We start from the raw sequence: 72089 nt of genomic DNA, 5'->3' as shown, positions 1-72089 counted from the left end.
AGATGTGCAATTTAACAATAATTTACATTCAAATGAATTACAATTAATAAAGGAATTAGAAAAAGTCTCTTAATCCAAATAAAATGTCAGATACAACTTTTCTTGTTAGTAATGGGGAATGGTGAGAAGAAAGAAAACAACGGTTGACTAGTGAAAAAGAAGGATAGAAGACCTATACTCTTGAGTACTTAATATGTGACGAACACTTTATGTATCATTGCTTATTATTAATTACACTGATCTTTAAGTGCATATATAAAGTGGGACCTCTAAATCACTATGGTAAGAAAGCTATATAACAGTAGAGCTTAAATCTAAACCTCAATTTGTTTGATGCAACTATAATATTCTGAAGGATACTCAAAGACATTGGAGGATGCTTAAGGAAAATGAAAACAAAATATATTCTTAATAAATTGGGAGATCAGAATCAAAACCTTAAAGAAAGAAGAACAAAAGAGCATCTCCCTTCATTCTGCCCCATGCAATATACTTACAACATGTGGACTGGACTAAAAAACCATTAAAATATTAATTTTATATTTTTGTACATAAAATATTACATATATAAAATGTATGTGTGTGTGTATGAGAGAGAGACTAATGCAGGATGATTGATAGTTTCAATATTTCAACATTTTCTAATCATTTGGAATGAATTTAATAATATGATATTTGCAAAGAATCAGGAAATCTTTAAACTAGTGTTTAGCATGTTTTCTGTTTCACTAGGCAGCTCTTTCTAAATGAGCAATTAATACGCTATTTGTATATAGCTGAATACATTATTATTAATCATCTAAACTAGATACTTCACACACAATGATGAAGGCTGTAAGTCCAACTCAGACATTTCAAAAAAAATGCTCTTCCTTCTTATATTTATCTGTGGGGTTCTCTTTTTTTCCTGCAATATCCCCTATGCTCCGATTGACATTTCAGGCTCTCACAATTTAAAATTGCACTTTGGCAACAGGGTAAAATTTGGGGAAATTAGGAGTTGAGTAATAGTCACTTGAAGTAGTTTTTTTCCCCAATAAAAAAATATTTATAAAATTTTTGTTAGTGCCACTTAAACTTTTTAAATAGATGTTTCTGAATTTTAACATAACTTTTAGGAGGGGGAAAAAAGAAAATTGCACTTTGATACTTTTAGCTGCAGTCAGATACTGGACATGATATCACTACAGAATTACTATAAGAAATCAGACTAAAAAATGGCTTAAATCTGATGGTATCTGTCAAGGGAAATATATCTGAAAGAAGCTAGGCTGTGACAATATTAGCAAAATTATTGAGTATTTACTATGTTTTAGCTAGCTACCCAGACACTCTACATACTTGACTCATTTTACCTTTATTTTGGACATACAAAAATGGAAGCAAAGATGAGTTCGTAAATTCCTCAAATAAAAGTCACAAATTTAATAAACATTGGAAATTGGATTAACTTCCAACCTCTGATGTATATACACTGCAGTGGTTGCCTTTCAATGGGGATATGGCGATTAGACCTAGATATAGTATTATCCAAGTTGAAGATGGTACGACCTTCCTATTTCTTCATACCTCCTGTCATCACTTTTCCCAGTCCCTGCTTTCCCGTTTTTATTTTGTCTTTCCAATTCACTCTAGGTAGAGCAGCAATTAAATTATGGTTCAGGGTTAAAATCTTCTGATTTCTGCTTTTAGAGTAACCAGATCTGTGAATGTTTCTACTCTAATGAATACTTTAGTAGAAGTCATGATGAAAAGAAATGAAAAACAAAAGTTCTGTAAAGACATTGATTTCTTCCAATGAACATAAACGGTGGCAGGAAATAACAGGACATTCTCATTGTTTATATTGTCAATATCTAAATGGGGAGGAGTGTTTAAGTAAAAACAAGCCCAGTCTTTGTTATGTCTTCGATATGGGAAATTGCCATCACTTTCAGGATTTTGAAGTTCAGACAGGCAACAACCTACTCTCCATTTAGGTAATTTAGTCCTTGTGAAAGAAAGATTGGCAGAAAGGGAAGAAAGTGAAGTACTCTGTTTATCCAAAGAAAAATAGATCCTGGGCACTAAGTGCACAATCTTCTATCATGTTATCCTGACAAGACACTTTTCTTTATACATAGAAAGAATCATTTACAGGACAAAGGGTAATTGAGATATTGACCTTAACCACTCCTTGATCTTAGAAACCTGTCTGCTTGGTATACAATGCCAAGGCAGCTGTTGCTACTTTATTGTCCTTTAAAAAAAAGAAATTCCCTTTGAACTGTCGAAGACTGAATGTCTACACAATATAACATTTATAAATACATACTTAAATTCTGAACTAGTGATGACCAGCTTTTAACACATTTAGCAGGTGTTAGAAAAAAAGTAAAATCAAATGGGGTTGCTATTTATGAAGTTTTGCTTAAATCATTAAGTGATCACTAAGTGATTCTTTCACTCTTGTTTTTTGATCATAAAGTAACAAAGAAAGTGCAATTCTAGTGTTTTGTGGAAGACCTTAAGAATAATTTAAAGATTGTAGGCCACTCTAATGCCATGTAAAATGTCATTTTCAACCCTGGCTCAAAGGAACAACATTCTACAGTATTTAAAATAGATTTCTTCATCATTAAGTATCCATTAGGCTAGGAGGAATGAAAACATATGCATTTTGGGGCGCCTGGGTGGCACAGCGGTTAAGTGTCTGTCTTCAGCTCAGGGCATGATCCCGGCGTTGTGGGATTGAGCCCCACATCAGGCTCCTCTGCTATGAGCCTGCTTCTTCCTCTCCCACTCCCCCTGCTTGTGTTCCCTCTCAAGCTGGCTGTCTCTATCTCTGTCGAATAAATAAATAAAAAATCTTAAAAAAAAAACCATACGCATTTATTATTTAAATATTAGATACCATATCCATTTCTAAAAAGCATGAATTTAAGTTTGACTTAATAGCTTGAAAGCTTTCTTTAAAAAATCAGAAAGATTTCATCAGAAAAATCAGAAATCTATTTCTAAAACATAGAAAGCGGTTTATAACAAAGATAGCATTCTGAGATCTTAATTATTTATGCAATATTTACAAGAAGATCAAATAAACTCTGTGTGTGTGTGTGTGTGTGTGCGCGTTTGAGTGGGGCTGGGGAAAGTGACTAGTGTAAATGTGGTTGTGGCTAACATAAATAAAATGGCAAAGAAAACTATTGACTTTTTTATGCCATGTGCTGAAGACCAATGGGAGACTGTTTATTATCTGACTTTTATTAATGAGAAACCGAGTCTGAAATATTAAATGTATTTTCACACATCACAGATCACTGAAATTGAAAGCAAGAGACTCTCACTTGTAAGCCTGTATTCCTTCCCTGGGTCATGTATTATTGCCTATGTCATGTATCTTTCATACCACTACTTCAGTCATATCCCTACATTGTTGTTTCACTGGTTCAAATCTTTGAAATAATACACTGTTAAGAAAACTGATGAAATTGTATTTCAATCCCACAATTTCTCTTACTATAAAGTGGAAGTAATTATCAATAACCTGTCAAGATCATGAGTCTCTTTAACAACTGTGATAACAGTTTGAGAAAGCATAAGTATTTTACAAATTCTAAGATGACAGAAAGTTCAAGATGTCATATGTAAATTGTTTGTATTCATCTATTGTAATATTTGAAATTGTTTTTATTCCTTAACAGAATTACACAAATGCAATATTGTGTGATTTGTGTTTCTGATTCAGATTTATTCAAATCTTCTTTGGGTAAGACATTTCTCACCACATAATAATCATAAATATAAGGCAAGGCATGAAGGAGAAAATGGTTATCTGATATTATCAACAAATAATAAACACTTTGAATGTATTATTTAGAATATATACCTTTAACTTACATGCCAATATATCAAAATCAGAATAAAAATGATGACTTTTTCTGCCTTTTCCCAGTATATGAATATTTTTAGGCATGATAATTATCTTAACTGTTAGATTCTGTGTTATTGGATATCATGAAGGGAGTTTTATTTTTTAGATTAATTTTTATTTTTTGTTTATTTTGGGGGGGAGGAGAATAGGGGAACAGAGAGAGTTCTAAGCAGACGCTGGGCTGAGTGCAGACCCTGAAGCAAGGCTCCCTCTCACAACACTGAGATCATGACCTGAGCCAAAACCAAGAGTCCATCACTCAACTGACTATGCCACCCAAGCACTCCTCATGAAGACCATTTTAAATCTTACTATTGCAAAGGACAAAACTAAAAAATGCTTTATTGATAGTCTTTCTTACTTTACAAAGGAAAGTAGTATATTTCAGGTAGAATATTAATGTTTTTGGCATTCTAGCTTCACCCACACATTTTGATTTGTATTTCAATGGCACAATATTTATTTTGAATATTTATGAATCATAATTTATTTTTTTTAAGATTTTATTTATTTATTTGACAGAGAGAGACAGCCAGCGAGAGAGGGAACACAAGCAGGGGGAGTGGGAGAGGAAGAAGCAGGCTCCTAGCGGAAGAGCCTGATGTGGGACCTGATCCCAGAACGCTGGGATCACTCCCTGAGCCGAAGGCAGATGCCTAACGACTGCGCCACCCAGGCACCCTTGTATTTTCTTGCTTCCCAATTTTTGACTTATGTCCTGAATAGTTGGTAATCATATAATAATAATAATAAAAATAAAATAATAATAATAATGTGTTGGGTTGTTTGGGGTTGCTTTATACCCATTATATTGGGGAGAGGAGGGCTGTGTGATATCAGATGATGAAGATTGTTTTATTGCAACTGTATTTTATACCTGCTTAAATTTGAATTGATTCCTATGTTTAGAGATTAAAAAAAAAAACTTAATGGAGAGATGTTGATGAAATTCTGATAAGAGATGATGGTTTGTAGCTGATGGAACTAGTATGGCAGGGGTATCTTAGTGTAAACATTTATATGCAGGGCCACAAGTGATAAAACTTTGCAAAGTGTCAGAAATAAAGCCATTCTTCATACCTCTCTATAGAAGTTATCAATGTTTGGGTTCCAAGAATATTTAGAAATTTTTGTAGCATCAGTAAAAGTAGGCTGTGCATGAATACTAATATGCCAATAACGGACATCGGCAACAAGGAGGCTTCCCATATAACTTTGTGAGCAGTAGACACAAATAAGTGGAGTCAAAATTGGAAAGAAGAAAGCAGACATGAAAGAGAATAGAAGTGACAATGGTTTTGTTTTTGTTTTCATTTTGCTTTTGAGCATACATGAGACACTTCCCTGTGAACTCTCATAAGACTGGGAAGAACACAGTGAAGCATGTGTAATTCCCAACAATAAAGTTCCAGAGGCCACCATAATTTGAGCACGAAAAGGGTAGGACATATGGCCTTGCTTTGTGGTCACAAGCTTGGGGAATTCTAGCTAACACTTGTATGATAGTAGTTACAATTATAAAAGAAATTACTGAGGCACTATCCTAGTATTCAACATATACTTTCTGTTTTCCATCCTGACACTAATCATGTGATACAGATATTATTATCACTGTTTTACAGATGAAGAATTTGAAATTCAAAGATGTTAAATAACTCTTCCAAGGTCACATAGCATATAGATGGTAGTCAACATTAAAAATCAGTTGCTTCAATTAGCATTGCTACAAAATTTGGTTTCATTTTGTGGATTTGAACACATGAAAAGAACTTGGTTTGTACATCAGTAAATACTTCACAGACTAAAACAACTGACAAAACTGACAAGATGGAGTCTAAAATTGGAATAAAGTGGAATATGAAGAGAATATTTATGTATACATATCCTCTATTATTAGAAACTATGTTTGATCATCTAAAAAAAAGATTTTCACTTGTGGCTCTAATCAGTTTATATTTTGTTGTCCAGAACTGTATCATATGTCTACTTACAAAGGAAAAGGAATATGAGAAATGCACTTTATTCCAGATAGCCACATTGGCAGTTCTTTCTCTCTGCTATATATAGTGCAAACGAAAAGTGGGCAGGGGAGAGATAGGTAGATGATAGAAAGATAGATAGATAGATAGATAGATAGATAGATGATAGATACTGGTAGATTCAGGAGCTATGGAGTATGAATATTTAATTAAAATACATTGTTAAAAATAAATCAATAAAAATAAAGCAAAAAAGTCATATTATTTTTCTCTTATTAAATTAAACATTTTCTATTTTTGTTGTTGCTATTGTTGTTTGCTTTTTAGTTAAATTGTTGCTTGCTTGTTTAGATTATTCACTATTGGCTGAAGTTTAAGGACTAGTATTTCATACATTGCAGAGGAGATGATGTGGTACAAGTTTCGTCAATAAGGGATTTTGACAGTGTATGTCAAAAGCATAAATTATTCTGCATGGAATACAATCTCCATGGGGATAGAAACCCTGGAAGTATGTGCCAGTGATCTGAGATGAACAGCAGCCTCAATACAGACATGCACTAAATATTGCTTGAATGAATGAGTTAAATACCCATAATTCTAGTCATTCTGATACCAGGAAAGCATTTTTAAGGAATAAAACAGCTTTGCATAAAATATATGTAAAAGAGTGCTAAATTTGACCTGCTCTCCAAAACTAAAAATGGAAACAATATACATATCCCAAAATACCAGACTTTCTAGATTACATTTTATTCATACAATGGGATAGTAGAGATTTATTAAAAACAGTAATAATCATGAATATAGGGATATGTTCATGCTGAATGAAATAACAGTTGCCAAATATTATACATAATATGAGATTAAAGTAGTAACAGCACTCCATTTTACTGCTAATATAAAACAAATGTCTATTGGGCATTAAATGGTATTCTCAGGCTAATTTCATCCTTACAACAGATTAACTAATTTAATTTTAGACATCTTCAGGCTTATGAGGTCACTATTACTATTAAAGTATTAATTAATTATTTTAAGTCTCACATCAGCCCTATGAGATCAATATTTAATTCCCTTGGAAACGGAATCACAGAAAACTTAATGACCTTGCTCTAGAATGCACATTAAAGACTGGCAAAGAGGGTTTGAACCCAGGATATCAAACTCCTGAGTGATTCATCTTAAACCTTCTATTCTATTCTGAAGCCATATGTACTATAACTTATTTGAATTTCACCTTGTGTGCCTAATTATGGTACTATTTGTTTATTTTCTTATAATGAACATACATTACTTTTATAAGCAGAAAGCTTAAATAAATAGGAGGTGAAAAATTAAAAAAAGAATAAGGTAACATAAAGACATTTTGGGTAGAAGAGAATAATTTTCACAACAGATTTCAAATGTCAAGGAATCAATACAGTTAGTAACATTAATACAGTCTGAGGCTGACAGTGGTGTAGTATCAGAGGTCATTCCGCCAAGGAACTGTGGAGGAACATGAGAGGGACTTTTGCTACTTTTGTGAGCTCTTATTCTCTGGTTAATGCTTCAAGCTGTGATTTCCCTGACACTTTGTATTTTCTCCTTTCCATGGTCTAATAAGTACCAACTGACAGGATCAGAACTTAATAAATTATGTTTGGTTTGAATGTAATTTTAAAAATAAAGTGCATAATTCATTCATGGGTAAAAATATTAAAATAGCTCTAATTTGAAAAAAATGGAGAAAATGTTGGGAAATATATTTATTATGTCTACTGAAATTTTATTTAAAAGTGGGGTCACCAGAATGCAAAACACTTGATTGGATGTCCTTAACATCCTCTATAGTCAATTTAAAAAAGTCAGATTAAATGTTCTTTAGGGGCACCGAGGTGGCTCAGTCGGTTAAACGGCTGCCTTCAGCTCCAGTCACGATCCCAGGGTCCTGGGATCGAGCCCCGCGTTGGGCTACCTGCTCTGTGGAGGGTCTGCTTCTCCCTTTCCCTCTGCTGGCTGCTCTCTCTGCTTGTGCTCTCTCTCTGTCAAATAAATAAAATTTTTAAAAAACTTTAAATGTTCTTTATATTTTATATTTCCCTCAGTTGTCATTACATTATGCTAAAATTTAATTTTATAAATATGCTTTGTGTATTAAAAATAGATAAATTTTCTATAAAATATTGCATATTAAAAATTAGAAATCTGAATAACATTTATCAATATTTCCTTTAAAAATAAATTCATTTTCAGTACTGGTATTTTTCTTTTTTTCTTTTTTTAAAGATTTTATTTATTTACTTGAGAGAGAGAGAGAGCACAAGCAGAGTGAGTGGAAGACAAAGGGAGAGGGAGAAGTAGGCACCCCATTGAGCAGGGAGCCCAGGTGGGGCTCGATCCCAGGGTCCTGGGGTCATGATCTTAGCCGAAGGCAAACACTTAATCAACTCAAACACCCAGGTACCCCAATACTGATATTTTTCAAAGAGTCGTTTTGCAACCCAATTCAGTGCTTTGTTAATATTATTCTTATTTAGAAATCAAATCTCAACAAAATTATAGTGTATTTGGCAACAAAATGCCTATGATTAAAAAAGAATCGGCGGTTCTGAAATTGGGATACTATTTGTATTTCTTTCAGTTGAGGTTCTTTCCTCAATTATTAGAGGGAGGCTTTTTCCAAATGCCATGTATAGAGCTGTCTTTACATCTCATAATAATTTAAGTGATAGTAAAAAGCAAAATCCTTTTAATCTGTAACTTAAATAATGTCTTGGAGTTCACACTGGATGTAACAGAAGACAAGGTGAGATATCTCAGCAATTGAGAGGCATTTTCATGCTTCACTTAATTATATATATATATATATATATATATATATATATATACACACACACACAATATTATATATTATCTATTATATATGTCCTATATATTCATATACTAATACACACACATGAATGATTGAATGAAACCTGAAAAGATATCTATATATTTTATATCTATTTATCTATCTATATAGATATAGATTCAGAGTCCTTCAAAGTCCTTTAAATTCCCTGAAAATGTTATAGTTATTTCTACTCCTCCAGTGCAACGAAAAGGAAGAAAAGCCATTCTCAGCTATTAGGTGGTTGAAAAGACACTTTGTCCAAATCTCAGTGGGGGAATGTGAAATTCCTTAATACTTAAGTTTGCAACAGCAGAGCAGTGTCAAATCTTGATAACAGTAACTGAGAATATAAAAGTTGACTGTCTTTGTACTCTAAAATTTATCAATATCAAAAAGATTTAAAATTAAAGGAGGAATTCTTATTCTATTGAGGAGACAGAGAATAACCTAGAACCAACATAATAGAGAAATAAACAGGCCTTTGCAAGAAAAAAAAAAGGGAGATTTTTCCTATGCCATGTAGTGCTAGAATTTCATATGAGCTCACGTTTGAGGATTTGCATTGTGATCACAAGTTTTTAAATTTAAATTTTGCTGAAAATAATCATATGGTAAAATAAATACCGTAAGTTAATACAACACAATTCCTTTACCCATTCATACTTAAAATGTATTTAGTCGTTAGGATGTTACAATAGTAAAAACTCCTTTTTTGAACAGTCTTGTAACTTGCATTTGGTGAATTAGTGCAAGTACCAATCTTTTTGATCTTGGAACATCTTTACAATTAAAAAAATATATTAGAAATTAAAGTTAGATATTTCAAAATATTTGCTTATCAGTTTATTTCATAATAATAATTACTATAATAAAACACCATTATACATTAATGCATTTTATTGAAAATAGTGTTATCCAAAATAAGTTATGAGAAGGATACCACTACTTTACACCTTAATAGAAAAGAGCTGGACTCTCATTTCTATTCCTGCATTCAATCTTTTGCAATACATTTTTTCTGCTTGAAGAATATAAAGAAGAGTTAGCCTTATACAAAAATGATGTTGGAAAAAATTAGAAGTATTTTAGTAGCCTTTATTTCAGATAATTGTAGCTTTTCTTGATACTATATTCCAACTTGACGTGGTAGTTTCTTAAAAATGTAGAATCTGAATCCATATCAATAAATCTTTTAAACCTTAGTACTGTAAAATTCATTAGCCTATCTTTGAATGGATATTTTTTCCATATATGATTTTGTATCATATTTGTTCAATGAATTATATAGATCTTCCTCATATTGACACATTATTTTTCATATTAAAAATAAATTATAATCATTAATATCTCCATCTATCTCATCAGAAAACCTTGAAGTGTTGGAAGGGTATTACAAGTTTCTGCAATTCTAATACTTGCTTGTAACTGATATCTTTTTTTATACTGTGTATAATGATGAAGAAAGATACTATTAGTATAGTTTGTTGTGTATACCTTGATAAGAAACCAGAAGTGTTATTCACTATTTTTTTTGCATCAACAGTATAAATGTCAATACAACTGTTCCAGCATAAAAAATGACCATTCAAAGGATTATATGGCACTTTGCATATTTCAGTACTACTTGCATTTTTGGCCAAGCATTTTCATAAATTATCTTCTCTGATAGTTTGCACTTATTTTGGACCAATACAGGTAAATAATTATAGCCACATCTGTATATTAGTGCCTTTGTAAGTCAAAAGTACATCCTGAAGACAAGATGTTAACTCAGTCTCACGTTTTCAGCTAAATCATTAATTTGAAGATTTAATATAAATGTAAATTGACATGACTTTTTTTTTTACCAACTTTTAATCTGGCAGGCATTCACCAATGTCGACTACACAAGGCCTTTTCAATTTCTCAGCCATCATGTACCTTTATCCAAGCAACGAAATACAAAGTTTACCCAACAAGAACTCCATGACTTTTTCAAATGTCTTTCAGCTCTAAAAGAGATCATGTTTACCTTTAAAATATTTAAGTATTTTTTTCTTTAAACTCAGAGTGATTGATTTCAAAATGATGCCACATTTTAACTGACACATAATACTATTTGATATGTCTGTGGTATGAGAAACAATGAGTCAAATGATTAATATAAAGCTTAGAGAAAGATAGTCTTTGTCATATTTTCCTTTCTTAGTTACAGCTGACCCAGTTTATTTGGACTAGTTTCCTTGTTCATGAGTCAGAATACTCACTGAAATGTCAAATTCATCTTTTTCAGCAGCTATAATCATAGATGGTGAAGCTGTGGGTTGAGACAACATGTTGACTCCCTCTTTTTTAGGCCAACGTTCTAGCATTAACCATATGAAAAATATATTGAAAACAAATTTTATTTTATTTTGGAGACAATATTTTTATTCTAAAATATCTGTTTCAAATGAAATTTAAGCATTTGGAGTGGTTTTTAGGTAACATTTAAAAAAAGGTAAGTGCAAAACAAGAATCCAAATTGTACTTAGTTGTGTTTCCACATATTTACATTTACAGTGATTACTGAAATATTTAGAGGAATTTCTAGCATCTTGCTATCCACATTTTTTTCACCCTTTTTCTGATTATATTTTACTCTTTCTATATTATCTTCTTTTTGAATGATGGAGACATTTTGTTGTTATATTGTCTTCCTTCTGATTAATTTATTGTTTGTTCTAATATGCTGCAAAGATTTCTTTAGTTTAGCTATTCGAAAAGAAGCACTTGACTTTCTGGCTTATACTCACAAAAGGCTTTTATTTAAAAGCAAAGTGATGGTTATGGCAAGAGGAATAGAGCAGGCAAGCACTGAGGACTAAGAAAAGGACTGTAGAAGCTCTCAGGAAACTATAGGTCCCTCGGCTAGGGGACAGCCTTTCCCCCCATAGATTTGACACTATCACTGCTCTTTTATTTGGTCATAGTAATTACAATTTCATTTACTATAATATTAAGTTAAGTATTTCTACAGTATACTTTCCATTTTATGTGATGGGTTAGCCATTTTCAAAAAATCATTCCTGTTGAAGTTATTCTTTTCTTAATTAAAAAAAAACTTCTTCAGAAAATGCTGAAAATGAACATAAATGATTCCACACTACCAGTTTCACTCAAGTTTCTGTTCTTATAATAATTTTTAAAGTATTTCTAGAGAAATATATATGAATAAGACCTTTTCTACTCTACTACAGGTTATTCTTATTATCTTTATTTAGGTGTGGATATAAAAAGCCACAAGTGCCCTCGGCATGTGTTGTTGACTTCTGATTTGTAAAGAAAAGCATTCATTTTTTTGCTTGATGTCAATAAGTATCACTAAACTGGCACTTAAATATTGAAATCGTTTTCTCTTTTTTCCTTCTTGTGAGTTTACTTAGACATCTACATTCATGCTTAAAGCTTTTGAAATTCTAATTGATTATTATTCCCACTTAACTTACTTTCATTATATCATCCCAGGTTAATGTACAGTAGTTTGATACAAAATACTTTGTTTCATCAGTTATCTGCAAATACATCAAACTTGATTATATTTATTTACCATAGTCAACTAGCTACTACTTATGTCTTCATACCAGTCATTTATTTGTCAGGTGATGGTATAACTAAAATCAATCAGAAATCCACATGTGTAATCTTCTTTATCATATGAGATGGTAAGTAATTAAAAATATTATGATTTTCCAAGACTTGCCTTAACTTTAGCAAACTATCAAGTGGCCACAGATGTGTGTTATTTATGAAGCGCCAAAGCATTATATTCCTCTTATTTTTATCTACATTATAAGCAGATATCAACAAACTATGGAGCATGGTATGACCTGAAAATATTTCAGTTAGCTTGACATGGGCAGTAGATATTTGATGTGAAAGCTTTCTCCTTTCTCTTTTCTCAGGCAATTTTAAAAAAGTAAATGGTGGAACTGTCAGGACCTATATTGGATGGTTTGAATAGACTTGAACACGAGATGCTTTTCTAAAATTTTGTGCTCAGGTAAGTTGAATGTCAACCACTAATTTGAATAGAAAATTTAAAAATCAAGTCATTTTATGACCAAGATCATAGAATGAACAGTTGACTAAAACTCAAGGGAACAAAAACACAGCTTGGGTGGTAAAGTAGTTAAAAGGCTTAAGTGACTGTAAAATTTGGAAATTAGAGAGGACCTCTGATAACACCTTTGTGAAATGTATGGATGATGGTAGGGTAATAATCTAGTCTTAGTTCCTTTTAAAAATCATTGGATTCTATTAATCATTGGGCCTTTGAGCTTTTCTGGCTATAGGAGTCCACTAAGTAGAAAATATTTAATAAATACTCATTATTTAACTATGAACCAGACAAAATTTCATAATTAAAACTGAAGTATGTAAATTTACAAATTTATTTTTCTAAAAGAAAACTTAAAATATCATCTCATGTTCTAATCTTCTGGCTCCAGTAACATAATTTAATCTCTTGAGATAATGTCAATGAATTGACTAATTTTTCACTCATATGCTGTTTTAGCCTAATAAATACTAAGTATTTTTCAGATTCACTTGCTCTTTATCAGATAGTTCTTTACAAATATTCAGATAAAGGTAGGGAATAATGCAAACTGAAATTCTCTTCAAAATTCTTTTTGAGTTAGTCCTAAGACACTTAGTTGGGGAGAGTCGTTTAAGCCTTATACTAAGGTGCTTATTCTTGCCACCACTTCTGCATTAAACCTAGTTTACCATTCTCCTATAGTGGATTTCTTTATGGGTTTCATTGAGCTTAACCCTATCAGAAAGGCACACACTATAGGTAATCTTTAACAAGACAGCAGGGGCAAGGAGGTGCAGCTCTTCTCTGTTCTTGTTCCTATTTCTTTTGTACGGCAAACATATAAAGCTTGGGGTCTATCAAAGCTTAGTCTTTGGTTCTTTAAAATAGGAGACTCTTGAAAATGAAGTCTTTCATTTTGAGGTTATTGTCCCTGCCTTAAGCATAAAAATCTAATTTGAAACACAAAGCTAATTTTCTGTTATCTCTAAATTCATTTGATCCTTTTACCTCATATTTTTTAAATCAATGAATGCTGCTGAATTAATTGCAGGAAGATGGGGGGAGGGTAGATGTTTGGTTTATAGGTCCAAGTTTTATTTATCTTTTTCATAATTGAGGTATTTTATTGTATATACAATGAGTTAGCATTAAGGTAGGTATATTGGATATCTGCAGTTGAGGTAGGTATCTTGGATGACACATTCAAGGAAGTTCACTTAATCCACCTTAATGAAGCCTTTATCTTTCCTATACTGGCAGAAACACTGATAGCATATATTGAGGCACATTTTTTCTGGACCAGACTGTGCTGGTTTGAGCAGACATGGCAACCATGAGAACCCTAGCCAAATTTCCTCAGATGGCTCCAGCAGACCTGCTGGTGACCCGTCTTGCTGTCTCAGATGCAATGAGGCAAAAGGAGGTCCAAATTTTATTATAACATATTTCTATTTGCACAATTTTTCTTATTTTTTTCAACTTAGCATAACATATGCAGAGAATTTTGTATATTTTAAGTGTACCTATAAAAATCCAAGTGAGTAAGTGGAACATAACCAGTATACCAAAATCTGCCTGCATACCCAAAGTTAACCACTATTATGATTTCTAACAGATTAATCCAGAGTGGTTTTGCTTATGCTTGAAATTTATATAAATTAATAGTATTGTATGTAGTCCTTCAGATTTTGCTTCTATTGATCGACACTACTTTTATAAGACTCATACATGTTGCTGACTGTAGCTCTACCTATGCCATTTTAATTTCTGTATGTTATTCCATTGAGTAAACATATTCCAATTAATTGGAACTTATGGATTGATATTTTAATTTTCCAGCTTAGAACTTTGACAAATAATATTGCTACCAATATTGTTGTATGCATCTTTTGGTACACATGTGCATACAATTTGGTTTAGAAATTGTTTTCGAGGTGTGCCTGGGTGGCTCAGTTGGTTAAGCTCAGGTCATGATCTCAGGATCCAGGGATCAAGCCCCATGTCAGGCTTCCTGCTCAGCAAGGAGCCTGCTTCTCCCTCTCCCTCTGCCTGCTGCTCCCCCTGCTTGTGCGCGCGCTCTCTCTCTCTCTCTCTCTCTCGGTCAAATAAATAAAATCTTAAAAACAGTTGTTTTCAAGATCACTAGATGATTCCAAAAATTTTTCCAAAGGGGGTATACAAATTAATGTGTGAGCACTACATTCTTGTCAACGTTTGGTATTGTTAGATGTTTGGTTTGGTTTTATTTTGTTTTAGAGCTATTATTAGAAGGAAACTTCCTCAAACTGATACAAGGAAACTATGAAAAACCTACAGCTAACATTATATTTAATGGTAAAGGACTGGCAATTTTCCACCAAAAGCAGGGAATAGGCAAGGATGTCCATCTACTATTTCCCTTCAACGTTTTACTGGAAGTTTAAGCCAACATAAGATAAATAAATGAAATAAAAGGCATTATGATCTACTGAGAAGAAGTAGAACAATTTTATTTGCAGACAAGATAATTTTCTATGTGAAAAATGCTACAGAATTTACCAAAAAGAAAAGCTACCAGAACTAATAAGTCAGTTTAACATGTTTGTATGACACAAGGTTAATCTACAAAAATGCCTAGGTATCCACCTTCATTCTGAAAGAGGATTTTTATGGAGTATATAATTCTAACGAACACATTTTTCAGCAGCATTCTGAAACAGTGGGGAGGATCCAAATAACCAATGCTTTATCATTATACTATTTAGAAACCCCAGTGTATGATAATAAAAAGCAAAGTTGTTTCTACTCAGTTTTAGTATGTATTTAAATTAAATACAAACAGTGAACCTACTTGCAGCCTATGCTTGGGACAAAAATACCCTCACCAGTTGCACTTGGTTTTCCATTATTATGAGGATATCATTCAATTACTTCCAGCTTCCAAACTTTTGGCTTAAAAGTCAACTGTTATTCTTAATTGTAAAGTATGATTGTTACTTCTTTGAAGATAAGATAAATCCTTTCCCTATCTTACTGTTTGCTTTACAGATCTCTCTTTATATTTGTTTTAATATGTGTGAATTACATTTTATATTTTCATTTTTCTCAGGTTTTGTGAGGGTTTGAAAATGTGAGATTGATGTATTTCATGACTTTTCTTAGGTGTTCTCTTATTTTTTTCCTTTATTCTGACCTGCCTTCATTTGCCAAATTTCTTCACTTATTTAATCTGGTGTCAAATCTATACATTGAGTTTTTAATTTTGATAATTACATTTTTTAATTGTAGAATTTGGTTTTTTTTTCAGATCTGCTACGAAATATTTATCATTTCCTGTTCCATCTTGAAATATTCAGTCTTATCTTTTATCTCCTTCAACATTTTAATCTTAGTTCTTTAAAACTATAAACCTGGAAATTTATATAGCCCTTTTGTGTTTTACTGTCTGTACATCTTCTTGTTCCCATGCACATATACACACAAACATGCATGCATACACACATTTCACACATTAACAAAACCCAAAATAATTATATGAAAAACATTTCTTTCAATATTTTGAGAGTTCTCTATGGAAAAAAAAATAAGTATAGTTAATTTTAACCAGAGGAAACAGAAAACTGTCTTCAGGGTTTCAGAATTGAATATACAACTTTTCAACAAGTCTTTAAAAAAACTATCAGTGTTTAATTTTAATAAACAAAATATTAAGCAAAGGTTATGGTAGATGAAACAAACAAGATTAACTGTTTCATGGTGAACTTGGAAAAGGACTTAAAACTAAAGAAAGGCATGATTTGTTGAAGGGTCCTGTTTTCTTCTTAAACTTTCCCTCATAACATGTTTCTGTCTCTTCATGTGACCCTGAAAGGGAAATCTTTTTGCTGTGATATAAAGACAGTGACCCTGAAAGTGAAACTACTCTGCTTTATGGTAGTTGTTATGCTGCCAGGTGTCAAGGTGGCCAACTGGGACAATAAGCCAAATTGAAAGTAATAATCGAGCTATTGTACAAATACAGGTTTTCCTTGACTTATGATGAGGTTACACCTTACCCATCATAATGTGAAAACGTCATAAATCAATAATGCATTTAATATACCTAACTTACCATACATCACAAATTAGCCTAGCCTACCTTAAACATGCTCAGAACACTTGAATTGGCTTACAGTTGTACATGGTCCTCTAACATAAAGCATATTTTATAATAAACAATTGAATATCTCATGTGGTATGTTGGATACTATATTTAAAGAGAAAAACAGAGTGGTTATAAGTGTATCACTTGTTTACCTTTGTGATCATGTGGTTGAGTGGGAGCTGCTGCCCAGCATCAGGAAGAGGATCATGCTACATATCAGTGGTCTGGGAAAAGAGCAAAATTTAAAATTCCAATTATGATTTCTACTGAATGTTATCACTTTTGTACTATTGTAAAGTTAAAAACTCAAGTTGAACCATTGTAAGTCGGGGACTAGGTACCGCAATACTGCAGGTAAGAAGCAAAGAACAAGAAAAGTGGTAGCTCTCTAATTTCCATGTTTTCCCCACAGAATGACACCAGGCCAGAGTCAGTGAAATGACATGCCATGCAGGTGGGAAAAACTGAGGAGAACTGAGGAGAACTGAACAAAATTCTCCTGTCCAGGATTATTTTCAAGCCTTGAAATCTAATTGAATTTTCCCTGCTTCTTTTCAGGCTTGCCTGGGACTTGAGACCCCTTTTCCTTCTATCTTTTTGGAATGGCAATGTCTATCCTATAACTATTCCAACAAGGTATTTTATAAATATATAACTTGGTTTCTAATTTCACAAGTATGTAGATAACAATGAGCTTTGTCCCTGGATGGACCATAGCTGGATTCTCACCCATAACTGATTTAGATGAGTTTGAGTTGATTATATTTAGATAAGGTTTGGGGCTTTGAGTTGACACTGAAATGGATAAATAATCCTTTTAACAATGTTGGGATTGGGTGACTTTATTGTGCACATGGGAAAGACATTAATTTGGAGGAGGTCAGAAGGTGCGCTGTATGAGTTGAATTGTGTCAAAAGATGTACTGAAGTCCTCAGATTAAAATACACTCATGTTTAAGCAGAAAGTCTTGTATAATAACCCTACAAAATGATTTTTTTAAAAGATTTTATTTATTTATTTGACAGAGAGAGAGGCAGCGAGAGAGGGAACATAAGCAGGGGGAGTGGGAGAGGGAGAGGGAGAAGCAGGCCTCCTGCTGAGCAGGGAGCCCGATGGGGGCTTGATTCCAGAACGCTGGGATCATGACCTGAGCTGAAGGCAGACTCTTAATGACTGAGCCACCCAGGCACCCCTACAAAATGATTTTTGTTCTAAATTCAATATAGTTGACCATCAGATACAATTAATGACAATAAGTTTGGTTTTTAATGTAAATCAAATTGCTATAGATGGTTGTTCATCTCTCTTCTGTTTATAAAATAGTTTAACTTCCAGAATAACCATTGATTACAATAATTTAAGATAATTAAATAACATAATTTGTTAACATAGCTATTCAGTTTGATCGCAAAAACAAAGATAAATTGGCTGAAATCTTAAAATCACTATAGCTAGGATCATTTCACTCAAAACTTCTTCTTCTTTTTCTTAAAGATTTTATTTATTTATTTGACAGAGAGAGAGATAGCCAGCGATAGAAGGAATACAAGAAGGGGTAGTGGGAGAGGAAGAAGCAGGCTCCCAGCAGAGGAGCCTGATGTGGGGCTCAATCCCAGAACGCCGGGATCATGCCCTGAGCCGAAGGCAGACGCTTAATGACGGAGCCACCCAGGCGACCCTCACTCAAAACTTCTTAGGATGTTTTTGGCACATGTCCCATTTGTCAGATTTATAATCCAGGGAAAAGGTAGGCATAAGCAAAAACAAAAACTTCAATGCCTATTTGATATTTACAAATAGACTTTGTGCAATAATCTCCTTCGAGTGGGTATGGATATATGTTCACTATTGTCTATATATTTTTCAGGCGACCATAAGGTTTTCTCAGCTTAATGGCAACTGAATTAACAACTAGAAAACAACAAGATGAAATCAAACAAACAACAACAAGCAGCCTCCTATTCTTCGTATTTTCAACTTGGTGTATTTATTACTAAGCTTTTTATATAGAGATAGAAGTGCCTATTTTATAAGAACTTAATCAAATAGCTATACATGGTACTGTTTATCATCTAGAAATTCCATCATCTTTACCATCCTGTATCAGTAGTGTAAAGTAAAAGAACAAATAAAGCTTAGACAAATTTTTGAAATATTAGCTGCCAGGACCTAAGGTATCCTTAACTTCCTCAGCTATTAAAAAATTCATTGGCTGGAAATCAAAGGTTATCATCCTCTTAACTCTCACCTGGTAAGGCTAGCAGTTACACATCCAACGTACTGCCACCTCTTAAAGGTTTATTGCAATATTCAAAAGTTTAAAACTAACAGGTCTAAGCAGATTTACCAAAGGAAAAACTCAAAAACGAAATAAGGATAGTCTTACGCTTCATTGGAAAAAGACCATATCAGGTCCCACTAACCCAGCAGTTATGTTTGAAAGCACAGATTCTTGCATTTACATTTTCAGACTCACAATGCATCACACTCCCATGACCTGGATGTCTTTGATGCTTACAAATGTAAAACTGAGAGTCTTTGGCGATTATCTAGAAGCAGACAGGACCATAAATAATTCAACCTTTCCAAAAATTTTCAATCAAATAACCAACTTTCATACTTCTAAGATTTCCAGACACAGACTAAATGCAAAAAGCCACTAATTGTTCCCTTTTTCTTCTCTCTTTTTAGAAAAATTATAACTATCTTTAAGCCATTTGTTATAGTTTAAAATTACAAATTTTTAATTATTAGGGATCAAAAATTTAAGATTTTCCCCTTTACTTCTAATACTTTTTAAAAATAGCTAATCCCTGGTATTTGACAACACTTAACTGATAGCTTAAAGAGCCAAATAGAAAGATAGGAAAACTTGGAAACCTGGCCACTATGCCACTTTCCAAATTGGGAAATTCTAGATGTAGGACTTTGTTTTTTTTCTTCTGACTACAATTAAGAAGAGTCAATGTTGCTAAAGGAAGCATTTCAAGGTGTATTAATGATTCTTGTGTGTCTTAACATCACAATTCTATATTGTATCTTGTCCAGATCCATAGGTACTTTTGTAAAACCACTATCTGATGAATGAATTCATAAGAAAGAACAATCACACAGAAAACTGGTGATCTACTTGAAACTAAACATTTCCTGTGCTATGGGACTTTACTTGTTCTCCAAACTTTGAAATCTGGATAGAGATTATAGTCTGGACTCTGATATTCAGCATAAGAAAGTTTTCCTGAGCTGGTAAAGAGGAATGGCTATAAAAATCTCTAAAAGATTAAAATTGTTTTAGTATCACCATTGAAAAACTTGACTCCAACTATTCCTCCCCACTAAAATTTTCCTAAACTCAAGTTGATCACCCAATAGCTGATAAATGCCACCACCATTTTGCTGCTCTACCATCCTGTTCTATAACTAATGTCAAGTGTTTCCACAAATACTGAGAATTTCTGTAGTGTATACTCTTGTAATAAAATTAAATTTTTACTAGTCTTGTTCTGTCATATAATATACTTAAGCACCTTGTTTCATTCCCTAACATTCATGTCAAAGTTGGTCTCATTTAGCAACATTTTTTAAAGATTTTATGTATGTATGTATATACGTATGTATTTATGTTGGTGAGGAAGAAGGGGAGGGAGAGGAAAAGGGAAAGAATCTCAAGCAGTTTCTGTACTGAGTGTTGAGTCTGAGGTGGGTCTCAATCTCACAATCCTGTGATCATGACCGGAGTCAAAATCAAGAGTTACTTAACCAACTAAGCCACCCAGGCACCCCAGCAACATTTTAGTATAAAGCTTGAAATGATGACTTGGCTTGTTTTTTCTCTTTCCACAATATGTAATGAGCATTTGGGCTGGTCATCAGGAATAACAAAAAAACAGAAACAGAAAAAAGATCAAGAAACAAGAATGTGATTTGTATGGCAAGGCAAATGTTCCATTAACAATTTTCCAAAGTATATGGCCTAAAGATAAGCAAATCCGAATGATGCACTCTATTTCAACTTTAGGAAGAAAACCAAACATAAATCCAGAAAACATTGTGTGATTTGGGGTTTATCATAACAGGCCAGGGGATTGGGTTTGCTTTGTGTAGGGTTGCAAATACATGTATAAAATATTTATAGATCAAAACAAGGAAATCATGTAATGGTGGATGAAATTCTTATTGTAGATATGCTTAGGGCTAAATCATAGAAAAAAGAAATTACACCTGATCTTAGCTAAAAGGCTGAGAAGCGATTAAATCAAGAAAAAAAATTAGAGTGATGTTAAGTATTATGATTTTTTATTTGGAGGCAATTGAAAACACTAAGGTTTTTTAAAAAAAATAAAGCTTAATTATACAGATAATTTTGGGGAAAAGTCAATGATAGATTGGAAATATTTTAGAAGAAGAGCGTTTAGGGGAAGATGATGTACACATGCTCAGGATAGTGTTTCAATGAACTGGCAGTTTCCTATACTGTAAATTTGAGATAAAAAAAAAAAAGTATCTCAGAATCATGGCTGAGAATGTTTCCTTCCCTTTGCAAAGGGGCTTACATCTGTAAAGGAAAATTGATGAAATCAAAGCAAATAGTCCTCATATTTCAAACAATTATTTGTTTGGATTCTGGAGTAAGGAGCAAATTCAGCCCTCATTCTCACACCATACTGAGTTGTAGAAGAGTTGTTCAGAACGGGTCAATGAATCAAGTGTCACTTTGTGTGTGAAATTCTTTGCCACACATCCGTTGTAAAGTTGGGAAATCTATCCCCATTCCTATCATTTCTGTTGCCACTTCTTCCCCTGAGAAAGTCACCTTGTTTAGTTGGCTTGTTTAAGCTATCAGGACCTCGTACTCTCTGCTTCATTTATTCAGGCGTAATAACCTCAGTAGATGCCTACTTGGCAAGTATCTGTTGCTTAGAGCTCTTCCATCTCCTTTCTTCCCTTTAAAACAGACCCTACTTGCTAATTCATTTTCCACCTATCATATATGATTTAAGATAGTACATAGAAAAAAATCTGGTTTATCTGTTAATGTACTAGCTTTTATGAAATACTTGGGCCTTAAGTTAAAACAATGCCTCTTAATCATGTGTAAGTTATATAACTATCAGCCTTAAATTTTATTTTTGGATTTTTCTTACTAGCTTTGAGACCACAATCAGTGTTAGGATAATTTATTTGAATTGGTTTCATCACTTATAAAGTGGGAATAACTTGATATGTATGTGTGCCATATATATGTATATATAGTTTAGAAAAATGTGTAGTAGTGGATGCTAAAGTAATGTTTAAATGGTTTACTATGTTTTTTTGGGGTTTTTTTGTTTTTGCATATACAGTTGACCTTTGAACAACATAGGGGTTAAGGACACTGACCCCTGCACATTCAAAAATCCATATATAACTTTTGATGCCCCCAAAATTTAACTACTGATAGCCTACTGTTGACCAGAAGCCTTAACAATAACATAAACATTTAATTAATACATATTTTGTATCTTGTATGTATTACGTATTGTATTCCTACCATTAAGTAAACTAGAGAAAAGAAAATGTAATTAAGAAAATCATAAGAGAAAATATATTTATAGTACTGTATTTATTGAAAAAAATCCTCATCTAAGTGGACCCATACTGTTCAAGCCCACTTTTGAGGGGTTAATTATACCTATTATTCTCATTGTAATAAGGTTTTACAACAAAATAGAAAAATACTGTGGTCTCGAAAGAGAAAAATCCGTGTTCAGCTTTAAGTGGGTTCCATTATATCCTACATCTAGAATTATACCAATTAGCCATATTCAGAAAAATAACTGTATGAATATCCCCTCAAATTACTCCTTAAATATAAATGTAAATTTTCATTTGGGTTTTAAGGGATTTTTGTTAATTATGATATAGTTTATCTTTATATACACATTTTTAATAGTATCACTTTTACACATATGTATTCACCATCTGTATTTTTCTCAGTTCCTAAAATATTTCTGAAAAATGTTTTCAAAGTCACTATCTTCATGACTACTTGGGATTTAGGTCATGCTGCTTCTTTCTACCTTTGGGTGTCCTTTTACACACAAAACTCCCACTAAAAATTTTAATTTTGGTGCTCTGTAAAAGTCCTATATAAATTTCATGCTGTGGTATTCTTTTTAAGTTATAGCTAAAACATATGATAAAGACACCACAAGTAAGGAGATATTTATTTATACAATAAGTATCAGTACTTAAAAAGAATAGTAAGGATAATAAAAAGAAAATACTAAACTATATCACATTTTAATAATGTTTCATACAGATAACAAAAGAAAATATATTGTTTAATGAATAATCATAATGTGAATACCTGTGTAAACACTACTCTAGTCAAGAAGTAATAAAATATCACCAGCAACTCATAGTCCTCTCCCCTCATCTCATGTTTTTCTGTCACGAACTTAGCTATTTCCCAGAGGTCATCACTATATTGATTTTTGTGATATTCATTATTTCACCTGTCTCTTTGGTTTTCTGAACTATGTACACATCCTTAAAACAGTATAGTTTAATATTGTCTGTTATTGAACATTTTACATGTAGAATTCATACTATAAGCAGTGTTATTTCTTTGTTCTTTTACCTAACAACATGTTTTTTAACCTCTTCCAGTTGTTTTATGTAACTGTAGGAACATTTTTTATCAAAATACAGTCTTGTATTCTTGCTTTTAATGATCTTGACATTTAGAATCAGTCACAGTTCATTTATTCATTTTATTGACCATTTTTTTCCTCTAGTACTGAGAATCCTGAGGTAATCATTCCTGTGCATGCATTATGCTACCTTTGAGTCTACGTTTATTCTGAGGAATGGAATAACTTGGTCTTAGGGAACACATGTTCACCATTCCTAAATAAAGTCAAACTGTTCTCCTGTATACATTTCCATCAATAGTGCATATATTTCAAACTATTTCCATTTCCTACTACTCTTGGATTAGTCAATTATTTATTTATTTATTTTAAAATATTTTATTTATTTACTTATTTGAGAGAGAGAGAGCAGCGGGAGGAGCAGAGGGAGAGGGACAAGCAGGCTCCTTGCTCAGTGTGGAGCCCAACGCAGGGCTCCATCCAAGACCCTAATTTCATCCTGTTGTGATTGAAGAAGACTTTGTATGATATCTAACTTTGTAAATATATTCAGTCATAATCTGTGGCCCAACAGATGATCTGTCCTGGAAAACATTCCTTGTGTACTTGAGAACAGTATGCATTCTGTTGTTTTGGGTGAACTGTTTTGTATATATCTTTTAGATGTTTTTGTTCATTGTGTTATTCAAATACTCTATTTTCTAACTTTTCTTCTGTCTGGTTGTTTTTTCCATTATAGAAAATGGAGTATTGAAATCTTCAACTATTTTTGCAGAAAATATCTATTTTCCACAATGTCTGATTCTGTCAATTTTTACTTCATATTTATATATATTTTTAAGGATTTTATTTATTTATTCGACAGAGATAGAGACAGCCAGCGAGAGAGGGATCCTGCTTTTATTGGTCCTTCAAGATAATCACAAATCCTTTCATCACTGTTCCTCAAGCACATGATGGGTGACTTAGAGTCTTACTGAAACTGAGAGGATCTGTTTAGGGGGAAGATACAATATGCTGATTTGGGTGTATTCTATGAGTTCTGCTAAACATAGCCTAAGGGACAATGACCAATGTCCCTGCAATGCTGTCTTGTGTATAGCTAATTTTTGGTAGTTTAAGTTTCTAATTGCCTTCTTATTTCCTCATGCATATCCTCATGTGTATAGTCTATAGTTATGTAATTTGAGGTGTCACAGGAACTGCACTTAATATCTTAAAGCTATAAAAATCTAATTTGAAATATACCAGATTAATTTCAATTATATACAAAATTTTGCTCCTTTACATCTCCTCACCATTCTCTTTCACATACCAATGTCACATTTTATATTTTTCTTCTTCCTTTGGTATTAACCAGCCACTGACAACTGTCTCTCTTCTTAGAAGATAATTGTGTGTAGTATAAAAATTCAGCAATAATTTTCTTTCAATACACTAAATATATTACTCCACTCTCTTTTCTCTCTCTTTTGTTATAGGGAAGTCAGTGTAGAATGTAGCTGATATTCCTGAAATAGTTGTTTTTTCTTTTTTTAAATTCTTCTGTTTTAAGACATTCTTTGTGCCTGCCTTTGGATTTTCAGATCACTTGCACTGAAAATGACATTCATCTTACTGGAAAAGTCACTCAACAATAAGCTGATAGTCAAGTTATTAAATGGAAATCCCATGCTTCTCACTATTTGCAGACAACTAGTGTCTTAAATGCTGGAATAACTTCTTTATGAGTTAACTTAAACAAATTTGTCCATTTTACCTCTTCTTGTTTCTCAAACTAGAGCAGTTTGGTCACTGAATACAGCTCTTTTCAGAAAGAGATCATCCTCTTTCAAGCTAGAGATGAATGAATGGATTCTTCTCCACCCATTTCATTCCTGAAGATGATGCATATTTCTTTCACCACCAGTAACCTTAGGCCAGCCTGGTTGATATATCCACTGTGAGATAATACAGTCAAAGGGGGGAAAATGTGGTTCAAAGTTACTTCCAATTAAGTTTTATGAAAATGTATTGCCTGTCTTGTACCTGACACTTTTGTCTGAAAGGCCTAGTTGCAAACAGTTTATTGGGGAAAAAAATAAGTCATAGCAATTGGAATGTGGCACACAGATTTGAAGATACTAAAGGAAGAACAGTCTGGCACTTGGGGAAGGAACACAATCAACCTGTTTGGTGGGGGGGGGGAGAAATATTAATGAACTTTGATTTCACAACCCCCTTTGAAGATTTCTTACAATATGAAAATGTCCTGCTGTGGCTCTCCAAAACTGTTGAAAGTACCCTGAATTTAAATAACTGCTAGGTCTTCTATCCTTTGCCAGAGGCTCTGACCACAATTTGACCACCTTTATCCTAAATATTACTTGTCTACTGGAGACAGCAAAAGCTGGTCCAAATTTCTGTACATCCCACAGTAAAAACTTTTGAATGTTGCCCAGACCCCATTCTCAGTCATTGTATGGCATGGATAGATGCTACTAAGCAGTTTTCTTAGATAAACATGGCAGATTGGACTCAATGACATCAGGCAGTCCCTCCAAAAACAAGAACTAATTATTAAAGTTGAATAACTGGGTATTATAAAGTTCACCAATCGGCTAGAAGGCTATGCTGGAGGCAGTGTCAACCTATGCCCTTGAGCTGATTAAACTCCAACAATAGTAAACACTTTCTTTCTAGGGTATCATATGCACACTTGAAATCCTACTTCTTTTGTGGAAACCAAGTAGTAACTTGCCTACATTCCTAAACACAGTAATTTCCACCTTGGAGGTGTCTTTAAGAGACCTCAAGTATTTAAGGAAATCTCACCCAGTATATCATGTAGCCCTCAGTTGGCTGGCACAATCTGTCAAGAATACAACATCCCTTGGTTATTTGGAGAAGCTTTGTAGAAGAGAAAAGAAAAAAAAAATGACTCAAAATTTGTGTGCACCTGTGGGCAGTTATTCCCTTTAATGAAGACATCCAGTTAGGAAAGATGGCACAAAAATCCCTCCTTTACTATAGCTGAAGTGATCAGTTACAACAATTGGGTCACTGAAGGCATTCATGTCAGCTTCAAGTCACTGGCCAGAATTCTTATGGGTGATAAAATTATCCTACATTTTCTTCTTGTAGGCCAGAGTGGAATTTGTACAATCATGAATATATTCTGCTGTATCTTGAGAAATAACTCAGGCCAAGTGGAAAGATTAGTACAGAAATGTAAGGAGAAGATTACCTGGCTTGCTAAGGTAGAAGTTGATCGTTTATGGGATTTCATCTGGTTGCAAGTTGTTATGCTTTTTTTTTAAACATTTCTCGAAAATTCTTAGTCATTGTCTCCTCTAATATTGTCTCTGTTTCATGTCTTCTTTCCTACATCTCTCACTCCTATAATTTCTCACTCTGTACTCCATGTTTTCATTACTATCATCCCATACTTTCCATTGTTTTAGATCTGATTGCTCTAGCTAGAAAATTTATTTTGACCTAACTTTCAATATTTTTTCACTCTGCTGTCAAACTTATCCAGTGAGTTTTATTTAATTTAGTCACTGATCTTTTTTTACTTTTACAAGTTTTATTTGAATATTTTTCAAATCATCTAATTCATGTAATAATTTCTTATTCTCTGCAGAAATGTTCAAACTTGCCTTTTTTAAACATCATGCAAATTACATCTATTATAGCCTTTTATTTTTTGTGCATGTGTGTAGTTTTTTTTTTTCGTATTTTAAGTAGGCTCCACCCCCAACACGAGGCTTGAATTCATGACTTTGAGATCAAGAGTCACATACCCTACCGAATGAGCCAGCCAGGCATCCCATGCAAGTTACATTTTTTATAATATGTATCTGATAATTCCGATATGTATGATGACCGTGTGAGTATAATCCCTCTACCTATTTCTTTCTGCTTTTTTGTTTTTCTATTACTTGTGTGATTGGTTATTTCTGACTTTATTACTAATCTTTAAAAAATTGGGGGGCTTCTAAGTAGCTGAGATAAATGTGCCTTCTCTAGAGAGATATTGTGTTTGCTTCTACCAGGTTCCTATGGTACTATGATTTAGACAAGTCATCAACCAAATTCAACAGTTGAATTTCATTGGTCCTTCCAGAATGTGTCCTTTGGGTGTTAAATCACATAGCAGTCCTTATTTGTCTTTAGGTTTCTGAGCCTGTGGCTGAGGTAGATTTAATTCTAGTTCGAGTTTACCCTAAGAATTCATCCCTTAATTTAGAGAATCTATATTTGAATCCACCACCTTAGAAAGCCTTACGCTTTTACTTCTATCTTCCTTGTCCTATCAGATCCTCAAAAGTGAAAGCCCAATTTCTTTAGGGTTCACAGATGCTGTTAGGCTGCTTAAGAATGAATTTATGCTTTTTCTTAGGTTTTTTCCTGATAATTTCTTATTTTTTATCATCTCTTTGAGGCTTGCAGTAAGACTTGAAAAGGTATTTTTTTTAGCATCTTTAGTTGTTTTCAAAAAAAGGGTAAGTCTGCGGGTGCCTGGGTGGCTCGGTCATTAAGCCTCTGCCTTCGGCTCAGGTCTCAATCCCAGGGTCTTGGGATCTAGTCCCACATCTGGCTCCTTGCTCAGCGAGGAGCCCACTCCTCCGGCTTGTGTTACCTCTCTTGGTGTCTCTCTCTCTGTCAAATAAATAAATAAAATCTTAAAAAAAAAAAAAGGAAAGGGTCAGTCTGACTAACATTGAATGCCACTACAAGAAAGCTTTGGTGAAACATGTCACTTTGGTTTTATTATCGGTTTTAGCCTATATTGACTAGACATTTGTCACATACCAGTTGTGAAAACTAAGTATGTGTTTTTAATCCTTGCAAAAAAACCCCAAAGAAAATTATCTATGTATAAAAAAATGCATTAATATATGAAATATGGAAACATTATTTAGATTTCTCAATTGCCCATTCATTGTATCTCATATAACCATCATATATATATATATATATATATATATATATATAAAATACCAAATAGAGTATACATTTTATGATAACTTCTTTCATTAGTCTGGAAAAACTAATATTTGGAACTTTACCCATTAAAACAAGTGAAATAGGATATATATCCACATGTAACACTAATAAAGGCAGTAAGAAATAGCAAAATACAATATGTAGAAAGAGTGTGAAAATGGAAGTCACATTACATGAAATGGAATCCCAGTTCCATTGTATACTTAATTACGGAGCTTCATTCAAGTTACATAACATTTGTACACCCATTTTGTCATCTATTAAAGGACAATAATAATATATTATAATATAAAATGATGATATTGTTTTTATGTATTATTATATAGATAAAATGTTGATATAAAACAGATCTGCACTTATTGCAGTCAATAATTTGGTCATTAATGTTGTCATAATTGCTATTTTATTATTTAGGATATGAGAATGAATTGAGAGTCATATATTTATAATTAATTTTTGTCCCAAACAATATAAACATTTTGTTTAATAATGAAAAAAAAAAAGGAAAGAAAAAGTCTTAACCAATTGCCACTGATTCATTAGTACTAAAAAATTTGTAAGAATTTGACTGATACTCATGCTGTGGTAATCAAAACAAGTAAAGAATTCTAATTTACATAAACTGAAGGTGAGGGACTTATAAGAACAAGCATAACAAATGGCTTCTGTTGAAGAAGAACTAATGGAAAAATTTCCTAAAAAATATAACAACTATCCAAAGAATGCAATTCAAATACTGCAGAACTGTGAAAAACATGATTTCATTAAAAAAAAAAAAAAACCTCCAAAAATCAAAGTAGACAATTAGAAAGAGAATGGTCACTCCCATGAAATGAAATGAATGAATGTCCAGAAGAACAAGAGGAAAAAATGGTTGTCAAAAGAATTAAACAAATGAACAACAATAAAACCCACACAACCCTGAAGCATGAGATCAAAGAAATGGAAATCATGACAAAAACAAAAATCACTTGAAGGATAAATCCAAGAGTTGTATTATGTGAATAAAAATAATTTCACAAGACAAGTAGGTATAATTAGAGTAAAACTTTACAGAAAGACTTAAATTTGGTAACTGAACTGATTAAACAATTCTGTGGCAAAACTAACAACAAAAAAGTAGAGACATATGCATGTGTCCTTTGAAATTCTTGAATATACAAGTTAAAGTGTAAAAGAAAAAGTATTTCCCACTTTTTTTTTAAACCTTGGAAGAAAAGAGAATCAGCCTTTTTAAAAAAATTTTATTTTGAGATTTTTTTATATTTATTTGTCAGAGAGAGAGAGCACAAGCTGGGGAGCAGCAGGCTCCCCGCTGATCAAGGAGCCTGATGCGGAACTTGATCCCAGGACTCTGGGATCATGACCTGAGCTAAAGGCAGATGCTTAACCGAGTGAGCCACCCAGGCATCCCAGAGAATCAGCTTTTCTACTCAGAATTCACATCGGTAATCATGGAAAAGAGAAATCAGTGGAATGATATTTAAAGATAAAAGTAAATGATTTTCAAGTTACTGTTCATGATAAATGATAAAATAAGGGGACGCCTGGGTGGCATATACACATATATACACATATATATATGTTAGAACACACACACACATGCACAGCATTCTCAACACAGAGAAACATAAGAGAACCTTTTTTTATTAACCTAAAGTGAAAGCTTAAAAACAATGATAGCCTAAGCTAGGGTTTGAATACAGGTTAGAGTAGAAAAGTAAAAGCTTTCTAGACTCCCTAGCCCAGAGACTGCCTTATAGAAAATGTCAAATAAATTATAGCTATAAAAAAAGCAATCACACAGAAAGTTTCTATGTGGCAATAAAAGATATCATTTCATGGCTAAAGTAGGTGATTGGAGAATATATTGAAGGCAGAGGGAACTCTGCTTTTTTCTTTGTTTTGTTTTTACTTTATGAGCAGTGGTCTCTACTGCTGTATATTTGTTGCCTGGCATTCAGAATGTCTGACCTTTAAGCTAATTTTCACTGGGATTCTAATTTAATAACACTATTGAATTTGAACGACAAGAGATGTATCAGTAGAGAGTGGAGAGTCTGAATCCCAAAAATTCAGTTTTGGGTTGTTTTTGTGAGTATTCACAAATATATCTTTGTAAGTCACAGTTCACTAAATATTGCATTGACCAAACTCACACTGTATATTAATTGTAAGATATATATTTTATGTATGCACACACACACATATATACACATATATACATATGTTTTACATGTAATGTGTATATGACTTACATAATATATATAACTCTATTAACTATAAATATATATTTAATTATTTTAGCTTTAATTCAATAATTCCATGGTAAGAGTTTCATTATTGTAAATTCAATTTTTTTAAGCTTGGAGGTTAGAAGAATCCTGATAGATACATATATATGTTTATTGTATGGATCCATGTCAAAATTATAGAACTAAGTTTCTGGTGTCCAGTAAGGATCAGTTAGGTAAATAAATGTCATCCTAAATAATATTCTATTCCATTGGATGAGCCACTTTTCAGAAAGTAATGTGAGCAAACAAACATTACACGGTAGGTATAATAAAGAGGAAAAAGGCAGAAAACGAAACTGACTTTTGTATGATTTAATTCAGAAATAGATTCAATAATAAATAATCAAACCAGTATATCTGAATAACTTCAATTCAGACACATTGCCATTAAAAATATCCTAGTCTCATCTTTATATTCTCATATCCAGAATTAAGCTAAAGTTTCTTTTCTCTTGTGGCCACTTTAGAGAAGGGCAGAGGAGTCTTGTGACATACGAAGTGTCTCTTGAAAAGTCAGGATGTTTAATTAATTTATTTAATTTATTCTGTAATTCCTTTGAGTCCATTTTGATTAGGGATGAATGCAAATAAATTATAATGAAAAGAAGATTCAGCTTGTTAACTCCAAATAGATGTTTTGGATTATTGGGGGAAACGTTGGACCCGTAAATTAAAAGTAGGGTTGAAAAATGTGCATTACATGACCTTGGAAGGTAACACTAATTAATCATTGTGTTTGTTTCTATTGAACATAAAGGAAGACCCCAAATAATTCTCAGGATAGTCCTTTTGGAGACCTCTATCAATTGACACAAGATGACTGTGGGATTAAACCTATTCACCATCATAATTACAGGTATTAATGGTTCCTTGATTTGGGACCATATTTAAAATCAATACCACTCATTTTTATTAGTTTGTTTTGATTTAAATTTTAAAATCAATAAGAATTTGAAAGCAATGCAAATATTTATTTATTTCATATAAAGCAAGTCTCAGTGCATAGTCCCTTACTACAAATATGTTATTTCCCATTTCAACACATCCAATTCCAAACATTCAATAAAATTCATTTTTAGAATGGGCTTCCTTAAGAAAGATCTTTCAGAAACCTACTCTGTTCTATTGCTGTAGTACTTCCCAGCCATTCAACATAAAAATAATTTATTCCTTTGTGTTCCCATAATGTACCTATTTTTAGATCTTTATGGGACATTATTTATATGTATGCATGTATGTTCATGTATGTATGTATTTGCCTCTATTGACATATATCCAATATTAGAGATGACACATTTGGGAAAAAATTTCATAAATACTTTTTTATTTATATATCAAGTAACCCTATAAACATCATTTATATATCAAGTAAGTGACCTTATTAAGTGCTTTTATATTGAATTAATGGTGGGAACTTTTGAAAGGAGTTTCTCCTGTTGACCTATGATGTATTTAGATTATATTTGAAACAATCATCAACATTTCATACCTAATGGACCCAGACAATGAAGAGTATTCCAAATAAAATAAAGTGAAATTTAAACATTCAAACATTTTCTGGCAAACGGCCTTGGAATTACAATGATTCAATTGAAAAGTTTACATTATATTAAAATCCAACCCAAAATATTACTTAACAAAAAGTTACTTAGAGTTAATATTTAGAATAACATCTGAACAGTTTGGCAAGAACTATTATTGAAAAATACTTGCGTATCAGAGTTAGGAATTAAAGATATTACAAGTATATATATGCCTTAATTGTTATATAAAGATATTATCTCATTTTTCCTTTCCTTCCTTCCTTCCTTCCTTCCTTCCTTCCTTCCTTCCTTCCTTCCTTCCTTCCTTCTTTCCTTCCTTCCTCCCTTTCTGTGGCTATAGATCTATGGTTTGGTTTCTGACAAATATTCAGATCTTTAATAAAAAAGATGATTGTGCCTATGTAAATCTGACATTATATTTTTATCCTGTGTGAAATATATATGACATTAAAAGCAAAATTATTTTAAAAAGAATAAAGCCTTCAAAATTGTTAACTTTTCCTATACCTATAAAACCTGTGTGGCACCAATAAAACTGTATTACAAATATTATACACATCACTTAGTCTTTTAGCAAAAAGATATATAGTTCTCTGGTTTCCAAATCAGTATCATCCCACCTGACCCTATTAGAAACTAAGTGCAACAGATATAAGCATAAAGAGCTGAAACATTTGCATTGCTTTGGAAAGAATATATACCCACATGGGGACAGAATAAGTGAGGTTTTTATAGCTCCAAATATGTTTTCTTATTGAATTTGCACCTGCTTAAAGCTCAGCCAAATTATGGTACATAGGCCAGTTCTATTTTCCATTTTCTTTGTGAATTAAAAGTAAAATAAATGTGCAATTGAGCTTAGATAGCAGATGGTCTGCAATAGGTATAAACATATTGTACCATATGTCTGAATGGCACTTTCTGAAAGTACTTGGCACTGCTAAAATATTTCATTTTCAATAGACATATGAATATACATACACTACTACAATTAAAGATAAAGTGACTGATTCACTCCTTACCATTTGGGAGAAGTACGGCTTGGGAATAGATTGTGTATTCCATCTGGAAAACAGCAGTTTCCTTTGTTGACCCCTGATGAGATAGAGAAAAGCAAAGGCAACATAGTGATAAGACTAGGAAGACTTTTTGTGTCTCTGATAGTCCACAAACAAGTACATGCAAGGGAGGTTCCCCCTGGTTTTGAAAGTGTCTTTGGGGTAGCTAGATATTTTGGGAAGAAAGCTGAATATACCCGAAGCTCTTTTTTTCTCTCTTCTGATTATCATCCCTTCTATCCACTTGCAGGCACTTTTTTATCTTCATTGCCAAATGGAAAAATAAGGAAATTTTGAATGACAAAATCACTTCAGCTTAGTTAAACACTTTAACAGAGGGGAAAAACTAAAGTTCAGGAATATTATCTGTCTTGACTCAAAGGTCATTTTGTTTCAGTCAAGCTGATTCAAGTTTTAAATCCTATATTCAGAATGACACATACGTTGTGCATGCATTTTTTAAAGATACATAAAATATATATTACCTCTACATTAAGGAGGTTTTATTTTTCTTCTTTTAGATGATAAATAAATGCATAGATATGCATTTATTCCCTTTTATGTAATTTTCCTCTTGGTGACTTTAACCAAGAAGATGGCCTCAGATGTCACTTCTATGCAATCATCACTCATCTATGAGCCAGATCCAAATCTCTAACTGACAGTTATACATTTATGTAGGACTGTTCCATCAGCACATCTCACTAAGCCAATACGAAAACAATGCATTTTAACTACCAGGGTTTTCTATTTCAATCTAGGCTTCCACAGTATAGATTTTGGCTCTAATAAGTGCACAAGTCCTGAATAAAACTTCCGTCATTTTTGTCATTTACCTCTTTTCCAATTACCCATTCAATTTCTGGATAGTTTTTTTGATATTATTGTAATGGCTTTCTAATTTTCATTTTCTTGGCACTCATACAGTGCTAGTTTCTGGCATTGTTTTAAGCTTTCTACTGTATAATATGGAGATAACTAATTAACTTCCTAAAGGTTTAATAATTATTTGACATATTTTGTTTTTGCAGATTTAAATTTTGCCTCTGAATTCCATAAATCACAAAAGTAAATAAATATGATTTAAAATAATAAAAAAATAAAAGAGAATGTAAGTAATTGTTTATTATACATTTCCTCAGGCATTTTAAACTATTTTTTGAGAGAGATTCTGGTTCAAGATGGCAACATAGGGGGATTCTAGGCTCACCTCTTCCCAATGACATAATAAATCTGCAGCTAAATATGGAACAACTTTCTCTGGGGGAAAAAGAAAGGCAACTAAAAATGGTCTGAATGACTCCTATGCATTAAGCCAATGAGAGAAGGCCCAAATCAAATCAAGTGAAAGTTGGGACACAATCCTGCCATACACTCCATCCCCAACACAGCAACCCACAATCAGGAGGGAACTCCAAACCTGTAGCTTCTCTCTGGAGGCAAACGATTTGAACCCCACATCAGGAACCATAATTTTTTTTTTTAAGATTTATTTATTTATTCGACAGAGATAGAGACAGCCAGCGAGAGAGGGAACACAGGCAGGGGGAGTGGGAGAGGAAGAAGCAGGCTCCCAGGGAAAGAGCCCGATGTGGGGCTCCATCCCACAACGCCGGGATCACGCCCTAAGCCGAAGGCAGACGCTTAACCGCTGTGCCACCCAGGCACCCCCAGGAACCATAATTTTGAAGACCTGCACTTGAGAGATGAGCTCCCTAAACACCTAGCTTTGGAAACTAATGGGGCTGGAGTCCACATTATGGACTATAATAATTTGAGAAACAGTTCTTAAAGAGTGGCAAGCTCAGATTCACCTACCAGTGTTCAGTGCCCAGACAGAAGATGGAAACGCTCACAAACTTTATGTGAATGAGACTTATTTGCTAATCTTAAAGCATTGGCCTGAAGGGTAGACATCTAATTTAACGCACATTTAGAGGCTGGTAGGTACCATTGTCATGCTTTCCCTTGCCTTGCTACAGCTTGCCAGTATTTCCCAGAAAGGAGGCTATACAGTCATCTGTAGCCCCAATTTTAGCAATTGCTACCAGGGGTTACCTCCAGGCCTCCTGGCTCTTGTGACCAGAGGGGTTCACGGTTGTGATCCCAGAGGAGTATATGTATTTTCATACTTTAAAGGCTGTTGTCTGAAGGTCTGGCTTCCAATCAGCCTAACTCTAGATGCTGACTGAGACCCTCCCTTTTGGGATACTGACAGGTCTTGGTACACCCTCAACTCTTAGGAGCCATTAAAAGTAAAATAGCCTGCTTGGACAATCACAAAGGTTTGAGAGACAGCCAACAGCTAGGGCAGATAAAGTTCATCTCCTACATGAGGCCACTCCTTTAAGTCTAGAAGACATGACTGTTTTATATAATCTTTAAAAATATAAAGGGTCAAGCAAAATGAAGAAATAGAAGGATATATTCCAAAGAAAATAACATGATTAAACTTTAAACTATTTTATTGGTAGAACTAAATAGAATAAGGCAATAAATATTTATTCTGTGATTACCTTAATTCACTTAAGACTACACCATAGAAATATTTACATTATACTAAATGTTTGGGGTATTGGCAACACACTATTTTATGACAAGAATATTTGAGAGATATTAATACAGTACTACTTTTCATTTCTATGGAATAAAAATACTTCTGCAGTGGTGCTTCTGGCTATGGTTGGACAGCTATTGTCAGACCACCCTTCCCATAGACTAAAAAAAAAAAAAACCCCAAAAAAACAACTATTAATTTTGGTAAACAAAATATACCTGAAGGCTCTAAGCATAACCAAAAGCACTTAGATATCAGTGAATAAAAATCAAATGGAGGAAAAGATGGCACTATATAGAGTTCCTTCTTTAATAGATATTTTCTTGAAGTTCAACCCCAGTCTTCTCCAGCAGGTATAGTTCAAACTCTATTAGAAAAAACCAATTTCAGTGGTGTTTGGGTGGCTCAGCCAGTTGAGCTGCCCACTCTTGATTTCATCTCAGAGTCCTGGGATTGAGCCTGGCGATGAGCCCTGCCTGGAGTCCCTAGTTGGGCTCCATGCTCAGTGGGGAGTCTGCTTGAGATTCTCCCTCACTCTCCCTCTGCCCCTACCCCTACTCTCTCTCTTTCTCCAATAAATACACCAAACAACAACAACAACAACCACTAACAAACAAAAAACAAACAAAACACCAAAAAGTGAAAAGAGAAAGAAAAATCAAGCTTTAACACTTGAAGAAACAGAAGACAATTTGTACTACCAGAGCCACTGGAAATTGAAAGGGAAGATTCTGGAAATGGGCCCGAGAGGGAGAGATCCAAATTTGTTTATAAAATTTTCCAGAGTTTCTGGTTGACCCCTGCATTGTGAATTACTGGGAACACTCCAAGCACCACAGTAAGGCTAATGGAAATAAACAGATTTGAGCTTCTGTCTCCACAAGGGAGACAAACTGTAGTTCAGCCAAGCTGAATGCTTGCTTAAAAAACAAAATCAATATTCATAGAAGGAAGATACAGAACTTATAATAAAGGTGTAAACCTACAATAAAAACTCTAGAAATACTAAAATAAAATATTCATCAGTCATCATGTTCAGGATAGAAATAAAAATTACTTAACAAACGAAGACATAGGAAAATATGACTAATTGTCTAGAAAATAAGACAACCAATAAAAACTGATCTGAAATGACCTAGTTGGGGAATTACAGCAGAGAAATAAAAAATATAAGAAAAGAATTAATGTAACTGAAGAAAGAGAAATTAAGGAATTGATTCCATTTACAATAGCACCAAAAACTATGAGATAGCTAGGAATAAACCTAACCAAAGAGGTAAAGGATCTATACTCTAGAAACAACAGAACACTTATGAAAGAAATGGAGGAAGACACAAAGAGATGGAAAAACATTCCATGCTCATGGACTGGAAGAATAAACATTGTTAAAATGTCTATGCTGCCTAGAGCAATCTACACCTTAAATGCAATCCCTATCAAAATACTATTGACATTTTTCACAGCTGGAACAAACAATCCTAAAATTTGTATGGAACCAGAAAACACCTCAAACCACCAGGGGAAAGTTGAAAAAGAAAAACAAAGCTGGGGGCATCAAAATGCCTGACTTCAAGCTATATTACAAAGCTGTGATCCTCAAGACAGCATGGTATTGAACAAACACAAACACATAGATCAATGGAACAGATAGAGAACCCAGTAATGGACCCTCAACTCTATGGTCAACTAATCTTTGACAAATCAGAAAAGACTATCCAAGGGAAAAAAGACAGTCTTTTCAATAAATGGTGCTCGGAAAACTGGACAACCACATGCAGAAGAATGAAACTGGACCATTCTCTTACACCACACACCAAGATAAATTCAAAATGGATGAAAGACCTCAATGTGAGACAGGAATCCACCAAAATTCTAGAAGAGAATATAGGCAGTAACCTCTTCGACCTTGGCCACAGTGACTTCTTTCAAGACATGTCTCTAAAGGCAAGGGAAACAAAAGCAAAAATGAACTATTTGGACTTCATCAAGAGAAAAAGCTTCTGCATGGCAGAGGAAACAGTCAACAAAAGTAAAAGACAACCTACAGAATGGGAGAAGATATTTTCAAGTGACATATCAGATGAAGGGCTAGAATCCAAGATCTATAAAGAACTTTTCAAACTTAACACCCAAAAAACAAATAACCCAGTGAAGAAATGGGCAGAAGACATGAATAGACACTTCTCCAAAGAAGACATTCAAATGGCCAACAGACACATGATAAAATGCTCCACATCACTTGTCATCAGGGAATTCAAATCAAAACCACAATGAGATACCACCTTACACCACTTAGAATGGCAAAAATTAACAAGACAGGAAACAACAAGTGTTGGCAAGGATGTGGAGAAAGAGGAACCCTCTTACACTGCTGGTGGGAATGCAAGCTGGTACAGCCACTCTGGGAAACAGTTTGGTGATTCCTTAAGATGTTAAAAATAGAGCTACCCTACAACCCAACAATTGCACTCTCAGTAATTTATTCCAAAGATACAGATGTAGTGAAAAGAAGGGGCACATGCACCCCAATGTTCATAGCAGCAATGTCTGCAATAGCTAAACTGTGGAAGGAGCCGAAATGTCCTTCAACAGATGAATGAATAAAGAAGATGTGGTTCATATATGCAATGAAATATCACTCAGCCATCAGAAAGGATGAATACCCACCATTTGCATCAACATGGATGGAATGGAAGGGGATTATGCTAAGTGAAGTAAGTCAAGCAGAGAAAGACAATTATTATATGGTTTCACTCATATGTGGAACATAAGGAATAGCGTGGAGGACCACAGAGGAAGAGAGGGAAACTTGGATGGGAAGACATCAGAGAAGGAGACAAACCATGATTGGACTCTGGAAAGCAAACTGAGGGTTACAGAAGGGACAGGGGTGGGAGGATGGGGTAACCAGGTGATAGGTAGTAAGAAGGGCACATGTGGTGATAAGCACTGGGTGCTATAAGCAACTAATGAATCGCTGAACACTACATCAAAAACTAATGATGTACTATATGTTGGCTAACTAAACATAATAAAAAAATTAAGTTATACAATCAAAAAATAAGAAAAGAAAAAAGAAAATCAAATTACAATTCTAGGATTGAAAAATAGAATATCTAAAAGAAATAAGTATCTTCACTGGATGGACTTCCAAATGAATAGAAATAGCAGAATAGGATTCATTGAACTAAACATAGACCAATGGAAATAATTCTTTTTGAAAAACAGAGGGAAAAAAAAGTTTGGAAAACTATAAACTAAATACAGTCTCTTTCTTTAATGAAATACTATATTATGGACTGAATGTGTCCCCCCAAATTCATATCTTGAACCCTTAACAAATAGATCAATGGCAAGAACTTAGAAATGGATCCATTTTTATATAATGATAATTTGATTTTCCAAAAGATACAAATGCCATCAGTGGGGAAAAGAAAATCTTTAGATCATTGGATCTTGAATACCTGGATATTCATAAAGAAAAATATGGGCTTTGATCTTTAATTCACATATTACCTCAAAATAAATTTGAGATAAATCATATCCATTAACACAAATTTAAAAACTATAACTTTCCAGAAGGAAATACAAGAAAATATTTCTTCAGTTTTGGAGAAGCAAGATTTCCTTGATAGATCCAGAAACAATAGCCTTACAAAAAATATTGCAAATAATTAAAAAATTCTGTTTATCCAAGAAAACACCAAGGAAATAAATGAGAAAGGCTTAGTACTGGAGAAAAATATTTACAATACATAAATCTGGAAAAGGACTTGACAGAGGATTTACAACACACTTCTACAACTCAGTGATAAAATGACATACAATCCAATAAAAATGAACAAAAAATTAGAACAGATACTTCACAAAGAAAGATCAACATATGGCAAAATGTATAGGGTGGGGCAGAAGAACTATTTTTTTAGGAAGTGCTCGAGACATTATTCCTAAAGGAAATGCAGACTAAAACAAGTGTCACACCTCACTCACTAGATTGCTAAAAATAAAGATACTGGTGAAACCAAAAGTTGTTGAGACTGTAGAGTAAGTGCAATGTTTTTGTATTGTTGTACATGATACTTTTGTTTATATATTGTTGTACCTGGTACTTTCATATGTGGATATAAAATGGTATACTCACTTAAAAATAACTCAAAATTTCTTATAAAACTAAATATGCATATACTGTATTGCCCCTAAATTATACATGTAATTATTGACACATGTGAAATAAAAATGCATGTCCATAAAAAGATTTCTACAAGAGTTTCACAGCCATTTTATTTATAATAATTCAATACCGGAGGAGTTAAAGAATACACTTAACATGATGAGCACTAAGTAATGTATAGAGTTGTTGAATCACCATATTGTACACCTGCAACTAATTTAATGCTATATGTTAAGTATACTGGAATTGAAATGAAAAATATATTTAAAAATTAATAATAATAATAATAATAATAATAATAATTCAATACTGAGAGTAGCCCAAGTGTTCATCAGTAAGATAATGGATAAACAAACTGTGGTATACTCTTACAGTGGAATAATATAAACAATAAAAACAAACTCCTGAAATATTTGACAACATGGATAAATCTCAAATATTCATTTTAGTGAATGAAAGTGTACTAAAAAAAAAAAGTATGGTTCTATTCATGAAATGTTTGTCTTTGAGGGCATGGGGAAATGGATAGACTGGTAATGAGCATGAAATAACCTTCAGAGGTGATGACAGTGTCTTATATCTTGAGAAGAATTTGGATTTAATAAATGGAAGCATTAGTTAAAACTCACAGAATGTTACCATTAAGAGTTTTGGTGAACAATGAAATACCCTTTCATTGTTGGTAATTTGACTGCAAAAGGAAAAAGGAAGTACTGAAAGTACCACAACCAATATTCAATCTAGTTGAAGATATCCAAGCTGAGATATTTAGAAGATGAGGTTGCTTAATGCAACTGAATTTGACAAACACTTCAAGATAATAACATGGATTGAGGAATAGATGGAGGGATAAAAGATGGATAGCATGTGATAAAGAAAACAATATTTTAAGTACAACATATAAAAGAAAAACTCTAAAATTCTAATAAAGGGCATTATATAAAACCCGAATACATTCCATTTCATGAATAGAGTGATCTTATATAAAACAGTCTAAGATGGCCCCTGTATATTGGCCCCCTTGTTTGTTCATTTCTTCATAACAAGCCAAGAACTGTTAGCTCAACAGCCCACCAATGCCCATTTCAAATTTTTACACAACCAGTCATTTTAAAAACAGCCCAAATGAGCCTATTTTTAGCCTTTTAAGGACTGTGCACTTTGCATACCCCATGATAATATGCCCAATACCTACTGACCACTGAGGAGCTGGAACCTTGCATTTATAAGACCCCAAGCCACCACTGCCCTTTGGAACTCTGATCTAGAGACTCCTTACTATGGTGCTGAGTGACATCACCTAGACACCTAAGTCTTGTCCTCCCCTACTGAATGGTAGTTCCCCAGCCTAATATTCTGGACAGCCTCATTCTATGAGGAAAATCCTTTCTCATGTCACTCTGTCCAAGTTGTGCTTTTACTTGATGACACTTTCTGTGTGTTACTGCTTCTGGTGGTCATATACAATTTCCTTGATCAGTCTCCAAATCCTATGAATCCCGTACACATTATTAATATTACTAAACAAAATGTCTTTTCCCCCTAATCAATTCAAAAGTTAAAGGAATTATGATTGAATTTTGAACAAGAGTTTTATGTATCAGGACAAAATAATCGTTAATTCTGTTTAGAAAAAAATATATTAAGTACAGTTAGAAAAACTTAGAAAATGTTGAACAACAGTGACTTCTGCCTAATCAGATATCAAGTGATACCAGTAATTATGAGTTTAATATTAATGCAGGAATAAAGAAATATAGGTAATTATAATAAAATAAGGAAACAGAAGGGACATAAAAGCAAATTCAATTAGGTTTTGTCTGGGACAAATTAAGTGAATGGAGTCACATGGACAATTTAAATAAATACTATTAGGATAATTAGATGTACTTTGGGGAGGAAAACAAAGTTTGGTCCCTACAAGTAACTTCACTTGATATCTTATTCTATTCAGGCACTATAATAGAATACCATAGACTGGGTGGTTTATAAACAACAGAACTTTATTTCTCACTGTTGTGGAGGCTAGGTCCGAGGTCAAGGAACTAGGCATACTCAGTATCTGTTGAGGAACCACTTCTTGGTTCATAACTAAACTCCTTTTGTGGCGTCCTCATATGGTGGAAGGGGCATACCAGATATCTGGGGTCTCTTTTATAGGGACACTGATCCTACTCATGAGGGTTCCATCCTCTTGATCTAATTACCTCCCAAAAGCCCTACCTCCTTCTGTCATTACCTTGGGGGCTAGAATAGTATCATAAAAATTTGGGGAGGTGTACAAATATGCAGACCATAGCACTTTACTAAATACAGACTGTGCTTTCAGAATATTGAATTGAAAAAGTAATTATGAATAAATTTTCTCATATTTTATTATATTTGCATCTATTTATACCTATCTCTCTATCCATCTGGTTTGGTTTATATTTTCTTTTTTCATACTTCTCATGTTCTTTTTTAAAATTGAGATCTTATGTGAAATATATATGTGTGTATATATAGAATTATTTGGGAAGTTTGCCATTTTTAAAAAATTGTATGCCAATTGAAATCATCTGGGAAATGATTTGTACTAAAATAACAGATAGATCCATTTTCATTGATATACTCTTTTATCCATATGTATGTAGTATGTGTTTGTTCATGTTATTTATGCTCATGTCCTTGTTATTTATAACCTTGTCTCGATATTATTTTTCATTTTTTATTAGCTATTATTTTGTTTTTTTAAAATGCCAGCTATCACATTACATATGATTATCTGTAACAGAATTCCAAATCATTTCTCTCTTTCAATAAGCTTACAAGGTGACACTTCCACAGAGGGATTAAATATGTTTTAAAATATGAAAAATCTAAAAACCTTAAGATTAATTCTTGTAACAGCAAAGGGCAAATGCTTGTACAAAAAAAACTTTGCTTCCGTTGATGTCATAATATTAAATCATTATACTTCAATGAGCATAATTATATTAATGATAAGCATTAACTTTGAAGCTCAGACAAGTTGACATCAATCTTTATTATCTGTGCTAGTGCTTTCTTAATAATTGGAATCAAAGTTGTTAAGGGTTTGTTTTTGTTTTGTGGAGTGAACTTTATGTCATCATTTAAAGTAAGACAGAAATTTTGCTCATCAAGTACTCAAAAGGTAGACTTCACCAAACTTCGTGTTATTTGCCACCTAAAATTACTCCATGAATGGATTTTGTGCTTTTTAAATTCTCTTACAAATCCTTATTTTTATAAATTTGGAGAATAATTTTGCAGCCATCAATAAATGTATCATCTGGATCTATTTGAAGGATGGAAAGTCAGTTGGAAAAGTCTTTAAGAATCTTTTCAAATTGGAGTAATCAAGTCTTTCTAAATCTGAGGTTTGGTTATTCTGTTCCACGGAATAGATCTGGTATTTCTGAAACTGCCACGGGCACAGAACTTCTTTACATGACTGACTCTGAGTGCAGCTTTTACAAATTGGAGAAACAAAATGAGTTATTATACCCTTTTTGTAGTCACTATATGACATCTGAAATATTGCAGGTTTCTAATATTTCTGAGAAAATCACATGGGGTTCTCTGACTTCCAGATATATTCTAAATAATCGATAGCAACAACAATGAATTGTGTCTTCTGTATAGTTAATTTCCTTTGTGTCAAGGATAAGCTATTTACTTTCTTAAGCTTTCTTTCAGATTTTGTTCACTTCCTCAAAAATTTTTTATTATATTTGAAATTACCCTGGAAATTCTGAGTAGTGAACCTGAAAAACAAAGCAGCTTTTCCAAAGCTACAGACATATATTCAATTTCACTTGGTTACCTTTTAGGTGGTATTTAAAAAAAAAATCTATACTTCTGTCTACATATTACTGGGACATATTTTTTCTAAGGGCCTTTCCAGTCTATACATTTTGTTGGTACCATCATATGATGAAAGCGGCAATATATCTTAGTACATTCAACTAAACTGGCCAGAAGACCTAACTAATCCTCAAATATCTTTGTGCACTCATATCTTGAGTCTAATGTTCTAGTCCTTATTTCTCTCATGTATACATACACATTTCCAAAGTATTTTCCAATTCCAACTAAAACTACTAGTAAATCTATACCTGTGACTGATAAAGCAGATCTACTTTCTTTGTGTATTGATTGCAAGAGTATTTTTTCCCTAAAATAATAGAAAATTTCAGCTTTTATTAAAAGGAAGATTTTAGGGACGCCTGAGTGGCTCAGTCAGTTAAGCACCCGACTCTTGGTTTGGGCTTAGGCCATGATCTCAGGGTTGTGAGATTAAGCCCTGCCTTGGGTTCCACACTCATCGGGGTAGTCTGCTTGAGATTCTTTCCCTTTGCCCCTCCCCCCACTCATGTGTGCTCTCTCTCTCAAACAAAATAAATAAATAAATTAATTAATTAATTTTAAAAAATCTTTAAAAAACAAAGAAGATTTTAGCATTCCTAGATCAACCACTACAAGGCGGTGGATAATTATGTTAGCATTCCTGTGTCAATTACTATAAGGGAATAGATAATTGTTACAAGTTGTAGATCACTGTAAGAACACATCTGTTTTGATCTAACAAATTTTTAGTAAAAAGCATTCAATGCCTATTCCTATCTCTGTAATTACTTTTGTCTTGTAAATAAATTTATATTCTAGGTTTTTGTAAACAAAGAGCATCCCCCCCCCATTATTTATAAGTCTGCTCATGAAAGATGTGAGTGAAAACATCAGGGTAGGTAATTCAATAACTCAACAATCTCAACAAATGGCATAGAAAACCCAGCTTCTTTCAGACTCTGCTTGGCCAGCCACAGTGTGTGCTGACCACATCTTCAGGCTGACTTCTCATTCACATAGACGATGGCTGCAATCCATACCTGGGGTAAGGTGATAATTTATTCTTTTTTTTTTTTTAAAGACTTTATTTATTTGACAGAGATAGAGACAGCCAGCGAGAGAGGGAACACAAGCAGGGGGAGTAGGAGAGGAAGAAGCAGGCTCATAGCAGAAGAGCCTGATGTGGGGCTCGATCCCAGATCGCCGGGATCACACCCTGAGCCGAAGGCAGACGCTTAACCGCTGTGCCACCCGGGCGCCCCTGATAATTTATTCTTATTCAGCAAAACTGAGAGATTGAGTTTTTATAGATTTCCTTAAGAACTAAAAACATTCTATTTTCAGAAGTCCTCATTAGACTTTACTTGACTCATTGGTCGACACTTTTTTTTAGGTGCATCTCTTTTTTTTTTTTTTTTTAAGATTTTATTTATTTAGTTGACAGAGATAGAGACAGTCAGCGAGAGAGGGAACACAAGCAGGGCGAGTGGGAGAGGAAGAAGCAGGCTCCCAGCAGAGGAGCCTGATGTGGGGCTCGATCCCATAACGCCGGGATCACGCCCTGAGCCGAAGGCAGACGCTTAACCGCTGCGCCACCCAGGCGCCCCTTTAGGTGCATCTCTTAAAATAATTATATATTTTTAGAGCAATCAGGTTGTGTGTTTTAGATGTCAGGAGTAAATAAAAAATTTTTTTATAAATACCATCAAAAGTATTTATAGTAATGATGTTGGTTTATCTGTCTTGATTTCTTTAAACTCTAGAGCTTTAGTCATTACGTATTAACAATATCCCTTAATTTACTTTAAAAAATAATTCTGACACATTTGACAGTGAAAAATCTTCCTTTTTCTAAAATATCTTATAATACCATTCAGAATGAGTCTAGAAGCAAGTGTTTACTTAGTTGTGCAAACTTCAAATGAAATAGGAACAGGTTTTATCAAATTTTATTTGAATCTGTGAGGAACTGGCATAGTTCAGTGAGATATAAAGATAATATGGGATTTAGTCGTAAATCTGAGATCAGTTAACTGCATGACCTTAAATTTACTTGTTATCTAACCTTTGGAAATCTGTTCCTTTTTCTCTTATATTTGAGGTTTCATTATAAATTTAGTTTTAACTCTAAAATTCCATGATTTTCTAAACATATTCTGGTTATCATCCTGGTTTTGTATAGATACAGAAAATCACATTCCTTTTAGACATGCAAGACCACTATGTATTGGAGTACAGAGGTGTTTTTCACCCAAGATATGTTTTCAAAATATCTTCATTTAAAATATATATTATCTACTACACTAGAGCCTAGGAGACCCATGCAAGGAAAACTTCCAATTGCAGGAAGACATGCATGATTTTTTTCAAACAGAAGTTAATCCACATGAAAATCCACAGCAAAAAATTTAAACAAAAACAACTAAAACCCAAGTACCATAGAAACACATAAACTATGGATTTTAAATTATTGAGAAATCACTTGTGATACCCCATCATATGACAATACTCTGCCCTTCATAAAGAATTATACATGTTTATTTTATTTTGCCCCTCTTAAATTCATGATTTATGTAAGGTAAATATTATTATTTTATGTATTTTTAAATGTAAGAAATTATTTTCAGATTGATGAAGTGAATAAATAAATAACCTCTAAATGACTGATACAGTTAAGATATTAATTGTTTCACTTTTCACTCTGATTTAAAATCTAAAAATTTGTTGGCTAAATGTGACTGGGTTTATTTATTGGCTTCTTTTTCTAATCATGTTGATGAAATCTGCAGTGTTCTTCATTCAGTGATAGAGATATGCAGATCTATCTGATCTGTTGTAAATAAACAATACAATAACCCCTAATGTAACTTTGAGATATTCATATGCAAAGCAGTCTATTTACACATTCTGTATATGACTGAAAAAACACCGAGTTTATAAAAAAAATTCAGCAGAACCAAAAATTAGCAAAGAAAGCCAGACTTAATCATACTTTGATAAAATAGTCACTGTTATTAGTAGGTATTTTGAACAGCTTTCAAAATGGGATTTTGTGGTAGTTGAGAAGATTCTTTATCACAAAGTATTGTAAAGAGATGAAAATGCAGTCCCTATTTTATAAAATTGGCCACCAAAGCATATGTTCTTGAATGTCTGAACAAAATATTAATATCACCAAAGATTTAGAGTAGGGAAGAAAAGGTAGAAATGATAATTTGTGGCTGAGAATTAAAAAGCAAAATAAGCTACATCATAATGTGTCTCGAATAAAAGATCTTCTTGTTAGTGAATATGCAGAAGTAGTAAATGGTTTCATTATATACCTAACCCAGATTCCCAAGCTGTTAACAACTCATTTGCTTTGTCAGCATCTATATATCTCTACCTCTATCTCTAGCTGTTGTTCTATCATTTATCTATATTTTTGGTGTCTTTTCTTTTTTTGCAGACATGACGTTTGCAGACATGATAATCTACTAGCCTGGATAAGTTAGTGTCTATTACCTATAAACAAGGACATCTCTTATATAACAAGTGTACAAACATTAAAATTAAGAAATTAACATCAATACAGTACTAGTGAAAACCCTGAGACCCCTTTGAGTTTTGCCAGTTGTTCTAATTACATCCTCCATAGGAGGATCCAACATTACACTGCACATTACATTTACTTGTCAACTTTCTTCAGTCCCATTCAATCTGGGACAGTTTTGTAGTCTTTTCATTACTTTCACAATCTTGATTTTATTTTTTAGTACTACAGGGAGTTATTTTATAAGATACTGCTTCAATGTGAGTTTCATATTTCATCACAATTACAATCTATTTAGCTCTTTCAACAGGGATATCAGAGATGTGATGTGTATTCTTCTCATTCCATCATGTCAGTTGGTGCATGATAAGAATTTACCCTATCATGGGTCCTGTTAATTTTGATCAAAAACTTATGGTGGGGAGAGCAACAAAGATGGCAGAGGAGTAGGGGACCCCTTTTCCAGCCGGTCCCCTAAGTCAAGCTGGATAGGTACCAGACCAGCCTAAATAACCACGAAATCAGCCTGAGATGCAGGAAGATACATCTGGATCTCTACAAATGAACATCTCCAGCGCTGAGTATTGAGGTACGAAGAGGGGAGCCGTGAAACCATGCACAGATATCGGAAGATAAACAGAAGGGGGAGGGAGCTGCTGCGTTCAGGCGCCGGGAAGCGGCAGCCACCTGCACGGGGGAGCGGGCGGACTCATGGACGGCACCCTTGAGAGAGCGGACTGAGATGGGAGCGCGCCACCAGGCATCTCACGGAACACTGGAATCCCGGTGTGCTCACGGGATCCAGACTGAGACCGGTAGCTCCCAGAGCGCGCGCGGGGCGGCTGGCGGCATTAGAAACACAAAGGACAGAGACCCACCGGCCCTGGAAGTGAGGGCAGGGACGCCGGGTGTGGGGCACACATCCCAGGATGCTGCAGGGTTGAGCAGCCTAACAGTAACAGAGTTAAAGTGGCCAGAACATCAGTGGAGAACGGGCCGCAATCCCTCTGTTCTGTAACAATTCAGCCTCTGCTGCTCTGACTCTCAGAAGAGGCATAGCAGACTGCCAGGGAAAGCCGCCAGAGAACAAAAGCCTGGAAATACCGGCTCACAGCGTGCCCATCCCCATCCTCACTCGCAGGGGACACGGAAACTCTACCCAAACAGGGTTGCCTGAGTATCGGCACGGCAGGCCCCTCCCCCAGAACACAGAAGGCAGGCTGAAAAATCAAGAAGCCCACAACCCGGTGCGCCTGGGTGGTGCAGTCATTGAGCGCCTGTCTCCGGCTTAGGGCGTGATCCCCGCGTTCCGGAAAGGAGTCCCTCATCGGGCTCCTCCGTTGGGAGCCTGCTTCTTCCTCTCCCACTCCCCTGCTTCTGTTCCCGTTCTTGCTGACTGTCTGTCTCTCTCTCTCAGATAAATAAATAAATAAAATCTTTAAAGAAGAAGCCCACATCCCTAAGATCCCTATAAAACAAGGGGCACGGCCTGGGACCCAGTCAATAATTTGGGCTCTGGACAACCCTGCAACCTCTCCTCATCAGAATGACAAGAAGGAGAAGCCCCCCCCCCCCAGCAAAGAAAAGACAGTGAGTCTGTGGCCTCTGCCACAGAAATAATGGATATGGATGTAACCAAAGTATCAGAAATGGAATTCAGAGTAGCGATGGTCAAAATGATGAGTAGAATTGAAAAAACTATTAACGAAAAGGTTACTGAGAATATAGAATCCCTAAGGACAGAAATGAGAGCGAATCTGACAGAAATTAAAAATTCTATGAGCCAAATGCAGGCAAAACTAGAGGCTCTGACGGCCAGGGTCACAGAAGCAGAGAAACGGGTTAGTGAATTGGAGGATGGATTAATAGAGGAAAAAACCAAAATAGAAGCTGCTCTTAAAAAAATCCAAGCCCACGAATGTAGGTTACGGGAGATTACTGACTCAACAAAACGATCCAATGTTAGAATCATCGGCATCCCCGAGGGGATGGAGAAAAACAGAGGTCTAGAAGAGATATTTGAACAAATTGTAGCTGAAAATTTCCCTAATCTAGCGAGGGAAACAAACATTCGTGTCCAAGAGGCAGAGAGGACCCCTCCCAAGCTCAACCACGACAAACCTACGCCACATCACGTCATAGTGCAACTCGCAAATATGAGATCCAAGGATACAGTATTGAAAGCGGCCAGGGCAAAGAAATTTCTCATGTACCAAGGCAAAGGCATCAGAATTACGTCAGACCTGTCTACACAGACCTGGAATGAGAGAAAGGGTTGGGGGAGCATATTTAAAGCTCTTTCAGAGAAAAATATGCAGCCAAGGATCCTTTATCCAGCAAGGCTGTCATTCAGAATTGATGGAGAAATAAAGACATTTCAGAATCGCCAGTCACTAACCAATTTCGTAACCATGAAACCAGCCCTACAGGAGATATTACGGGTGGTTCTATAAAAGTAAAAAGGCCCCAAGAGTGATACAGAACAGAAAGTCACAGCCAATACAAACAAAGACTTTACTGGCAACATGGCATCATTAAAATCATATCTCTCAGTACTCAGTCTTAATGTTAATGGCTTAAATGCTCCCATAAAGCGCCACCGGGTTGCAGATTGGATAAAAATAAATGACCCATCCATTTGCTGTCTACAAGAGACTCATTTCGAACCCAAAGATGCATTCAGACTGAGAGTAAGGGGATGGAGTACCATCTTTCACGCAAATGGACCTCAAAAGAAAGCTGGGGTAGCAATTCTCATATCAGATAAACTGGATTTTAAACTACAGACTATAGTTAGAGATGCAGAAGGGCACTATATTATTCTTAAAGGAAGTATTCAACAAGTAGATATGACAATTATAAATATATATGCCCCCAACAGGGGAGCAGCAAGATACACAAGCCAACTCTTAACCAGAATAAAGAGACATATAAATAAAAATACATTAATAGTAGGGGACCTCAACACTCCACTATCAGAAATAGACAGAACACCCTGGCAAAAACTAAGCAAAGAATCGAAGGCTTTGAATGCCATACTCGATGAGTTGGACCTCATAGATATATATAGAACACTACACCCCAGAACCAAAGAATACTCATTCTATTCTAATGCCCATGGAACATTCTCAAGAATAGGCCATGTTCTGGGACACAAAACAGGTCTCAACTGATACCAAAAGATTGAAATTATTCCCTGCATATTCTCAGACCACAATGCTCTGAAATTGGAACTCAACCACAAGGAAAAATTTGGAAGAAACTCAAACACTTGGAGACTAAGAACCATCCTGCTCAGGAATGACTCGATAAACCAGGAAATCAAAAATCAAATTAAACAATTTATGGAGACCAATGAGAATGAAAATACAACAGTCCAAAACCTATGGGATACTGCAAAGGCAGTCCTAAGGGGGAAATACATAGCCATCCAAGCCTCACTCAAAAGAATAGAAAAATCTAAAATGCAGTTTTTATATTCTCACCTCAAGAAGCTGGAACAGCAACAGAGGGACAGGCCTAATCCACGCACGAGGAAGCAGTTGACCAAAATTAAAGCTGAAATCAATCAAGCAGAAACCAGAAGTACAGTAGAGCAGATCAACAGGACTAGAAGCTGGTTCTTGGAGAGAATCAATAAAATTGACAGACCACTGGCAAGACTTATCCAAAAGAAAAGAGAAAGGACCCAGATTATTAAAATTATGAATGAAAAAAGAGAGGTCACGACGAACACCATTGAAATTGGAAGGATTATTAGAAATTTTTATCAACAGCTATATGCCAATAAACTAAACAATCTGGAAGAGATGGAATCCTTCCTGGAAACCTATAAACTACCAAGATTGAAACAGGAAGAAATTGATTTCTTAAACAGGCCAATTAATTATGAAGAAATTGAGTCAGTGATAAACAACCTTCCAAATAACAAAACGCCAGGCCCGGACGGTTTTCCTGGGGAATTCTACCAAACATTCAAAGAAGAAATAATACCTATTCTCCTAAAGCTATTTCAAAAAATAGAAACAGAAGGAAAGCTACCAAACTCATTCTATGAGGCCAATATTACCTTGATCCCCAAACCAGGCAAAGACCCCCTCAAAAAGGAGAATTACAGACCGATTTCCCTAATGAATATGGACGCCACAATCCTCAACAAGATACTTGCTAATAGAATCCAACAGTACGTTAAAAGGATTATCCATCACGATCAAGTGGGATTCATACCTGGGATGCAAGCGTGGTTTAATATTCGCAAATCAATCAGCGTGATACATCATATCAACAAGAAAAGACTCAGGAACCATATGATCCTCTCAATCGATGCCGAAAAAGCATTTGACAAAATACAGCATCCTTTCCTGATTAAAACCCTTCAGAGTGTAGGAATAGAAGGCACATTTCTCAATCTCATAAAAGCCATCTATGAAAAGCCTACTGCAAATATTATTCTCAATGGGGAAAAGCTGGAAGCCTTTCCCTTAAGATCAGGAACTCGACAAGGATGCCCACTCTCGCCACTATTATTCAACATAGTACTAGAAGTCCTTGCAACAGCAATCAGATGACAAAAAGGGATCAAAGGTATTCAAATCGGCAAAGAAGAAGTCAAAATGTCTCTCTTCGCAGATGACATGATACTCTATATGGAAAACCCAAAAGAAGCCACTCCCAAACTATTAGAAGTTATACAGCAATTCAGTAACGTGGCGGGATACAAAATCAATGCTCAGAAGTCAGTTGCATTTCTATACATGAATAATGAGACCGAAGAAAGAGAAATTAGGGAATCCATCCCATTTACAAGAGCACCAAAAACCATACGTTACCTTGGAATTAACTTAACCAGAGACGTTAAGGACCTATATTCTAGAAACTATAAATCACTCTTGAAAGACATTGAGGAAGACATAAAAAGATGGAAAGATATTCTATGCTCATGGATCGGAAGAATTAACATAGTTAAAATGTCCATGCTACCCAGAGCAATCTACGCTTTCAATGCTATCCCAATCAAAATACCGAGGACATTTTTCAAAGAACTGGAACAAATAGTCCTTAAATTTGTATGGAAACAGAAAAGGCCCCGAATCTCCAAGGAACTGTTGAAAAGGAAAAACAAAGCTGGGGGCATCACAATGCTGGATTTCGAGTTGTACTACACAGCTGTGATCACAAAGACAGCATGGTACTGGCACAAAAACAGACACATAGACCAATGGAACAGAACAGAGAGCCCAGAAATGGACCCTTGGCTCTTTGGGCAACTAATATTTGATAAAGCAGGAAAAAACAGCCGGTAGGAAAAAGACAGTCTCTTCAATAAATGGTGCTGGGAAAATTGGACAGCTATATGCAAAAGAATGAAACTTGACCACTATCTCACACCATACACAAAAATAAACTCCAAATGGATGAAAGACCTAGATGTGAGGCAGGAATCCATCAAAATTCTAGAGGAGAACATAGGCAGCAACCTCTATGACATCGGCCAAAGCAACCTTTTTCATGATACATCCCCAAAGGCAAGAGAAACAAAAGGTAAAATGAATTTATGGGATTTCATCAAGATTAAAAGTTTCTGCACGGCCAAGGAAACAGTCAGAAAAACTAAGAGGCAGCCCACGGAATGGGAGAATATATTTGCAAATGACACTAGAGATAAAGGACTGGTATCCAAGATCTACAAAGAACTTCTCAAACTCAATACACGAGAAACAAATAAACAAATCAAAAAATGGGCAGAAGATATGAACAGACACTTTTCCAATGAAGACATACAAATGGCTAACAGACACATGAAAAAGTTTTCAAAATCATTAGCCATCAAGGAAATTCAAATCAAAACCACACTGAGATACCACCATACGCCAGTTAGAATGGCAAAAATAGACAAGGCAAGAGACAACAATTGTTGGAGAGGATGTGGAGAAAGGGGATCCCTCCTACATTGTTGGTGGGAATGCAAGTTGGTACAGCCACTCTGGAAAACAGTGTGGAGGTCCCTTAAAAAGTTAAAAATTGAGCTACCCTATGATCCAGCCATTGCACTACTGGGTGTTTACCCCAAAGATACAGACGTAGTGAAGAGAAGGGCCATATGCACCCTAATGTTCATAGCAGCAATGTCCACAATAGCTAAATCGTGGAAGGAGCCGAGATGCCCTGCAACAGATGACTGGATTAAGAAGTTGTGGTCCATATACACAATGGAATATTACTCAGCAATCAGAAAGAACGAGTTCTCAACATTTGCTACAACATGGACGGCACTGGAGGAGATAATGCTAAGTGAAATAAGTCAAGCAGAGAAAGACAACTATCATATGATTTCTCTCATCTATGGAACATAAGAACTAGAATGATTGGTAGGGGAAGAAAGGGATAAAGAAAGGGGGGGTAATCAGAAGGGGGAATGAACCATGAGAGACTATGGACTATGAGAAACAAACTGAGGGCTACAGAGGGGAGGGAGGTGGGGGAATGGGATAGGCCGGTGATGGGTAGTAAGGAGGGCACATATTGCATGGTGCACTGGGTGTTATACACAACTAATGAATCATCGAGCCTTACATCGAAAACCGGGTATGTACTGTATGGTGACTAACATAATATAATAAAAAATCATTTAAAAAAAAATTATGGTGGGGGGGCGCCTGGATGGCTCTGTCCTTAAGCGTCTGCCTTCAGCCCAGGGTGTGATCCCAGGGTCCTGGGATCGAGTCCCACATCGGGGTCCCTGCTCCGCTGGGAGCCTGTTTCTTTCTCTCCCACTCCCCCTGCTTGTGTTCCCTCTCTCGCTGGTTATCTCTCTCTCTGTCAAATAAATAAATAAAATCTTAAAAAAAGAATTATGGTGGTATCTGGAGGTTTCTTCACTTTTTGCTTTTTAAAATTAGGAATATTTTACGAAGAGATGCTTTGCGACCACCTAAAAATTTACCTTTTTCACGTTTTCACCCATTACTTTTTGCATCCATTGATATTTGTCTATATCAGTTACTGCCAGGAGAGTTACCAAATCGTGATTTTCTTTCTTTCTTTCTTTTTTTTTAAGGATTTAATTACTTATTTGACAGAGAGAGAGAGAGAGTGAGAGAGCCTGATGTGGGACTCGATCTCAGGACCCTGGGATCTGACCTAAGCTGAAGGCACATGCTTAACCAACTGAGCCACCCAGGCACCCCAACCAATGGTGATTCTCTAATTCTATGGATTGTTCTGCATTTATTCAGTGGCATTTAACTGTAAAGAACTGTTCTCTTCTCCATATTTATTTATTTATTTATTTATATTGGTATGGATTTATGAATTCTTATTTAAACCATGGGTAATAATCTGCTACTGTATTTTTGTATGTGTGTTTGCTTTTTGTTACTACATATTTGTCCAGTGGGATCCACATAAAATTAGTTCTCCTGGCCTTTTGGTGTGTTTCTTTCAGTCTTGAGCATTTGTTTGTTTTCTGATCATAGCAAAATATTCCAAGCTCATCTTATTCTTTGCTTTTCTCAGGTTTTGGTTGGTCATTTCTCAAAAAACTGTGTATTCATTATGGTAGAGAAAGATATTTAGAAGCATTTCTATGTAATGTAAGATCTGAGTACTAGTTTTGTTCATTATTACTGGAGTGTCACTGTTTCCAGGCTTTCTCAGTGGATAGACCAAGGAAATATATGAATGGATATCTATGCACAAACACACACACACACACACACACACACACATTTACATCCACGTTTCTTCCCATATTTATCTTTAAATACTAAAAACCTTTAATTCACATCAAGAACTCTTATTTTATCCCAACACCATACAGTTCACTTTGCCTTTGACATTTACCCTCTTAATACCTTCCTTCTCTGCAGTGGGAAGCCTCACTTCATTTTAGTTTGAAATCTAACTTTTTGCTCACTCCCTCACTATTTCCCATTTTTGCTAGGGCTGGTTCCTCACTGAGCCCTAACAATCAGGCTGCCATTACTTGGTTGTCAGTAAAATTGCTGGGCTCTAAACATTGTTGGACCATGGCCTCATAGCTCTGAATTAGGAGGCCATCTCTAAAACATTGGGGAATGGGAGGGACTCTAATGGCTTTTTGCTTACTCTATTTTAATTTTTTGTAGCTATTAATTTTTTTTTTAAAAATTTTAATTTATTTACTTGACAAAGAGAGACAGCCAGTGAGAGAAGGAACACAAGCAGGGGGAGGGAGAGAGGAAGAAGCAGGCTCCCAGCGGAAGAGCCTGATGTGGGGCTCGCTCCCAGAACGCCGGGATCACGCCCTGAGCCGAAGGCAGACGCTTAACGCCTGCGCCACCCAGGTGCCCCTGTAGCTATTAATTTTTATATTATTGACCTTAATGTTTTCTTCATTTCATTGTGACGTGGTGCTTTTATAGATGACCATTAGAAAATTTGCTAACAAAGATGGGATATGTTAATTTATTTATTGAAATAATGTATGCATATATATTATAGATATATTTTATAAACAAAATATTATATATAGTTACATAAGTATACGTATCTCTGAAAGTGTATATTTCTGTATATATTTTATATACATATATGTATGCATATATTTTACATAGGAACATGTAATACAGTATATGTATATATAAAGAAAGAGACATATACATCACCTTCTAATTGCCCACATCTGTGCTAATGATGAAGCAAACAAAGACGAGAGAAATGTAGCCAAAATGAAATTTCTTTACAACTTGCAGCCCACTGATACATACCTGAAACATGCAGAGCATGACATTCCTCAAGAACTCATGGCTGCCTTAATGTTGATGTTTTGCTATTGACTAAAAACTACCTTATCTTGATAATAGACAGACCTCCAGTATCCTATAACTCTTCTTTAACATGCAGAAATCCCTTTACAGACTACAGTTATCTCTACCCCTACCCCCCAAACTTAAAAGTATATAATCAGTCAATTCTCACAGAGCTCCCCTATGGCAGCTCTTTCTGCCCACAGGTTTTGCCCCCATGCTACAATAAAAACACCTTTTTGCACCCAAAATGTCTGAAGAATTCTTTCTTAATCCTTGGCCTTGACAATCCTGCATCACTAACACTTATAAAAAGTTATAAAAAGATCTTGCCTAATAATCAAATAGCTAAGAGCAATCTACTTAGATTTCAATATAGATGTCATATTCTTAACTACTGTCCTATAATGTTTCAAAGTTTATGTATTTAAAAATGATATTTTTATATTTTTGATAATGTTATTTATAATATTTATATTATAGTATAAATAATGATATTTATATCTTAATGTGCCTAAATTAATTCCTGGGATTGCTTTAAAACTGCATGTAAAATTTCTTCACTATTCAAAATATATTTGATTTTTTATATGTTTAGTAAAAAAGGGACAAAATAAGAACAGAATTACTGTCTACTGTTGAGACATGGTTAAAAAAATAATAATTATAATAATGATGATAATAATGATCATTATAAAAACTTAAACTAAACAGGCTCTCCATATAGTTGTTAATTGAATTGACCATGCTTATCTTGAGAAGAAATCTACTTAGAACTTTTGTGTAAGAACACATAAGAATAGCTTATTGCCTTCCTGATTGTTCATTTCCTCTTTGAATAGGCTGAAAATTGTTACCAATATAGAACTCCGTCTTTGAAGATAATTTTAATCACCAATCACACATATAGTTTGTAAATTACCCTGACGTACAATTCTACACTACATAAGAATTTAATAGGACTCACTAAGGCAGGTCCTTAGTGTCAGCTAAAATACAATACTTTCAGATGAAATTACTTTTTAAGCCATAGTTGAGGAAAGGCTAAGCAATTTTTACAAACAGTTATTATTGACTACTCTGATGGTAGCATGGTGTTAAAAAGAAATTTATTACTCTATTTTGGGTGTCTGAATTTTTAGTTTATAGTCTAACACCATGGCTATATCTGATTTCTATTAAGCTGGGAGATGAAGGGAATTGCATGTTTTCAGAGACCATTAAATAGGACTTTAGATTTTGTTGTTAATTCAGGCTTGACGTATTGCACTATGTATCCTATGAAAGGGAATTTATTTAGAATGTTTACTGCACTTTGCTATATCTTGTTTTTAATTTGGAGGAATTATGGTTTTTGCTACTAATAATATATAATTATGTAGTTTCTCATGTTAATGAAATGACTAATAAATGCCATTAAATAACTAGATATTATGGTTAATTATGCTCATAGATTTTTGAAATTTGCTGTTTGAAGACTAAACAGTGATCTGAAAAAATATAAAATATAAGTATGTAATATAGTTATTGAGAGGTATGTAATAAAATATAGTAATAACCAGCAATAATACTAATAAATTGGTAGACGAGTACCATTTGTTGATTGTTAATAATGTGCCAGGCACTGTTCTAGCCCATTTTATAAGTATTTCACTTATTTTGCAGAAAAGGAATCTTAGGCACACAGTTGGCAAATAACTTGTCTAAGGTCATATAACTAGATATAGTGGGGTTGCAATTAAAAAACAATGTGTTAACATGAATAAACATTATTCGATATATAGTTGTTTAGCACTTAGCAAATAAAGGTATATATTTATATAATACAGTTTTTGCTCAGGACAATGTTTATGTTTTTGTTCTAGGTGGAAATTACATTCCTAAATTTCTTTGTTCCACTTACAAGGACTTATTCTGATTAAGTATATGTATTAGTTACCTATTGCTGTTTTGAAACATAACCACAAACTTAGTGGCTTAAAATAATGCAAATTTATTTTTATTTTCTTTCGTATTTACCTCATAGTCCTGGGGGACAAAAATCTTGAATGCTTTTCATTGCACTACATTCTGGAGCTGCGTTCTTTTGATAGGCTCTAGGAGAGACTCTGTTCCCTTGCTTTTTCTGGCTTCAGAGGCTCACTCCCTCCCTTGGCTCATGGCCCTTTCCTCCATCTTCAAGTTAGCAATTATATCATTTGGACCTCTGCTCCCATTGCCCCATCCCCTTCTCTGAATCTGATCTTCCTGCTTGCATTTTAATAGGACCTTGTGATTACATTGAGCTCACCTAATTATCTAAGATAATCTCCCCATTATTGTTAATTTATGTGCAAAGCCACTTACTTGCAACAGTGGGAGGGCAACAAGTGATATTACAATGTATTGACTCAAAATAAAAAGCATAAATATCAATGATGGAATTGATATACTTTCTAAATGTTCAAAGATTACAAATACATTTTTGGAAAACGTAATTCAAACAAATTATAAAAATATTTTTTTTCTAAAAGAATCACAGAAAATAACTTTGTTCTCTTAGAAATTTTTGTTGTTCTTATAGAACTTAAAAATACATTTTTCCTATGAGGGAAATTAGAAGTTTTAAGAATCACTGCAACATGTCAAACTTCCCAAAGAACACAATGATTCAAGGAAGAATGGGAGGAGAGGTAATTGTTGAAGGATTATTTAGTGTGAAAAACATAAAAGAAGTCCTGCATCTTATCTTATGTGTCCATCCCCATTCAGGGAGGTAAAACGGCTGAAGATTTTTACTGCTTCTGGTATTAAGCACGTATCTATTGAGGAGATGGGTACATAGAGCTAATTCACAAGCAGAAAGCCTTATAATACAATCTGATTTCAGGTAAGAATCACCTAGATAAGGTCATCCTATATCTCACAGTTATTACGTTTCTCATTATAGACAATTCAACATCAGTTCTGGTTTATAGACCAACTATTTTTGAGGTTGTTGGTAAGAGGTCATGTATAGGTGATATAGTCATTCTCAGTGTGTTTTGAAATTCAAGTCATTAAGACTACAACCTTGAAAGCCAGATTTTAAAATTTGTGAAATCATGATGGTAACACTTTGAATGTTAGCTAGGAGATGATTTCTCCAGACATCATCTTTATTTTACAAGTTATCTTTTATCAGATGTATATAACTGTCACTTTAAACATGATAACAAGTGGCAAAATACCGTTTATATTAATTCTAGGTGATTTCTTGTCATTCAAAGTTCGGGCTGTTAGAAGGTAATGCTCAAAGAATTTAGGAAGAAAGATAAAGGATACAGGATTCTTTCAATTTTATATTTTCTGTTTTGATTATTTGAGTTCTTTATACTTAATTCTTTTTATTAGTAATAAAACTTTCTATAATCTCTTAATATTACAAGTAGCTTTACAGTTAGTCTCATGCTAGACTATAAGTTCCATTGCAGAGGCATTATATTTGACTTTTCCTCACCATTGTGTATCTAGATTATTCTAGCTGGAAGGTAGTTGCTTAATTAGTACATGCTGAATAATAATATATATTAAATGAAATATATAATTAATATTAAATGCTCATTTATTATTTGCTAATTCACACATCAATCATCCACTATTCATTGATTCATTCAAGTACACACATACATCTACATACACACATGGATGAACAAAAATGATTAAAAGAGAGTGTTTTTCACTGCAGACCATTTCTCAGGAGAAAGACATCTTTTGGGACAGATGGATACTGAATTTGCAAATTTAGATCAATCCCTTATTCTCTTCATCATTTAAAATCCACCTAAATCTTCACTTTTAAGTTATGTATAGATGTAAGGCATTTACATTGATTTTGGAGTCTTTTGCATTACATATAAATGTAAAGTAATTATGTCATTCTGAGGGTTTTCAGTGCACTGCCAGTAGCATTAGGCGTCAAAGATTAGTAGCATTTATGCTTTGCACTTAGCAAAATAAGAAACGGATTTCTTTTTAAGCTTCTATTATATGTCCTTAAACTAAAAGCCTTCAAATTGTGTTTAGGCATCTACATTACTGATCAGTTTCATTTTCTTTATTAGAATATTTTAGAAAGTGTGGTCTGTAGCTTATTTTTCAGAATTCTGACACTTTTTATGTAATTTATTTGACTACAAAGATTTTGACTTTATGATCAATTATATATTGATCCTTTGGGGTTTACCTCAGGTGAAAATAAGAACACATGGTTCAATAAAAAGTAAAAAAGTCATTCTTAAAGTTTTCTTAGTTTGGCAGCATTTCTCAAAAATATTTTTTTTGTTTGTTTTTTGAGAAAGAGAGAGGGAGCACAAGCGAAGGGGGTGGGGTTGTACAGAGGGAGAGAGAGAATCCCAGGCAGGCTTCATGCTCAGCATGGAGTCCCATGGGGGGCTTGATCTCACAACCCTGAGATAATGACCTGAGCCGAAATTAAGAGTCTGAAGCTTAACTGACTGAGCTATCCAGGTACTCCTATCAAAAATAGTTTCAACAAGATGTCATATAAAGAACATTTGCATTGACCTGGTTTCTATCCCCTTCTTATCTATTTAACTTCGTATCTGTTTTTGTCTTTGGTTCATGGATATGCTCTATATTCCAATTAAAAATTTTACTGGAGTTTGGATATTTTAATGCCTATAGTAAAGCCTGAATGTCATACCAGTACGCTGCTTCCACGTTTTCAATAAAGCTGAATGCTGATAGTATTCGAATACCACAAATACTAGAAAATCAATAAACCGCATTTATTTATATTGTCCTCAGGGATAGTATTTTTTTTAAAAGATTTTATTTATTTATTTGAGAGAGAGAGAGACAGCCAGCAAGAGAAGGAACATAAGCAGGGGGAGTGGGAGAGAGAGAAGCAGGCTCCCAGCTGAGCAGGGAGCCAGATGTGGGGCTTGATCCCAGGGTCCTGGGATCATGCCCTGGGCCAAAGGCAGATGCTTAATGACTGAGCCACCCAGGCGCCCCACAGGGATAGTATTGTTACAAAGTAATGTAATATAATAATCTCTTTAAGATTTGTGCATTTTACGTGTTTGTTTTTTTAAATTGCAGTCACCAGTTTAGCACAAAATTTTCAACGCCAGTAACATTAATTTTAATATTTTCATGGGTAAAATAAAAATAATTATAAATAATGATTCATGTAGGTTATGAAGGAAATTCTAAACTAATGTTATTAAAATAAATTATTTTGAAGATTTCTATAATTTGAAGTTTGATGTAAAAATATATGTCGTACTTCTATAGTAATGTTGACATTCAAATATTTTATTTGTCACTTAATAGAAACTATTAAAGTGCATGTTTATATGTTAAATCACACTTAATGAGCAGATTTTTTAAAAGAATTTATTTATTTATTTGAGAGAGAGAGAGAGAGCGCACAAGCAAAGGGAGGGGCAAAGGGAGAAGGAGAAGCAGACCCCCTCTGAGCAGGGAGCCCAACACGGGGCTCCATCCCAGGACACTGGGATCATGACCGGAGCCAAAGGCAGACATCAAACCAACTGAACTATCCAGGCACCACTTAATGAACAGATTTTATATAATCTAAGAATGTTAGGAAAATTAATTATCTTTGTAATGTAGAGTAATATATTGCATTCCAGATATGCACGTCAGACTATATAATATTTACAAAGTAATGCAAAATGCAACTGACAAAATGTACTATAGAGGTATATATACTTGTAATATCTTTAATTCCTAACTCTGATATGAAAGTAATTTTCAATAATAGTTCTTGCCAAACTGTTCAGATGTTATTCTAAATATTAACTCTAAGTAACTTTATGAGAAATCATTTATAATATTTTAATCCCATCAGAACATAATGAGATTTAAAACATGGATGTATTGGCAATAAGTGCTATCTTCAACATTTAGAGATAACTAGTTATTGTTATAATAGTGCTAAAATTTATACAAATATAAGCAATTTGAAAAAAATAGTAAAATATTTTAAGGAAACAAAAACTCCAAAGAATTACAGTGGTTTAAAGAAAACCCCACAGTACTTAAAAAGGTTATTATTTTGAAAACATTTAGAATACTTGAAAGAGTCATTGAAAGAAGACAAAAGAATTCTCAACAACTACTTGATCCTGAGTCAATAAAGCACCAGGAAATCTGGCTTTATTGTATGCTGTTTCCCACTAACAAAAGCAATTTGTAGGCTGGGAATGAGTTGTGGTGCACTGGCTGCCTAAACAAATTGCAGAGGCAATAATCTGAGGCTCACATTTGAAGATATTGGCGCTTTTTCTGAAGTTAAGTGCGGTGAAGCCTATTACATTTGTGTCTTACTAACCAGCTTCAAATAGGGCTATGAAGTACTTTGTTCTCTCTTTACGGGAAGCCCTAGAGACATTCTTTTGCTGCTAAAGATTTGTCTTTGCCACATTGTTTGGTAAATTTCCATTTACTACAATGAATGAAATAAGGGGGATTTTGAAGTGTATTTAAAAGGAAAAAAAGCAATTGTGTAGTGTTTTATTTCCCTAATCGGACAATGAGAAATGGCTCAAAACATAAATGTTACACATCTATTTGTCCCTGGGGATTTGGGATTTACAATGGACAGCTGGGATTAAAAATAAAAGCTCCGCAAGTCAAATGCAATTTTTATGATAATGAATTTGTTTCTGATTTGGTGGACAAAAGTTAAAATATGAAAAGGCCCATATCACTGTAATGATTGTCTATAATACAATAGAGAAATATATTTATAATTGTGCAATTTTGAAGAAAATATTTGATTCCTTCGAATAAAGATTGAAAGCACCAGTTTTATTGCCCCCCAAAACATAAACACTACATTGGAAGAGTTGACATTAATTACTAAGAAAACTAAGGAAATATCAAGTGTAATTAAGTGAAGTTTGGAAAACAAAAACCTCATTTTATCAGTTGTTTTAAGCTTCATGGGGTACTCATAAAGTGTTAAAGCCATCCAAGTAAGTTTCCTTTTCTACAGGGGCACGTTAATGTATGCAAGAAACTGGCGAATTTTTAGAACAAAATTTTAGGCAGAAACTTCAAACTCAACAGCTCCTTGAATAAAACCTAGAACAAATTATTCACTTTTTTGAAATAAGTCAAGCAGAGAAAGACAATTATCATATGATTTCTCTCATCTATGGAACATAAGAACTAGGAAGATCGATAGGGGAAGAAAGGGATAAAGAAAGGGGGGTAATCAGAAGGGGGAGTGAAGCATGGGAGACTATGGACTATGAGAAACAAACTGAGGGCTTCAGAGGGGATGGGGTTGGGGGAATGGGATAGACTGGTGATGGGTAGTAAGGAGGGCACGTATTGCATGGTGCACTGGGTGTTACACGCAACTAATGAATCATCGAACTTTGCATCAGAAACCAGGGATGTACTGTATGGTGACTAACATAGTGTAATAAAAAAACATTTAAAAAAATTATTCACTTTTTTGAGTCTCAGAAATTTTTATAGATTAAGTAGCCATGATCCTTGTGTTAGAGAACTTCTAAGCAGGTTGAAATGTAGAGTATTACATTATATAACATGTATATGTTGTAACATGTATCTCCAGAGAAGATATTCTGTGATGTCCTGTTCTCTATCTCTGCACCAGGACACACCTTGACTCATGATATTTCCAGAGCATGCTTTATTCACCTTTTTATCCTTAACAAATAAATTTTCATTAATTACGCCCTGAATGAATCAGTGAGGAAATTCACTGAATGACTGAATGATTAAAATTCAAGTCTCTTTGATCTTCCTAATAGAATATGAAAGACTTTGGAAATAATTGGTGTAGTCATTATTCCATTTATGTTTGCTCCCATCAGTCTTTCAAGCAACAATAAAAATCCAGCTGGGATCAGGTATCACAAACTACATTTTTTGTTAAACATGTTTATATTTCTCTAGGCATTCCATAATGCTTACAAAAACAAAGAAAGAAAATAAAATATAACAAACAAACAAAAAGAAAGCCATTCTTTGTTATTTCTATGTTCCAAAAAATGAGAACCACTGACTTAGCCAAGCCTCCTCATTTAGTAGCTGAAGCCATTAGGGTCAAGAGACATTAAATCCCTTTGCTTTTTTTCACACAGGTAATTAAAAGCAGAGCCAGGAACTTGTCCCCAGCCTTCTGGAATCTAATCTGGTGCATTATCCTTTAGAGTGCTCTACCTCCCTATTTGGACCATTCTTCTCGGTGAGAGCAAATACAAAGATGAAGAATGAATGGGACTAGGCGGGTTGATTGTCAGAGTTTCAGTGAATAAGCCAGGGGTTCAAAGCTTTCAGAATAGTTCTGGTGAACATTCTCTGAAAGTTAATGACATGTTGTTTTGTTCCCTTATAAATTATTGAAATGCCAGCATACAATAGTCAAGAGCTTATTACAAAAGCCTAATGTAGACATAGTTACAATAAAGCAACACAATTACAACTAAGGGCTTAGTGTGACCAGTTTAAAAAGCAAAACATAGCAAAAGTGGCAATACTGGGTTTTTATTTTTAAATTTCTATGTATTATGAAAGGGGAAAAGAAACAATTTCAGAAAAAAATGGGAAAGAAAATAAGTGTAACTTTGTAAGTAAAAAAAAGGCTATTCAAGGGTCAAATGGTAAAAACAACAGAAACAAAGAATTTTGATAGAATTTGCATTATTTTCTGCAGCACAAAAAGCTAAATAAAAAGTTATTTATATCCTCAAAGAATTAACTATTTAGAGGAGAGAATAAATGCATGATAATGTTTAACATATTGTCAGAGATTATTTTATGTTTGGTAATGATCTAAGTGTTTTGTAAATATTGTAACTTTTAATCCTTATAATAGCCTAATGACGTGCTATTATTATCTTCATTTTTACATGAGGAATCTGAATTCTCCAGTGTCATAGGTAATTATTGACTTGGATAAGGTTCAAAGTAGTCAGTCTGACTTCAGAGAATTATGGCCTAAACATTTCTGTCTACTACCTCTCAGACTCAGTTATGATATAAAGCTGATATGATAGAAACTACTGTACAGTAGTCTCTGTTATCTATGGGGTATATGTTCCAAGGCCCCCAATGGATGCCTGAAACCATAGATAGTATCAAACTTTCTATATACTCTTATTTTTTCCTATACATTCATATGGATGATAAAGTTTAATTCATAAGTCAAGCACATAAGATATTAACAATGATAACTAATAAAATAGAATGGTTATAATAAAATATTGCAAGAAAAGTTATGTGCTAAACACAGAGGAACAAAACCAAAAGTGATATGCTTGTATATCAAGGAAAGAATAACTCATGGGAGACCATGTGCTTGTCATGATAGCCAAGGTAATGTTGCCATCTGATTAAATGTTGCAAATTGCATATGGAATGTAGCTTACAAGTAGAAATTTTAAAAAAAGACAATTACAAATCTTTTTTTTTTTTTTTTAAAGATTTTATTTATTTATGTGACAGAGAGACAGCCAGCGAGAGAGGGAACACAAGCAGGGGGAGTGGGAGAGGAAGAAGCAGGCTCCCCGCCGAGGAGCCTGATGTGGGACTCGATCCCGGAACGCCAGGATCACGCCCTGAGCCGAAGGCAGACGCTTAACGACTGCGCCACCCAGGCGCCCCGACAATTACAAATCTTAATTGATACCTGAGATAATTGTGTTTAACCCATTCGTCAGATTACTTTAGGAATGATAGCAATGGAGAATGTGCTACCAATCTATATCCTTTAAAAAGAACTTTCTTGGGAAATCACAAAAGGTGTCTTTGCCAGATAGGATACTTAAAATTTTTTATGTATATCACTTCATAGTATAAAATTGATTCAAATTCCTTATTGCATGAGTTTCTGGTACCATCGAAATAATAACAGTTGTGTTTTTTATACCATTTTACAATTTACAGTGTGCTCAATTCTATTTAATTTAATGTTTCTTAACATGTTTTGAGCACTGACATTATGTTTTGTGTTATTTTAGGTATAAAGATATAAAGATAAATCAACATAATCTTCAAGTTGCTCATGTTCCAGCGAGTCAGAAACCTAAAGATATAATTACGATATAAATGAGAATTTAGATAATAAAAGTCTTTTTAAAAGTGCCTCAAAAGCATAGGAAGATTTAATTCTATCTGATTGTAGAACATAAGGAATAAGGATTTTGTTTTTTAATCTGGCATACCACATTGCCTATTAAACAAGTTGTAAGCTAGAAAATGGTTATACATTAACTGGTAAAAAAAAAAAAATGAAGTTCCAGATATTGGATAATTCAATTATGTAGAATTTATATATATTCATGTGTTTATGTTTTTTCAGGAAATACATAGTTGCAACATTTTAACATGATTATATTCACGCATGTTCTCATCTGCTTCCACAACTGTACTGACTCATTCTTAGAAGTTTTCTAGAACTACTGGCAGTCTCTATTATTCTGGGTCCCATCAGAGGAAATAGATCACACTAATTATTTTAACAGGGAGATTCATTAGAAGGACTTGGTTATACGGATAGTAGACAACTACAAAAAGTACAAGTGAAAACCAGAGTAACAGAGATATGAATTATAGGGAACAGGCCTAAACCTAGTTCTGGAGAAACAAAGAGGATTGGCTGCCTCTGTCAGACCCCAGAAGCTTGGAAAAGAGGGGCCAACAGAGCTGAGGCCTGCACTTCTGAGGAAGACTCGGCCCAGCTGGTGTTGGTATTGAAGTGAAAGTACCATGAATGTAATTCCAGAAAGGTGAGAACAAGTTGAAAAAGACACCAATGCTTTTAATTGAGTAAGTTCACATTGAGACAATGCTGTCAGAAACATCAGTAAAAGAAAAAAGGATCAAGTGTCTTCTTCCATATTTTGTTTGCTAGTTTCCTTATAACACCTGCTATATTGACAGAGGCAAACCTGATAGGAAACAGGTGGCCATGAAGAAATGTAGTTTGCAGAATTATACTCCTATCATAAGACAGTAGAGAAGAGTGGATTTTGATCTAAAGAGAGACAAATTAATAACTCTTTGAATTCTTTAAATATTTATTCACTAAATATTTATATAATATTAACTACTTTAACAATACAATGACAAGAAGTATATTGAAAGGGCATTTCATCTACTTTAAATATGTGTATTTATTCTTACTATTGATATCTGTAATTTTCTGGGGTTAGAATTGCCCAGATAAAAGACAGCTATTGCTTTCCTGGACTGAAAATATTCCTGCCATAAACTAATTCACCTCCTATTTACAGTCATAGTCATTTTATCATTTTTTATCCTAATTTTCCTGAATTAATTGTACTGCCATTTGCCAAAACTTTTCTCCTAAAGTTAAGGCCTAAGAAAAATTGGATAAGTGCATTTCACACATATATTCACTCTTATATAGGGCATACTAGAGAGAGTAACTTTAAAAGACTGAAAAAAAAGAAAGAAAAGGAAAAGAAAAATGAGGTAGATAGAATAGCCTCCCTGGTGCAACTTGATCTAATAGCTATGACAGGAATAGATTAGTGGTTTGAGACTACACCATGCCTTTAAAAATTGCTGTAATACCATTGTAGTAGTGAATTTCCAAGTTCTTTAAAAAAGGAAAGATAAGTTAAGAAGTGTCCCAGTCTGGGAGATATTGATCTTTTACTATGAATGAGATTTAGTCTAAATGTTGGATATATAATATCCAATAGAACATACAGGAAGCTGATTCCTTTTAGAAAACGATCTAGAAAGAATGTCCCTATCTGTTTCATATATTTAAATGATCAAGATATCAAATTAAGGACTTACAGATAAAATATGATATTTTAGCATACTAAGCCTGTTGGACATATGAACATAATTGTCAATTTGAGTACATAAGACCACAGTTTATTGGAGATTACTACTCAGAGACCAATTCAAGTAGGACACAGAGGTGGATGATTTGTCAAACTTAGAAGTTTCCTGTCTCCAGATAATGTTTTAAATATATTTTTGATGTTTTTTGATAATTAAAAAGGAAGTATTCTGATAATATGGAAAATTTAAAATTACTACCATGCACTCCTTTCTAGGGAGGCCATCATTTTCAGGGATAGAGTCTATGTTCCCTTTTCTAAAAAGAACAAGAAGGAGGAAATTTACAAAAAGAGATATTATTTTTTTACCTGTCACGTGGACCTCCCTACCAATTAGTAAATATGCTTGGAATTTTTGTGATTTCCACTACCTCCAAAAGAATATTATTGGCGATATGAAGTATTCTCCTTCTGTAATGGCTAATATTATGTGTCCTCTTAACTGGGCCATGATGCCCAGATATTTGGTCAAACATTATTCTGGATATTTCTGTACACATGTTTCTGGATGAGATTTACATTTAATTCGGTATAGTTTCAGTAAAGCAGATTGCCCTCCATCATGTACATGGGCCTCATTCAATCAGCTGAAATTCTTAGTAAACTCACTTCTCAACAAGACGGAATTTTGCCAGCAGAATGCCTTCAGACTTAATCTGTAACACTGGCTCTTCCTGATTCTCCAGCATACTGCTCCTGGACTTGCACTGCAATTCTTTCCAAAGCCTCCAGTGTGCCATCTTTATGCATCAGGTTTTGAACTTGTCAAGCCTCCACAACTGTGTGAGCCAATTTCTTAAACACACACACACACACACACACACACACACACACACACAAGACACTTGCAAACCTCTTATTTGTTCTGTTTCTCTGGAGAACCCTAACTAATAACATCTAATGAATGATTCCATTATTTGTCTAATTTGCCAAGAATAGGGGAATTTTTAGTCTTTTTCTTTTCTCCTTTTTTCATAACACAGCCAATTAAAATCATGGCTTTTTTCTTTATATCTCCTGAAAATCAATGCAAATAATTCATTCTTTATATCCCCTCTACTTTCTCACACTTCTAATTCTTGGCATGTGCCTACCCCTTGTCTAGAATGCCCTTCACAAACTTACTGTCCTATCCTAGTTCACTGCTATTTATTCTTCAAATATCAATTCAGCTATGACTTTCTCGGAAAAGCATCTCCTGATCATTGCAAAGAGTAAGTGATGCTACTGTATGATTTTGTTTTATCACTCTTCTTATTTGTCCTGTTACTTGTCTGATCAGTTGTCTGTGTCTCAGCTTTTCTGTAGATTCTTGAATGGCTGGAATTTTGTCATGCATCTCTGAATTATTAGGTTTAATTCAGTGTCTGCAACATACCAGGTACTCACTCAAAGATTGCTTAATAATTGTATGGAAAGAAATAGGGGATAGTTCATGGATGAATTGTTGATTACAATGATACATGAGAAAGGCCTTGCAAGTAATTTGGATATTGTTTGAATTGATCTCTGTGCAATCTTGAATTGCACAGCCGTTAACAGTTTATTAACGGAAGTCCTACAGATTTCCAGTTCCAACACTGCAGACTGAGCTTCCAGTGTTTAGTTTCCCTTTATTGTAAATTGGAATAATAATAATATGAAACTAATGTTTTACGAGAGACTTACACTTGAAAATATATCTACTGCACTTATCCAAAGGCTAACATATTATAAATGGTTAAAAAAAAAAGATTAAGCAAAATGCATTCAATTTAAGTATTATTATAAAAGTCATTTGTTTTCCTTTAGTGCATTTTACTGTAAATATGACATAAAATTGAATCTAGATGAATCTTAGACATCTTATTACTTTAGTTATACGCCCCTTCTCCCATCCCTGTTTCCATCCTCTAGATTTAGCTCTCCTGGAAACATTCTTTCTCTACTACATCATGGTGTTTCTGCATTTATGCATTTACCTACAATTTTCACTAAAGGGAACACTCTCCTTATTTCAATTTTCTCTTGACTAACTTGATTTCCTTGGGAATGTCTTCTCTAAATTCTAAAGCAGTCAATATATTTCTGCTTTATTATAAATAATTGTTTAAAGATTGTGATTCCTCCTAGAGTTAAGCTTTGTGAGGGCAAGGTTGTACATTTTTTAATATGGAAATATAGCATTTCGCACTCTTTATAATATAGAGTATATATTAAATAAATATTTCTAAACAAATACATAAATATTTCACTCATCTGAGCAATGATTTCTTGTGTGTAGATAACAGAGTTTGAGGAATGTACAAATGAGGTATTCTTTTCCCTCTTTTTATGAGTGGAAAGCAGTATAAACAAGATGTTTGATAAATTTTAGAACTGAAATATCTTCATTCCTCAGATTTAAAAAAAAGACATATAGAGAAACATAATTTGTTCAACTTTATTTGGAAATATTTTAATCTTGCCATTAAGAATGTCTTATATTATGGAGAAAAAAATGTTACTAGCCTACTGCATTAATATACTTACCTAAAGAATTTAGTTTAAAAATGAAAAAAAATATTCTTATGATATAATAAGAGAAATGGGTTTCTTTTTATTATTATAAAAGCGGTATCTGCCTCGTCATCACATATCTAGGTTCATCTAAGAGATAACCATCATTACTTCACTCCCTGACTTCTTTTCCAAATGTCCCAACATTTTCAGTTGTATTTTAGCAGTATATTAATCCAAGAATTCCCTGCAGTTGTCATGTCAGATACCAGCTCACTAGCATCTTCATATCATTTGTCTGTATTTATCCACCCAAATGTACATGCAAATCAGTACCTCAATAATTGAGAAAACATTTATAGCATTCCCATTATTTGTCATATTAAAATACTTTAAAAACTTTTTACACTTTTTTCTTTTAGAGATTTTATTTATTTATTTGAGAGAGAAAGAGCACAAGCAGGGGAGAGGGACAGGGAACTCTGAGCAGGGAGCCTAACACAGGGCTCTATTCCAAGACCCTGGGATCATGACCTGTGCTGAAGGCAAATGCTTAACCAACTGAGCCACCTAGGTACCCCAAGTTTTTACACTTTTTAATGACTTATTCCAGTAAAATTTCATGTATATCAGAGAAAAATGTTTTTATTAAATGATATAAAATAATAGCACAAAACTAAGCTATGGTTTTATGCAGCAGGTAATTAAAATAATATACTCTGCTGCTGAATATATATATTTTTGAATATGTGATTTGAATGTTCTATATTAGCATAAGAATTTAAACCAATAAATCTAAATGTTGCACCCTTCGTAGGTCTAAATAACATCAATCTTTTGTTCCTTTTACTTTCAGTTATTTAAAATAACACTGATTTTATAAGAAATGGTAAAGTTCAAGAAATATGAAAGTTGGTTAAAACACTACTAAATTGGAACTTTAAAACATTAATTTATATCTTATGAGAAGTACCCTAATTTTCATATTTATAAGCATCTTATGCAAAAGAGGATATATAGATGTACATATAAATAGACATCTTATTACTTTAGTTATACACCCCTTCTCCCATCCCTGTCTTCATCCTTCTAGATTTAGCTCTCCTGGAAACATCATTTCTCTACTATATCATGGTGTGTCTGCATTTATGCAGTGTAAACCAAAAACACCTAGGAATAAATGACCATTTGCAGAGGATTAAAGGAAAGAAAAAAATGTCATGGCGGATGTATGCTGAACTCCTTTGAGTCATGTCAAGAAATGGGACATTAAAAAAATATAGTCAGGTGACTTCAACTATCCAGCCATCTGGCTAAAGTCTAAATGAAGAAGAACAGAAACTCTTACAAGTATTTTTTAAAAAAT

At 34.1% G+C, this 72089-nt stretch overlaps 1 pseudogene; it reads right to left on the bottom strand.

Annotated features, from left to right (window-relative positions):
• Nucleotides 1–14047: 14047 nt before the first annotated feature.
• Nucleotides 14048–68985, bottom strand: LOC113251131 (40S ribosomal protein S29-like; annotated as a pseudogene).
• Nucleotides 68986–72089: the final 3104 nt, after the last annotated feature.

Source organism: Ursus arctos, unplaced genomic scaffold (genome assembly GCF_023065955.2).
Source record: "Ursus arctos isolate Adak ecotype North America unplaced genomic scaffold, UrsArc2.0 scaffold_10, whole genome shotgun sequence".
Classification (NCBI taxonomy): domain Eukaryota; kingdom Metazoa; phylum Chordata; class Mammalia; order Carnivora; family Ursidae; genus Ursus; species Ursus arctos.
Note: the sequence above shows the minus strand (reverse complement) of the source record. Positions and strands in the feature narration are given on the sequence as shown.